Consider the following 59,821-nt stretch of genomic DNA (forward strand, 5'->3'; position numbering starts at 1 on the left):
GTACATGTTGGCTCTCTGTATTGGTCACCAGAGCAAAAAATGGCCAGGTGGTGATTGTGCTGGGAAAAGGTCAGAATTAGAATGTGACTCTTTTTAAACAAACGTCGTCACGCTCCCCAAGATAACATGCACACAGAAGTCATATTGGTTGCATAGTGATGACCAGGGCTCCCCTACAGTTGTGCAGGCTGTTTTTGTACAGAATGTGATGGCAGAGTTCATCTAGAGATGCAGTGGAGCACAATTTGAAGTTAATGGACATCCCAGTCCTATTCAGCGCACATCCCACACAGTATCCAATGCTGAAATTGAGCGGGCAGGAGGTCCCCTTGGGGGTAAGGGAACATTTGTTGTCTTATCCTGTGTTGAGCCCCAGACTGTCCAGTGGGGCTATTTGATCCACACTAGCAAAATTGCAGGTGCAAGTCTGAGAAGCACTATGTAGGGCTTTCAGGCCCAGGTGATTAGGGTATGGTGATTAGGCTTTATAGCATGTTTGTGACAGCTACTACCAGCACAGAAGTTATTGCACCAGCACGGCATTAGCATAGGATTGGGTCGTTAGTCTTGTGTTCTTGTTTCCTGTGTCCATGGGCTTCCCAAAGACAGCAGACTGGTCACTCTTGGGAACAGGGGATACTGGACTAGAGGGATTCTTGCGGTGGTCCAGCAGAGTTGGTCTTCTGTCTTTAAAAAAACACTTGTGAGCCATTTCAGAGGAACAGTTTTGTATGAGCTGAGTGGGAGACTCTCTTCTTGAATTTCTAACCTTTTTGTTTCTTATTAGAGCTCTTTAGCATGTTTACCAAGCTCAGCATTTTAGGTTCTAGGATGACTAACTTGGAATGTTTAGTTACATATTAATCTTCAGATGAAACTGAAATTCAACAGAAGAGTCAATATAAAAATACTGTGTGGGAATCTTGAGTACAGAGGTTGAACTAGTTATGAGATGGCTAATAGAATATTTTTTTTTAAGGGAAGAAGCACTTAGACACAGTCGTCTACCTATCACCTTATGCATTTAAATGGGTGTAAGATGCACAGATCTAGTCTGTCTAGTGATCAGCTTGGTTTTTCAAGGGTTAAGAGATTCTTTCTACTTATCTGTTGTCCCTGAGTATTATAACTTAAACACCTGTTCAAGAAAGATGCTGGTCCACAATGTGGCCAATGGTTTTGCTTCCTGCAACACCGAGGCTTTAATGTTTCTCTGCATTTTGATTTGAAAACTCATTTAGTCTGGCAGTTCTAGTAGAAGCTATTGGGGGGGGGGAATATTTTCGAGCCAAACAAGGCAAAAATTACAGTTAACGTTTATATAATCCATTTGGCAGAGGTGGCAAATGACATGAAGAAAGCATCTCTTGGGCATCAAAGTCACAGGTGTGGCAAAGTGAAGCAAATTTATGTATTAAAACAGATGCATTTTAAAAGTTGTCCCATGTGTTCTTTTTATGGTTTATTTAATGAATTGCTCCAAGTTTGACAAGGGCTCTCATGTGGTAGATGGAAATTTGTTCTCTCCCTGCCTCCCCCGTGGTCCAGCAGTGTGGCTGAAAGGGGTTTGTGGTTCCACACCACATGCTTCCATATAGCCTGTCATAATGTCATAGTGTGTGAGACAGTTCTCCTTTTCAGTGCTTTTTTTGCCTTCCTCCGCAGGTGTCCTGGCTTCAAGAAATACAAAGCTCAAATTGAAAGGAAAAAGAATCCTCATTCCAGGTTGAAGGGGGATTCTCTTTCTAGACTGGAAGCCAACACCCCAAAAGACCCCGATGTATCGAATGGTGTGTCGTCCCTGGTGGCTGGGAGTTCAGTAGCTGCGGTGGTGTCCTTGGAGACTGCGGAACCTGGCTTGGTTAATCCAGCCTTTGATGGAAGTGAAGAAGGTAAGCTTCCCCCACCCTTTGCTCTCTCTAGAATTCTGTGGCTAGAGAAAGCAAGCCTGTTTGCAGAAATTTAACAAGTTTTCTTCTGTCTAGCAGCATGTTTTCAAGAATTTAAAAATGGCCACCTTCCCAGCCCTTATGGCTGCAAAGAAGTACAAGTAATGCCTTCTGAAATCTGAGAAGCCAGATAGGTAACTAGGTAGGTAAGGTTCACAGGATCAGGCGTCATCTTACGTGGTTTCACTTTGGGAACTCTTTGTTGTAATTCAGTTTAAGTGATTCAGCTTAGTGATTAATTCTCAGTGTCCGTCTCAAAGGACTGCAACACCAGACTTCTCCAGCCACTGACTCCCTCTCAATAGATGGGTCTCCTCAATGTGCCTCCTTTTTAGTTATCCACTTAAAGGAGGGAAATCAAAGCTGCCCTTCCCTCCTTTAAATGGCTTTGGAGGGAAACTATATTTTGATTTCTGAGTTCTACTGTGCAGTTCCTATTGCACAAAAAAAAAACCCCTTTTTTAAACCTTTGCTCATGACAGCAAGGAACCATAATTGGGGGTAGCTGTTTTATACATTACACCTTGGAATACTTTTAAAGGAACAAAATGTTTTTTTTTTTAAAGTATGCATTCAGAAACTTCAAATCTAATCCTTATTTCTGCTGTATCCTATGTCAGTCAAGCATTGCAAGCAATGAAGAAAAAAAGTTGTCAAGGAGGTGCAAGATTTCAGTTTAAATGTTTCATGTACTGAGCTGTTGAGAGCAGCACAAGAGTTAACAGACTCTAGCATTTTAAAACATTAGGTTTGATCTGCAATCAGGTATGTCTCTTTTTCTTTCTGTTTCTCACAATCAGATTTACCACAAAGAGCTAGTCTTTTGGCTGAGACAAATACAATTGAAATTCATCGAGAAGACCCGGAGGAAGAACTTGGGATGCGGATAGTTGGGGGTAAAGACACCCCTCTTGGCAACATTGTTGTCCAGGAAGTCTTGCGGGACTCCGTTGTTGCTGCTGATGGAAAGATAGCACCTGGAGACCATATCTTGGAGGTACATTTGCTCTCATGTAAGGGGTTGGGATAGAATTACAACATAGGCCTTGGTCATTAAGGCACACGTGCATAACTTTGGAAAGTAGTTTGGGTAATCAGGAGGATAGAAATGCAAGGGGAGATATTTTTCAGGGCACTCAGGGAGGTTTCTAACAGGTGTGCACCAGTGTTTTCCAAGCTGTGGGTCAGGACCCACCAGTGGGTTGTTGTTGGCAACCTTCAGTCTCGAAAGACTATGGTATCGCGCTCTGAAAGGTGGTTCTGGAACAGCGTCTAGTGTGGCTGAAAAGGCCGATTCGGGAGTGACAATCCCTTCCACGCCGGGAGCAAGTGCAGTCTGTCCCTGGTCTGTCTCCCTGGCTATGGGCCTTCCTTCTTTGCCTCTTAGCCTGTGGGTTATAACAGTGGGTTATACCCAATGGGTATACCAGTGGGTATATAACCAGTGGGTTATAAGCCAATTTTTGCTGTGAGTTGTGAAAAGTTTTTTTTGAAATATTTTTTTTTTAAAAAAACAACAAACTTTGCGAACACCCTTGCCCGGTTTGCAAAAGAAAAATCATTAGCTGGAAAGCTAACCATGGTATGAATGCTAACCGGTATGAGGTAATCTTCATACCCCCAAATTAAAATTTCTCTCGAGTGCTGTAGATTACATGAAAATCCAGTTTCAGCCTTTTGTCTGGGCTGGAATCCCAAACTGCACATCTTGCTCTTAGTTTCAGCTTTCTGGGTACCGTGGAGCGACTGTAAAAGTTTGGGGGAACAGCCCTTAGGGAGTTTCTAGGGCTTGCATCTCTCTGATGGTGCTGCTCTTTGGTTTCTAGCTGTCACTCCACCAACTGTCCTGGCCTACATTCCTTCCTAATTCCCCAGAGCACACGAGATTTTATTTTGCCCGCCCTTTAGCTGTGGCAACAGCAAATAATCCCTATGGAATGCTGCCTGTTTGCATTGGTTATATCAGACATTTTCTCTTTGCATAATAAAAGGGGGTGGGAGGGAGGGAAACTTTTATAGAAGTCCTCTTGAGCTAGCAGTATTTTGATCTTTGATTTGTTTTTTTTTTAATCTTCTGCAAGGTGAATGGTGTCAATGTTAGCAGTGTGACTCATAGCCAAGCGATTGCCTTATTGCACCAACCCTGTGCTGTACTCCACCTTCTCCTGCTGCAAGAGAAAGGATTCTCCACCAGGACTGGGCAGCTGGATTCCAGCCCCACAATAAACCAGGAAGTAATCCACGTTACCCTTGTCAAGAGAGACCAGTCGGAACCCCTTGGCATCAAACTCATCAGAAAGACAGATGAGCCTGGGATTTTTATTCTGGACCTGCTAGATGGAGGCTTGGCAGCCAAAAATGGCAAGCTGCGTCACAATGATAAAGTCCTCACTATAAATGGTCAGGATCTACGACAGGGAACACCTGAGGCAGCTGCACAGATAATCCAGGTAATTGATGGATCAGGGCGGCCTACAGTCTCATAGCTCAACCCAGGAATTCTCAAATGTTGCAGTAAGAACAGCAAACACCTGCTATATGGACATAAGAAACTACCCTTAAATGAGTTGTTCCATCTAGCAGAGTATTGTCAGCTCTAGGTTGACATTACTGTTTGGCTTTAGACCTGTTTTTTTTTGCTGTTTTTTAAAAAACAGAACTGCCTTGGTTATGCAAGAGGGATGACTGGGAGAAGGACATGGGGAGTGTAATGTTAGTACAGTGTTATTACTGTTACTGTGTCCGTGTCCCCACAACTTGTATTGGTTAGATGCTCCCATAGGTTGGCAGACCTGGCTGAAGATTGCCAGGTCTGTTGCAGCCAGTTGGTTAACATGCCCGTATTGAGAACGAAGTGATAAAAAAAATCTCAGGACAAAATTGTTACCTTATTCCTTCCATTAGTAGCTTGCATGCCAACGAATCTGATATATGTGGGTGCAAGTTCATTTCTGTAAAGGTTTGTCGCTATGAGTCATTTGTGTCTGCAGGCTTGTAGGCCTGTACCTTTTGATATGTGGGTTTCCCTTTTGCTTGTGTAACTGAACAGTACAAGGCATTTCTCTTGTACATGCTGTCAAAACTGGTCAGAAACCAGTGGAGACAGCAGTTGAACCACTGCCGGTTTTTAGAAGTCACTAATATACCAGAGTGAGCCAGGAGAAGGGACTGCGCAGTTTTGATAGGACTGCGCAGTTTTGATAGGAACAGAAACTCTGTGTAGTTAATACAAATATTTCGGTGTTGAGTTTTATTGCAAGTAACTCAGAAGTGTGAGAAATATTTTGTCAGTATTTTTCTAGGTTTGAAGACTGACAGTGTAACTGAAGAACACAGTATTAGTAGTACAACTAGTAGTAGTTTGTATCGGCACGCTTTTCTAATGTAGAGGAGTATACCATGAAGGTCCATTCATAACAATATTGAAGTGCTGTTGAATGAAATGCGGTGTTTTTGTTCGATCTTGAACTCTTGTCTGCTACTCACTGAGGTCTGTTGGGAGAATTCTGTAGATCTTGAAATAATAATAATAATAATAATACAGGTATTTCTATACGGCCTTTCTTGGTCATCAGATTTCTCCTCAGACTTTATTCAAGGCAGTTTACAAAGGCAGGCTGTTCTAAATTCCCGTAGGGATTTTTACAATTGAAGAAAGGTTCTATCTTTCAAGAACCACAACATTTCAGATGGATCTTTCTGATCTGGTATCACATTCTGGCCTCCAGTTTCCTCCCACGCAAGCTGACAAGCAGCTCCTTCATCTCTCACATGGAATGAATTAGGTTCACAGTGAACTGAAACTGGTGACCTCTTGAGTTACTAGTGGGCAAAGCTCCACTTAAATCTAATCTTCAGAAGGCAAATATTTCATTTTTCCCCCCCAGTGCTGTTCTGATATGAGTTGTTTTGGTGTGATTGTAGTACCGAGTCAGGGAGAGTGGAACTTAATAATCTGGCTACTGTGTTTGAGATTTGAAAGTTATCTCTATTTGAAAAGCAGTTTGCCACACAGCAGGAAGAGTTGCTGTTTTGAGAAACACAAATTCAAAGCTGTCTTGGGCAACATTGCAAATTGTGTATTTCTTTAGATTCTGGCTAAGTGGAAGCATGACTGGCCTACCAATGAGATCAACTAAAGCGGTCACTGGGAACAGGTGGGGGGGGATGCCCACCTCTCTCTGCCCACTTGACTACACTGTTGTCATAGTCAACAGTGCCTCCTGTTGTGGGCAGGAGGTCTGGTCTAAAGGGTAGAGCCTCCATTTGCCTGAAGACAACATCCACAAGGTCGCCAGTTCGAGACCACCGGCACCATGCGACCTTGAAGCAGCTGACAAGCTGAGCGGAGTTATTCCATCTGCTCTGAGCGTGGAGGCCAGAATGTGAAGCCAGATCAGAACGAAACATCTGAATTTGTTGTGGTTCTTGAAAGATAGAACCTTCTTTCAATTGTAAAAATCCCTACAGGGATTTAAATAGCCTGCCTATGTAAACCGCCTTGAATAAAGTCTTGAATAAAGACCAAGAAAGACGGTATATAAATACCTGTATTATTATTATTATTATTATTATTATTATTATTATTATTATTCATCCTCCCTCTTCCTGGATTGGAAAAAGAAGGGGGATGAACAGAAGAAGTGTGGAGGAGAGGAGAGTGGAGGGCTAGAGTGTCTCTGATGCTCTCAGAGAGTGGGAGGAACAGACACTGACGCATCACTACATGAGGGGGCAACTTTTGGCACACCACATCAGGTGCTGGGAGACCTTGGTCTGGCTCTGAGCGGAAGGTTAAGCTACGTTGATTTGAAGGAGCACTTCCAATGACTGAGATAAAAGGGAGCTGAGCATTGCTTTCCTGTAACAAGGGACAATGCTGTCTATGAATAGCTGCATCAACAAATACATTTTTAGCGTGAGTCATAAGGCTTGCTGCATCTCACAGTACCCTAAGAAGCCAGCTTTGCACTGTCAGATCTGTGGATCATTATAGGGTTAAAAGAATGTTCCTTATACTGAATTGTACCGGATCAATTCAGTGATCCATCCATCTGGTATTGCTTACTGGCTGGCAGTGGCTCTTCAGGGTTGTAAGCAGAGGTCTTTGCCAATCCTGCTACTCAAGGTCCTTTTTATATGGCGGCATCTGGAATTGAAACAGGACCTTCCGCATACAAAACAGCAGCTCTACTGCTGCATTTTGGACCCTCTTATGTAACCAACTAGGCCGCTGCTCTGATGTGATTTCTGGTTCAGAGTGGCATCACACCATTCCATGACATGACTCTGACTTGGGTCGAGGTGGCCTTGCAGATGCATTTTGTCACCGTGCAGCTTGCTTTGTGAAAGAAACCCACTTTTACATGATATCTGGTGGTGCTCATTTTTAATGACTCAGACGTGTTGCATGACTTGGTTTGGGCCTTGAACATGCGTGTTTGATGAAAATTCTCACTTCAGTCCTCTTCGACTTTCTCTCGACAGTCCAGTGAAGCAAGAGTCAACTTTGTCGTTCTCCGTCAGTCTGGTGTGCAACTCTCATATGCTGTTGAAGATGGAAGCACATCAAACAATAGTAGCAGCAGCAGCAGCAACGCTGGAAGTCCTGTGCACCATCGAAGGAAACCTGAACAGCATCACTATCAGCGAAAATCGAGCTATCAGAAGGTACGTCTTGTCGTAAGTTCTGGTTTGATTTCTTCAGTGCTGCTTCAGTGCAGGGTACTTTGCAGATAGCACTCCCAGATATGACTGAGAGTGAACCCCGGTGCATTGCAGAGGACTCCAGGAGCATGTTTTAAGATGTATGCTCAGTTCATGTAAGGGATTGGCCAAATCTGTTGTAACTGAGAGTGTGGTCTTGAACTCGTGCAAGGAAAGCGCCCTACAGGTAGACCACAGCTGCGATACAAGGACATCTGCAAGAGGGATCTGAAGGCCTTAGGAGTGGACCTCAACAGGTGGGAAACCCTGGCCTCTGAGCGGCCCGCTTGGAGGCAGGCTGTGCAGCATGGCCTTTCCCAGTTTGAAGATGCAGTTGGCCAACAGTCTGAGGCAAAGAGGCAAAGAAGGAAGGCCCATAGTCAGGGAGACAGACCAGGGACAGACTGCACTTGCTCCCAGTGTGGAAGGGATTGTCACTCCCGAATCGGCCTTTTCAGCCACACTAGACGCTGTTCCAGAACCACCATTCAGAGCGCGATACCAGAGTCTTTCGAGACTGAAGGTTGCCAACTACTGGTCTTGAACACGCTCTACAGATGCACAGTATGGAGGAAGGCCAGTGGTGGAAAGCCTGTCTTCCAGGCAGTGGCGTAGCTAGAAGCGGTGCAAAACACTAAGTTTTGAAGGGAGCCTCACCACGGCGTGCAAGCAGCCCTTCCCCTCCAGAGCCATTCTGGACCACAAGTGCAAAATGGAAGCGGAATGGCTCTGAAGGGGGAGGGGCTGTTTGCACGCCGTGGTGAGGCTCCCTGCAAAACTTAGTGCTTTGCACCCCATCTAACTCCGGCACTGCTTCCAGGGAAGGATGCAAAGCATGGCGCAGACTGTGGAGTTTGTCTCTCTTGTATATGCCAAATCTGATGGGTACGCATGGTCATATACATATACAATATACATATTGTATATGCATATACAATATATGCATATACAATAATGCCATGGAGTTTTGGCATAGACGCGTGTATTAAATGTGGCAGTTCCTTGCACGTTTCAGCGTGTGTGTTTGAACAAGGTTTTTACTCGGTAATTACGAGGCTTAGAGGGCAGAATGACACACATACTAATCTTGAAGCCTGAAACCTTTCTAACAATTTAACCAGCTGTTTTCCTCCACTTTTTTCCTCCTTTACAAAGGGGAGCTTGAACAGATTGTCTTGCTGATACCAGCTTCTGACAAGATTTTTCTATATTTAAGCTGTCATGTGTGGAAAAAAGAATTCTTCCGGAACAGATTAAGAACTTCTGTGGGTTTCTCTAATTTCTCAAATAAGTGCTTCTTAGCTTACTGCTGCCATGAAGTTGCCTGAGCAGCAAAGTAATTTCCTCTGGATATATTGTATTTCATCCCTTCTCAAGACCTCTTTAGCATTAGTTCTTTTGGCAAATCAGTGATTAATTTGATTAGAGATGGAATATTCATGAGTGTTTCATTTCTGACCAGCTTCCATTTTGGCCATAAGAAACATCCCTGTGTGTTAACCAAAGTTCTGCATTAATTGTGAAGTGAAGGGGTAGATCGAAGACTCACTTGCAATCGTAAGTCTCCTCTCTACCCTCTGTAACTCTGCTTGTGGGGTAAAGTGGCAGGCAAGAAGGATTCTCCCTGATTCCGTTTTGGCAGGAAAGGCACTGTTATCAATTAAAGCAGAAGAGAATTAATTTGTTGTAGTTATTCATAAAGATCTGCAAATTTCACTGTAATTTCAAAGTGGTGTAATCCAAAGGGATTAGCAGCTGATGGGATGTGAATGTTTGTGGACACATCCTGTGTGGGTCTGCAGAAGTGTTTCTGAGACTCATTGTTAAGTTTCATATAGTAAGTAAGGTTTCTCCCATGTTCAGTTGGGGAGTGTCTGAGTGAGGCAGGGTTGAAGCGCTTCAGCGGGGTAGATAGATGGCCTTAGTGCTGGCGGAGTGTTATGTTTTCAGGGTTAGATTTTATTATTACAAGAAAGAGAGCCAACAGTTTTAAAAGAGGCTTCACGCACTACACTTTTAGCAGGTGTGCACTACAGGACTGTTTTACTTATTAAAATATAAACATGTTCTCACCCTCCCCCACTTCCCCTCTAGAGACATCTTTAGAATTGGAGGAGTCCCAGTAGGTTCTGTAGGTAAAGCTCCCACCCCATAACAGGAAATGCGTACCTCTAAAGCACCCCCAATAATTGCCTGTGCAGATTTTCTGGAAAACCTCCAAAACCAGATTTGTTCCCATTGTTCTATTGTTCTCATTCCCACCAAGATCTTCTAAGCAATTTAGACATGTTGCTGGTTGTTCTTCTGTCACCAAATAGCACGGACGCAAGTTCTCTTTGTACCATTAAATACTTTTAATCTTTTTTTTTTCTTTCCAAATTGGACATGTCTGGTTCCTTTCAGCTTATTTCATGCAAATTATCTTCTAATGTTTCAGTTTTCTTTTTAGTTCTCTGCTGTGTGTTGTCAGCTTTTGTGAAGTGTCATCGTCAGGAATGGATGTGATGTTTTAACTAAACTATTGGTATTGAACTTTCTTTGGAGATTTAGGACCCTGAGGGAGGGCAGACATAGAGGCCTCCTCAAGGAAAGGGAGCATTTGTTCTCTTATCTCGGATCCGTGTTGCAGCTGCATCAGCACTGAAATGTTGGATAGGATCCGGCCCTTTAAACAGCTGAAAAAGTAGATTCCTTATCCTGAAATATCCTGGACTTGTTGCCACTAACTCCAAAAAGTTCTCTTTCTACCAGCCTTTAACCAGTGTACTTTCTACAGTGGAAGCTGGTTAACATGTACAATCTTCTCTCTTATCCCCCCCTTTTAGGCACTTCCTCAAGGATACGTCAGCCAGGAGAAGGTAGTTAACATAAAAAAGGAGCCAAAAGAATCCCTAGGAATAACTATTGGTGGTGGAAGAGACAGTAAAAATAAACTCCCTATTTATGTAACTAGTGTTCAGCCTGTTGGGTGCCTCTTCCGAGATGGTAGGATTAAGAAAGGTAAGAGACTGTTAGAATCTCCTTTTTTGATTTGATGCATGAGCTCTAGCACTGAGAGAGCAAAATGCTGTGTTAATTATGTATGTACGAGATTGTTTAATAGTGATCCAGAATAAAGGGATTACTCTGGTTGGTTATCTTGTTGTCTTTCTGTAACAGGGGATGTGCTTCTGAGTATAAACAGTATCGATTTGACTCATCTGAGCTACAGTGAAGCGGTCTCTGCTCTGAAATCTAATGCAGCTTTGCATATAGTGGTACTGAAAGCTCTGGAAATTGTAATCCCTGAAAAAACACCTGAGTCTGCCGAGGTACCCGATAGCAAGGAAAGAGGGTTCAGCTGGGCTCCTCTGTGGGTCACGTGGCTTGGATTGCCCAGGTAAGTCTGTCTGCTCATGTGTCACTGTGGAAACTTCCTTGACCAAGCATGACCTCGCTTACGTTTCAGGTTGCTGGAGCCATGCAGCCGTCGACTTTGCTTTACATGCAAACGCATGACGGTTCCTCTTGCTTTGAACGATACAGTCGTTTCTGTAAAATGAAGTTCAGGAGGCGCTCCCAAAGCTTTCAGTATGCCTGATCGTTGTGTCTTTGAAATGTGATGCTTGAAATAAATCCTGATAGGGTCGCCAGAGTCGATGTTTCCAGGCACCTATTGCACCAAAGGACACCTAGGTGTGGCTTGGTGTATCTGAATTGGTGAATCATAGTTTACTCTGGTTTAGGCCAAAATCCCGTAATCAAAGATCTCCACATGTGTATTTGATCAGTCATTGGGAGCAAAACTGCCTGCTGTGGTGTTTGCTTTCTAACAAAGCACCTGTGTGCTGAATGCAGCTATTGTTACTCGATACACCATTCCATCTGAAAAGCAGATACGTGATCCTCGGACAGCAGTGCGGAAATGGTTGCGGCATTGTAAGAGGTGCTCAGACTAACACAGACTTGATACTTGGTTTATTAAGACAGTATTCCTTCGTCTTCACCCCACTCCCCCTTAAGATGCAAGATATTTCAGCTTCCACGTAACCGGAAAAGAGTGTGCTTTTTAACTTGCACGCATGGCAACTGTTCTGCGGACCTCTCTCTGACTGTGCTTCTTGTTTCAGCCACCTCCACTGTTGTCAAGATATCACCTTGCATAAAACCAATGCCGAGAGCTGGGGATTCAGTATCGTCGGTGGGTTTGAAGAAAATAAAGGGAACCAGCCGTTCTTTATTAAGACCATTGTGCCTGGAACACCTGCCTTCTGGGACAGAAGGCTGAAGTATGTATGCCCTTGGCTTCGGCCACTTCGCCTTCCCCTACGCAGTCTTGAACCTGGTGGCTCTCTCTTTGGAGAAACAACCCAACCACAGGAGGCAGGCCAGCCCAGAGCATGACTCATTGGGCATCCTCATTTAAGGTTAGGTAATCCTGTACAGAAACATGTAAGATTTTCCCACTTTCATCAGAAGCTGATTGGAAGGATACAAAGCTTGTAGAGAGGCAATAAGACAGATACCCCTCAACGCAGTCCTTCTGTGGCTTGAGGAGGCTTCTGTGAGTGCCCCCGACCACAGAATGTAGCGCATATAGCATTGGGACGGCTGCATCAGTGCTGGAAAAAACTGGGCTGTGAACCTTTTATCTGTCTGAGTGCTTTGGACTCACAAGAGCATTTATTCTGGTGCACCAGATCTGGCTTGGAGACAAAACAGTCTTTATTAAGGAATGTCATGCAAACATCAGTTGTTGCAGTGATATTGATGTCTTGTTCAAGAGTCCAGTTATCCTAACGGGGATGTTCTTTTTTCCTGACTAGGTGCGGGGATGAAATTGTGGCTGTAAATGGTGTGTCTGCTGTAGGAATGAGCAATGCTCAGTTGATTCCGATGCTGAAGGAACTACGGAACAAGGTGACTCTTACCGTGGTGTCTTGGCCTGGCAGCCATGTGTAAGATGACAAATCCATTTTAATTCAGGACCTACTTGATGCCAGGATCCAAGACTTGGGGTGATGGACCAGCCAAGGAAACAGTGAGCTGGTTTGAAATACATTTCTCCTCAAGGCATTCACCAGAGCCTTATTCATATACCACTGTAAGCTTGTTGATGGAATTTGATTCTTCGCTGATCTCTTGGACTGCAGGAAGTCACGCTTCAGTGTGCAGTTAGAATTCTGTTGTCGTGATCGTCTTTCTTGTGTCCTTCTGAGTGTTACACGTGAACTCTGAGCCACAGCCCACTGCACTCTTTAAGTCATACTTCAGTCCTGTAATTGGAACCTGTCAAGGTGTGCCAGGTGACTTTTGGCCCCTAATAATATCAGTGGCATTGGCTAATGTTTAACTTTGTGTGACGTTGGTGGTTCCATTTTAAAGATGTTGACAGCACACGCAGCAAGTGGTCCTTGAGCCTTACAGTAGCTGCAAGGGAGGGCATCTGGGAACGAATCGGAAACGTGTCCTACTCCATTCCTCAGCTTTACCCTCTTAAACGTTTGCAGCACAAGAGAGGTCTCTGAGCACTAGGTGTGTTAGTTTTGTGGGGACCCCTCTGTGCTTGTGTGATGCCTTCTGCAGCAGCCTTTGTGCGTTAAGTTGGGTTGTTTGTTGCTGTAAAGAATGATGGAACTAGAGCAGCAGTTCTCAAACTTTACACCTCCCTAAGTTGTTGCGGGGTGGGGGAGGCAACAGCACTTCCACCATTGCAAAGAAAAGGGATTTTTGGACATACCTGTGGGTTGCTATGACCCCCTCCCCGGAGTAGGCAGGGGGTCTGCAGGCCTCCCCGAGCCTCAGAACAGCTCCCTGAAGCGATCACAACCCACCAAGTTTTCATTGTGTTGCATAATTGATAAGAACTCTCTAGCCCTTTCACTTTGGGCTGTTAAGTGGGAAGACACCTCCCTTTCCTGCTGCAAGGCAAGTTTAAACACAACTGCAGGTTGTCTTCCTACCTGTCAGAGAACTATGGGTTGGCATCTTGTGCCATCAAGCGGCAGAATTCTGTCACTTCAGGGGTGTCTAACAGATGGCCTTTGTTCAACTTGTCCAACAACATGGGCTGTGAATGGAGGTTATAGTGGAAGTCCAGAGAGACTTTCAGTGAGCAACTATAGAGCAAAACTGCATGATGATAGCCCAGCTGTATGTAGAATTGAGTCTGCTGCAAAGGGGGGGGGGTGAGCTGAATCCTCCTCTCCCACCCTTCTGCTCTGAAACTGCTTTTATTGGTGGTTCTTTTTTTTCCTGGTGGAAATTACTTTGTGGTCACAGAGCCCCTCCTGGAGAAAAATGGCTGTAAAGAGTGACTATTTCTTTGAGTGTGAACAAATTTATGTTCTTACCAAAGCTGTGTCAGTAGTAATCTCTGCTCCTTTTGTATAAATACAAAGTTTTGTAAGAAAAGGGATTGCAGATTCTTGTTCCACAAAATATTTTTAGGGAGCTGGTGATTTGGACAATTCACACTTTACAACCCCCTTTGCAGAGGCTACTAAAAAAGGCATACTGTGCTGTGCGACCTGTAGCATTTACAGAGTTTTTCACCTCTGCTTTTGTGCGTTATCTCAAGAGCTGGCTGTATGGGGGGGGAAGGTGTAACACCCATATGGGCGCTTTGAATGTCTGTATATACTTAGAGTACAACTTATTGAACAATGAAAGTTGAGGTCAGACTGACCGCTTTTTGTGAAATAGCAGCTTACTGAGCACATGAAGCAGGCCATTAAGTTGACATGTGAAAAAAGACACAAAATAACTAATTTGTACGCTGTGTGTGCAGTGATATAGTCTTCCTGCCCTTGCTTCACATTCTTTTGAGGTGATGAGTCATTGGCTGCATTGGTCAGAAGACAATCCACTAGAGCAAGTACAATTTCCACACTAAAATGGAGTTTGAACATTAAGGGCTGATTCAGACATTGAACTAGAGTTTCAGAGCTCATCAAATTGAACTGGTCACTAGAGCAGTAATCTGGTGTTTACCAGGTAATCTGGAGCCCAGTCTTGATCTCTTCTGCCTTCTGTGATGTTTACTCCTTGCAACAACTGCAAAGAAGGATCAAATGCCTTCTCAAGTGACAGGGACGTGGCATTATTTCACTGTGCTATTTTATTTCAAGGTGCCTTCACCAATCACTGGAGTGTCTAGTACCTATCGCTTTGCGCCAAAGAATTTGTAGGACCTTGTTAGCAGATTTTTTTTTCATTTGTTTTACTGCATTTATAAATTATTGTGAAGTCTGTGAAACTGTTTGGTGTGTGTTTTGACCAGATAAGACTCTCAGGATTTGATATTCCCTGCTGTAGTAACTACCCTGGCTTTAAAGAGATCTGAGAAGTTTCTGCTACACCCTGCTTTTGATTTATCATGAGGTCATGTACGGAAACTTTATCAATAGTGGGTGGAGTGCCTTACTGCATAATGGAACTAACAATAAGGGTAGTAACATGAATACCTGCTCGGTCTTGGAGCCGGGGGACCTTCCTATATCTTTTCCAGCTTTCCTTTCAGCATTTGGTTTGTTGCAGGAATATATAAACACAAGAGAGGTTTATCTTTATAAACACAACAGATTTATGAAATGAAATTGGAGGTGGTTATCCCAGAGGTACTGATTTGTCTAAATAGGTTCTTGGTGTCCATAAATAATGTGAAATGTCCATAAATAAGCAGGGCATGGGCTGGGTGGCTAGCTATGACCTCAAGACTAAGAGTAGACGCCTAAGCACCTATCCTTGGAATCTTCCTAATGGACTCCCTAATGGGGGTCATCTGAAGTCATAGCTACATTCACACTTAAGATCTCTTTGCATCTCTAGCCCAGAGTTCAATTCAAAGTACCCATCATACTCTTACCATTGCATATTAGATGTTCCCCCGTAACAGAAGTTAGAACATACCAGTTACCAAACTTACTTTTAAGAACATAAGAATAGCCCCACTGGATCAGGCCATAGGCCCATCTAGTCCAGCTTCCTGTATCTCACAGCAGCCCACCAAATACCCCAGGGAGCACACCAGATAACAAGAGACCTCAACCTGGTGCCCTCCCTTGCATCTGGCATTCTGACATAATCCATTTCTAAAATCAGGAGGTTGCGCATACACATCATGGCTTGTACCCCGTAATGGATTTTTCCTCCAGAAACTTGTCCAATCCCCTTTTAAAGGCATCTAGGCTAGACACCAGCACCACATCCTGTGGCAAGGAGTTCCACAGACCAACCACACGCTGAGTAAAGAAATATTTTCTTTTGTCTGTCCTAACCTGCCCAACACTCAATTTTAGTAGATGTCCCCTGGTTCTGGTATTGTGTGAGAGTGTAAAGAGCATCTCCCTATCCACTCTGTCCATCCCCTGCATAATTTTGTATGTCTCAATCATGTCCCCCCTCAGGCGTCTCTTTTCTAGGCTGAAGAGGCCCAAACGCCGTAGCCTTTCCTCATAAGCAAAGTGCCCCAGCCCCGTAATCATCTTAGTCGCTCTCTTTTGCACCTTTTCCATTTCCACTATGTCTTTTTTGAGATGCGGCGACCAGAACTGGACACAATACTCCAGGTGTGTCCATAGATTTGTACAACGGCATTATAATATTAGCCGTTTTGTTCTCAACACCCTTCCTAACCTAGTAGTGGAGCTGTCCATTAACAAACATAAAAGGAAGGTATCATTTTAGGTTTATTTCCACCTCTTACCTGTCCTCCTTTGAAAGCCTGTAGTCAGTTGTAACATACAGGTCGTCTTCTCATATTCATAGCCAGCAACAACGCAACTCCCTCCTGTTTGAATTCAAGAATTTGGGGGCTACACCCCATTAATAAGGGCCCACTGTGCCTCCCAGTTTGTCTGCATCAATAAGAGTACTCCCCTACTGGACATTATAGGAGAAGAGCAGTCAGGGTGGGCTAGTTACCTGTTAGAAGGTATTGTCTGCCATCATTGCTCTTCTCAAGCTTCTGAGGAATACAGGCAAGCCCTGCATCTGTGAATTTGGTATCTGTAACTTCACTTATGTATAGATCTGCACCCATTAACATTGTATATTTGCTTACTGGGATGAACATGTTCTTTTAACATATTATGAGCATGCAAACTTACAGCGATGTGCAGGCAGCCTGAAAGCTTGAAAAGACTATTGAACACCAACAGGAAGTAGAGAGTTAACTGCTTCCTGTTAGTGTTCAATAGTCTTTTGCCTGCAGCTTGCATGTCGGTATAAACTTGCATGCTTACAGCAAGAACATTATTGCCCTGGTAAGCAAATAAACATCATTAGTGGGTGGGGGGCTGCAGAGATGAGGTTCCCCTGTATCCATAGGGGACGACGACGACTGGAACAGATCTCCTATGAGTCTCAAGACTGCCCATAGATGATCCACATTTCCAAAAAAAGTTGCTTTATTTCCCCGCACAGTTTTCAGCTACTGATCCACTCACTGCACTGTCATAGCATACAAACCAAAATACAATGGCATACTGGCTCAAGTTTCCATGGTTGTTAGTTTCATACAAAACACCCAGACTTGCATGACTACAATACAAAAAAAAAGTATAAAGTTCAAACAACTTTAAGAAGTGTTTTTAAATAGTTTCTGTAGGTGGGAGATAATTTAAGACAGTGGGATGCACACAAAGTAGTGTTTAGTATCAGAGGATCTAATGATGAGTTCTGGAGTTTACCTTCTTTTAAAGGATGAAAAGAAAAAAGGGAGATGTCTACGTTTAGTGTTAAGAGCTATGAAAAAAGTACTACGTGACCTTTGTGGACAAATCAAAATGTTAACAGTCTCAGATTGAAAGAGGAGGCTCTTGATAGCTACCCTTAAGTAGTTTAGTACCACCTACTTCAGTCAGGCTGAGAAAGTGTCCCTCTGCAACCGTTGAACTAGACAGCCTGCTGAACTCGGCCAAGAAAGAATGGTTAGATCTTGAGGACTCCAGTTGCCTGAGTAGGAACAAGTTTCTCCTAGAAACCTGTCAGTCCATGTTGAGCTGTTAGTTGGGTAGGTTTCTCTGGCTTTCTGCCAGACTTTTCCCCAGGAGAAATGAGATTTTCATAGCTACAAGAAATGGGCAGGGGAAGGTGGGAAAAAGTGGGAGTAGTTCTAGAGGCCAGGCTCTAAGCTGGCTCTTGGGAGGGTCTAACACACACACACACACACACACACACACACACACACACACACGCTTCTCCGTTGGGGGGACAATCAAGTTCATTGTTGCTTGTTACCGTCCTACTGTTTCTTAAAAAAAAAAAAGAACAATAAGTTGCCCAGTATTGTCTTATCATCTAAACGCACATAGTTTCGGCTGAAGCTGTCTCCCATCAGAAGCCATAGGATCTGACACAATGGAGTTTACCTACATGTAGAATAGCTCAGTGCTTTTGTGTACACAGTTACTGCTGGATTGCTCCTTTCATCTCCAAGAAGTCTGGCTGCAAGCACAGTCACCTGGGCAGTCAACATCTACCTTTGGCTGCCAGTCCTCTCAGCCTTTCCCTCAGAGGGTAGGTAGAACAGTCACAGATCGGCCGGCTGAAGAAAGCAGCATGATGTCTTCGGACCGCGGATCTGCTACTCCTTGGAATCCTGTCCGTTTCCCTCAGCGATGCCATCCTCACTCACTTCCTTCTCTTCCTTGCTGCGCTTGTTCTTTTTGTGCTTGTGGCGCCGGTGGCTTTCGCCTTCTTCACTCTCGTGCTGCTTTCTGAAATGGGTGGGAAGGAGAGAGAGAGTGAAGTTAGTTTAGGTGCCTGTTGCAGAAACATAATGAGACCCCTGGCATAACCTGGGGCTTGCAAGCAAGACTCTAAACACAAAGGCAGTGACTTCACACGGTACACAAAAGAGTACCGGTTGGGCATCCCTTATCCCAGTGTTTCTCAAACTGTGGGTCAGGACCCACTAGGTGGGTCATGAGTCAATTTCAGGTGGATCCCCATTCAATTTCAATATTTTATTTTTAATATGTTAGGCTTGATGCTACCATGGCATGTGACTGCATTTGGGGAAATGTTGCAGACCTGTACTTTTAACAAGCGACTATGTATATTCTTTTAACAATAATAGTAAATGGGACTTACTCCTGGGTAAGTGTGGGTAGAATCACAGCCTAGGATTGTAAAGATTTTTCCTGCTTGATGACATCACTTCCAGTCATGACATCACTTCCGGTGGGTCCTGACAGATTTTTATTCTAAAAAGTGGGTCCTGGTGCTAAATGTGTGAGAACCCCTGCCTTATCCAAAGTATTTTGTATTTCAGAATATTTTCACATACATAATGAGAGATCTTGGGGATGTCTAAACACAAAATTCATTGACATTTCATATGTCCCCTTATACACATAGCCTGAAGGTCATTTTCTACAATATTTTAAATAATTTTGTGCATGGAACACAGTTTGGGATTTTGTTTCTTTAGGCAAAAAAAGGAGAAAGTCACGTTGGTGCTCAAAAGGGTTCCATATTTTGGAATATTCCATATTTTGAAATTCCGGATAAGGGGTACTCAGCCTGTACTACACTGTACAGCACCAGTAGATACTCCACTGTACCCAGTAACCCAATAGAGCACCAGTAACCCAATGCTCTACTACATTGTAGAGCACCAGTCCTCACCCCAAAGTTATGGGGCACAATAAGTCAGCCTTAAACATTCTGCATCATGTTGGCAATACAGGATCAATATCATCATCCAGATGAGACTGGAGTAACAACCCACAGTTGGTTTTCTGCCTTGAGTAGGGAAGTATTACTGGCGGGACTCCAGCTAGTCCTGCAATTCAGGCTTGTAGCCTTAAGCTGTTTGTGGATCTGTTGTTGTACTTGGACCACATGGCAGTGATGACTTGCTTGCTAAAAAAAAACCTGATTGGGGGGGGGGGGGAGGAAACACCTTACCGGCGTGATGATTTATGTTTGCTGCCCTCCTCCTTGTCTCTGTGCCTCCGCTCTCGGTGACGGTCTTCCCGCTCCCTGCTACGGTCTCGACTCCTGCGATAGTCCCGCTCGAAGTCGTAACTGCGCTCCCGGCTATAGTAGCGATACCTCTCGTCGTCGCTGGAAGATGGAGACAAAGCAACGTGAGACAGAGAAGAGGCTTCAACCGGAGGAGGAGAATTCGTTACTCGAGTGCTTCAGCTCCCTGCGTTGCCAAGCAAAGTTTCAGAAACAGATAATGGTAATTCAGAAGCAGGTAATTACCCACAGGATTTACCCACACATGCCTGTCTCAAGAAATCTGATGAACTCAGCTGACTCATGACAAATTGCCCATTAGCAACCTAGGATACTCTAGAACAGTGATGTTCAGGATTTTTTTTATGGGAGACTGACCTCCATGGTCTTCACCTCTTGTGATGTTACTTCTGGGTGGCTCTGTTTCTAGGGTAACTGTCTATAGTAACAAAATGTTCCTCTTCCTCCACCAGCAGAGCTGGCGGAGGAAAAGGGACAGACTGTTTGTTACTACAAACAGTTGCTCTAGAATCAGAACTGCAGAAGCTGCAAGAGTTCGTCAGCCATTTTCAACTTCAGCTCCAAATTCCCACAGCACACCTGCAGACCTTTCACGACACACCGGGTGAACATTGCTGCTGTAGAACAAAGTTGTGTTGACAAAAAGAAAATGCACATCCCCAACAGTGAGGCATTTGCAGCTAAAAGTTGATGCAGCCACTCTGGGTCTATATGCAAGAGCAGCAGACATGCAGTGGCCACAGGTGTCCAAGCCTTCACATGGTGGCAAAGTTCAACCACTGAACACAAGCATCACCTTTTTTAATGCTGGGAAATGCTGGAAGAATTTTCTTTGTGACCACCTTATGCTCAGATGGACATCTGAACAAAATACCAGTTCCTCTTTTTCCTGTCTTTGACAAAAGGGATTATACAAGTTTCTGTGTGTTGTCTCAACTGCTTCCCTTCTCCCAGTATAGAACCCTTAAATCCAACCCACTTCTAGTATAACACCTGTCTAATAAGAGAAATATTTAAGTTATTTATATCCTGCATTTTCCTTTGAATAACCAGAATGCTCAAGGTGGCCTACAGTAGAGGGAAAAACAGTAAAATACAAAAATAGGAACAAAATATAAAAAGCCCTAGCATGTATGCACTGCTGAAACAGAGACGCCTGCGTTGGCTCGGTTATGTTGTGAGAATGGTTGATGGCCGGATCCCAAAGGATCTCCTCTATGGAGAACTTGTGCAGGGAAAGCGCCCTACAGGTAGACCACAGCTGTGATACAAGGACATCTGCAAGAGAAATCTGAAGGCCTTAGGAGTGGACCTCAACAGGTGGGAATTCGCTTGGAGGCAGGCTGTGCAGCATGGCCTTTCCCAGTTTGAAGAGACACTTGGCCAACAGTCTGAGGCTAAGAGGCAAAGAAGGAAGGCCCATAGCCAGGGAGACAGACCAGGGACAGACTGCACTTGCTCCCGGTGTGGAAGGGATTGTCACTCCCAAATCGGCCTTTTCAGCCACACTAGACGCTGTTCCAGAACCACCATTCAGAGCGCAATACCAGAGTCTTTCGAGGCTGAAGGTTGCCAACAACAACAAGTGTATTAAGGGCCAAATCCTATCCAACTTCCAGCCCCAGCATAATTGTGCCAGTGGGGCATGCCCTGCATTCTATGGTGGTGGGACAGTCATGGAGGCCACCTCAAGGTAAGGGAATGTTTGTTCCCTTGCATTGGGCTTGCATCAATGCTGAAAAGTTGGATAGGATTGGGCCCTCAAAAAATTAACAAAATATGGGATACAGTCACCAAACCCAAAAACAATTAAGAATACAAACCCAAAAACAATTAAGAAGATTTTTTTTTTTGCCTTCTCCAACAAAAAAAATTAAAAGCTGCATAAATTATTCCTGGAGAAAAAAAGTATTAAGAGAAAGCACATAATTGATGATTTAAAGAAAAAGGTGAGAAGCAAAAATACATCTGGAGTACTTGAAACTATGCATATGGCCATGGCTTAAAGAATACAACCCCACACTTGCTAGCATAAGTCACTGTCTTGATCCCTAGCAGCAGGATTCTCTATGGTAACCAAAAATGTCAACAATGTGCTGTGGAATGCTGTCGAAGCAAAGCACATGACTTCTGGCCCCTGTGGGATATTCAGTGCTGGTCACCATAGGAATTCTGGGAAGCCTTTTCAGCTCAATGTATTTATGCCCTTCCTTCCTGCAATTCCCTCCCAGCAGCAAACTGCTCACTGCCCTTTTAAAAAAAGTTCCTTTGTTAGAGAGGGGGGGAAAAACAACAGGCAATAGCTATCAACTCTTTGCTCAACTCCCAACAGCGTGGAAGTCACAAGGCAATGCATCTTCTCTTCCAGGAAGGCAGAGAAGTTTGCAATAGTCACAAACAACTTGTGGAAAACAGAATGCTCCTTTCTGCACGGTGCTGTGATAAACTGTTGCAACATGCTGCATAAAATAAATTGATTTCCTGAGCACCTGAAAGGTTTGCCTCTTTCTCTTTTGTGTCCTACCAAACAGAACCAGCACTTTCTACCCGCAGATGGACACCACAGTGCCTGCTGTCCAAAGACAGTAGGTAGGGGCCAATGCTGCAAGGCAAAGCAAGGCCTCACAATCATGCAAGGTTTACATGCAAAGTTGCATCTCCAAGCTGTGAGACCGTTTTGCACATGACTGCAAGAGGCAAGCCGATTGGATCATTTGATACGATCTGAACAGCACCTGTCTGAAAATATACAGCAAACACTTGGGATTTTGGGAGCAGCTGACCCAGCTCTTGCTGCCATGTGTAAAGTGGTCCTGATCCAATGCAACTGTTTTGTGTTCCCTTACAAAGCAAAGGACATGAAAACATGTCAGAACTGCGCACTGACGTTTGTAAGATAGAAGTAAGAGGGGTTATCTATACTGGTCTTAAGAAAGCATCCTAGCTGAGCAGGGAGAATCATGTTCTGGGCAAAGCCTTTGATTTTAATTCAACCAACTTGATTCTTTTCTCCATTCCTCCCTCCCTCCCCTGGCCCAGCCCTTCCGATCCACAAGAATCTCCAAGGCTATTCCACACCAGGGCTGCTTCCCTCTCCAAAGACACACAGCAGAAGCCCTTCTCCCCTTCCAGTCACCCAGATTCTGCACCAAGAAAGGCTAAAGCCTGTTTAAATCGCACTGATTTTATTCCACTTCTGCTCTTCTTGCTACCCAAATCTCACCTCCCGATCACTACGAAATCCTGATTAACTCCTTCACCTCCTTTATTCTTTCATGGCGCTCTCCACACCTATTTTCATTGCCGTTAACATTTAAAGTTGGCTTCTCAAAATGAAAGCCAAGCTACGTTGCATTTTGCATCCCAGTTCTATGCTTGATCAATAATGATCACAGACCACACAGCAGCTGCGTGGCCAATGTTGTTCTGACACAGGCAACACCAGCCCTTACTTGTTGTATTCACTGGTGGTGGGAGTTCGATCACGGTCTCTTTCTCTTTCCCTTCTTGAGCCCGAGTATTCCCAATGGCTGCCATCGGAGGCGCTGGCACTTTTGTCCACCGTAGTCACCCAGGGCGTGTGAGATGTAGAAATGGGAGGATAGCTAATGAAACCTGACTCTGTGGAGAAAGGAGAGAGCTGTATTACAAAGGAAATTCCACACTGCCCAGTTGCCAGTATGGCAGGGCTTGCTTTGCACAATGGTGGAATGGACACATGTCCTATGCAAGTGCTCCAACATATTCAATAGCCTGATTTCTGCCATTATTTCTCCCCCCCCCCATTGCACATGATATACAATTATTTGAACCAAGAAAGAAGTTCTTGGCTAGAAATTGGGCAGGAGGTCTGGGCAGGAGGTCTTGGGCAGGAGGTCTGGTCTAGAGGGTAGAGCCTCCATTTGCCTGAAGATTAACATCCACAAGGTCGCCAGTTCGAGGCCACCGGCACCGTGCGACCTTGAAGCAGCCGGCAAGCTGCAGCTGAGCTGTTCCATCTGCTCGGAGCGTGGGAGGATGGAGGCCAGAATGTTAAACCAGATCGGAGTGTAACATCTTGAATGTGGTGGTTCTTGAAAGAGAGAACCTTCTTTCAATTTGTAAAAATCCCTGCGTGGATTTAATAAGCCTGCCTGTGTAAACCGCCTTGAATAAAGTCTTGAATAAAGACCAAGAAAGGCGGTATATAAATACTGAATATTATTATTATTATTATTATTATTATTATTATTATTATTATTATTATTAATTCTCAACCACAATGGACAAAACACAGGAGAAGGAGTGCACAAAAAGCATTGTCCGAGTTATCTTTTCCAAAAGTTAACTAGTAGCTAACAAGCTTTTGCTTGAAAACAGAGTGCAACAATCTGAAAACAGACCAGATCTATGAGGAGCTGACCACCTTTACTTGGGAACAGGAACCATTTTCAATTGAAAGCCTGGCCCACTAGTTTTTCCAGAGGTGAGTGGAGAACAGTGTCAATACATGGTAGTTTGCAGAGCACTGCTTGAGCCATGCGCTTTCTAGTCTGTGAGACCCAACAGGCATTTCTGGACACAGGTTTAAGGGAGAGGAGGAATGCTTCTGTAGGTTTCCGACAAGGGCTGGGAGGCACCCCCTGGCTAATAAAACCAGGCAGGAAGGGGAAGCAAATGGTCCTATTTGATGGTGGTCCAGGGGGACACCATTGCTGGAGGCTTCCCCTTCAGGCCACAGAGGCAAGACAGTGCATGGAAAGACTGATGTGCAAGGAGATGCCATGTGTGCAGGTGAACATGGAGAGATGTTGGGGAAGGAGAGGGCACGGACAAGTGGGGGCATGGAGAGGATTTGCAAAGAGGTGATAAAAAGTTCATTACAGAAAAATAAGTGAATTTCAAGAACTGGATAGAGGAGTAAGCACATGGCCTCAGCTGTGATGGAAGAGGAAATCCTATCTGGACTTCCTGTTGCTGATATGAAGGGAGAACAATTGCAACCACAAACATTTTGGGCCCAGAAACAAGCACCACAGCATGTACCACCTCCAGATCACCTTCAGATTCCCTACAAGCGACTGGCAGAGATGGCTTCTAGCAGCTGGGTATTCCCAAAGATACAGAAAATTTTGACTGACATGGGAACAGTCCAGGACCGCTGAACCCAAGGGGGAACTGGCAGCTCCATCAGGCCCAAGCCAGGAGGCAATCGGTTCCACATAGCAGCAGTGCCTCGCAAGAGCTCACCAAGAGCTCCCAAGAGCTCACCTGTAGAGTTGTAGCCGAACGGGGGTGGTTGCCGGTTGTTGTAGCTGGAAGGCTGGCTTTGAGGAGAGAGAGACAAGACACAGAGAGGAGACCCATTAGTGAGCCCTTGTTCCAGTTCTGGAACAAAACTACTTCTTTGCTTTTCCTTGTTACATTTTTATTCCACACTTTCTCCAAGGCTGGCTGTCCACTGCTCTCTTCTCTACCCCATTTTATTCTCACAGCTGCCACCGTGTAAGGTAGAGGGGTGTAGTGATTCGCCTGATGTCACTCAGAGCCCAATCCTATACAAGTCTACTCAGAAGTATATCCCATTGTAGTCAATGGAGCTTACTCCCAGTAAGTGTGGATAGGATTGCAGTGTCAGGCAGCTTCTGGGTTGAGTAGCAATCTGACCTCAGATCAATTTGGTCTTGGCTTGACATGCTATCCATCATACTGCTTCTGTAAAAAGGAGCACCGCTACCCCAACTCCCAAAACACCTTCGATACTCGTGGTTACTATAAGCCAGCCATTTTTAACCAGTGTGCCGTGGCATATTGGCGTGCTGCAAAAGGTCCAGAGGTGTGCCACGAAAGTTTAGAGCACAGCAGTTGAAAATCGCTGAAAAAGTCTTCTGGGTTCTGTGGCTCCGTTTCTAGGGCAGAGTCGGTGGAAGGCCATTCGCTACCACAGACACTTGCCCTAGAAACAGAGCCACAGAACCTGGATGCGTCTCCCAGAAGTGACGTCAGAAGAAGAGGCGAAGATCGTAGAGGTCAGTGTGCCATGAGCAAAAAAAACAAACAAAAAACATTGACTATCACTGCTACCTCTTCCTTGAGGTGGTGCTCCTTTTTAGAGAAGCATGTCCTTCCTAGGCTAGTAGCCCTCCTTTTTGGCTTCTGCTTTTGCTTCTCCACACTGGAATGATGTCCCAGCAGCACCATAATGCACAACAAGCTTAGCACTCAACTCACGGTTGAATCTGTTCACTTTTCACTTACCCATCAAGTGTAGGAATGAGAAGGGCTGGTGGTGGAGCGAGAGGTGGAGGGAACAAGCCTGCAATCAAAATCATAAATACTGTCAAATTATAGAGGAACCAGAACTATTTTGTACACTTACATTCCGCCTCTTCTCCTGGGAGCTCGGGGTAGAACTGCCCCTGTTGCGAGGAACACAGGGAGGCTGCTAAAGGCATGCCCTCATCTTCAGATCTCCCAACCCCCAGGAAAGTACAGTTGAGCTTACATCCAAATCCTGACATTTTCCCATGCTCTTCAGCAGCAATAATATGGGGTGGGGAAAACACAGCATAATGGTATTAGAGCAAGGACAGGTTTTGCTATACAGTCCACCCTTTTTATCCACAGGGGATCCACCCCAAAACCTCCCCACAGATACACGAATTTGTGGACACGCGAACCTGTGGCCACTTCTAGTCTGACAAGCAAACCAAAGTGGCTTTCCTCTGGTATCTACAATATCCACGGTGAGTCAAATCTGCAGATGCTGGGGGTACACTGTACATTACAGGAAACATACAGAAAAGATCTGATGATGCTCTTATCGTATGTAGCTTCACCCTCAGAGCAGCACACCTAAGGCTGCCAGGTAGTTTAGCATCCAGGTGATCACACAGGGCTAGAGATGCCAAATCCCAGAGATGGAACTACCACCACACTTCCACAGATCATTTTTCTGGACTCTATAGGCTCTGCTTTTTAGGAACTGAGCTACCTATTAAGCACCAGAGAAGCTCTACATCTTACTGACTTCCAGGTATTTAACTGTGGGGAACTCCAGTTTAACACAAAAATCTTACACTTGTTGCTTCTCTCTTCCTAAAATTTTGAGGCTCCCCAGCCCAGCACCAAACATGTGTTCCACATGCAGCCACATAGAGAACCACACACACACACACACACAGCTGCGTATATTGAACCTGCAGCTGCATGGACTTAACCCAACACTGGTCTTAGAAGAGGAACAGAACGGGACATGCAGGACCCCTTCCAAAAGCCAAGCAGAGGGGAAAATGCTAGGAAGAATCCCCCAATGTTCCTACTTCCCAAATCACCATGTGGAATGATGGGGGGGGAGTGAGGGGTTCAGTCGCTAACCTCCAAATCTGACAATCTGTAAAGATAATCAACCCAGGGCATTCAACTCAACCAGATGTTGGCTGATGGGATCCCATCCCTCTCAGGAACTTCACCGTCCCCAAAAAGATTAAAATCCATGGACAAGCCCAGGATCTCTGCAGGCCATGCTTACATTAGTCCATGCTTCTTCACCCTCCCGCAGCATTCAATTAAGGCGAGATAAAAATGTACTATCGTTATTAAAGGCTAATTAAGGTACGTACCTGGAATGGGGCCTGGTGGTGGAAGACCTACAGAAAGCAACAGAAGACTAGTGAGAACAGCGACAGCCAGGAAATGAATAGCAAAAAGGGTTGGCAAGCTTCAGTCTCGAAAGACTATGGCATAAGCCCACAGCACCCGGTATTCCCAGGCGGTCTCCCATCCAAGTACTAACCAGGCCTGACCCTGCTTAGCTTCCGAGATCAGACGAGATCGGGCATGTGCAGGGTAACAGCTGCTAACGTGGCTTAGAATCAATAGCACCAAGATCAACCTAACTTGAGCAGCCACTGCTGCTCACCTGTTATGTAAACTGGAATTGGTCAGCTGTACCTGACCCTTCCTTCATGCAGGTCCCATTGGTGGGCCACAGGAAGCTGGACTAGACGGGCCTATGGCCTGATCCAGTGGGGCTGTTCTTATATTCTTAAACTACAATTCCCAGGAGGCCTTGCAGGTCTCTTGTGATCTGGTGTGCTCCCTGGGGCATTTGGTGGGCCGCTGTGAGATACAGGAAGCAGGGCTAGATGGGCCTATGGCCTGACCCAGCGGGGCTGTTCTTATGCCCCGCGTGGAGGAAGGAGTAAGATCGCAGCATTCTGGTCCTTGGAGTAGGGCAGGGGTCAGCAACCTTAAACACTCAAAGAGCCATTTGGACCCGTTTTCCGGAGGGGAAAAAACCTCAGGAGCCACAAAACCCTTTTGACATCTAAAATGAAGATAATACTGCATATATAGTTTTGTTTTTTTTTTTGCCTTTATGCTCTTATAGGTCCTGTTTTTATAATGTAGCCCCCTCTTGTAGCTTTTAGTTAGTTTTGTCATACATTCTTGTCCTGTGTTTTCAGACGCCTGGTCCTCTATGGTGTTTTGCCCGATTCCAAGGCCATTCTCTGCCTGGAGAATTATGCCCACTTTAAGCAAATTAGCTCCCCTTCTTTCCCCCAACAAATGACCCTGGTTCTGCCCTGCACTCCTGCTGGACCCCACCACCAGCATAGCTCGCCTGTTCAACCTGCAGAGGTCCTCTCTCCTGCCAGCAGCCTCCCACCACTACAGCAGACCCTGGGTCCTCAGCAGGTCTTGGGCACAGCAGCCACACACCAAACTCCAGTGTCTCCAGCAGTCCATTATTCACAAAGTCAGTCAGAGCATCCAGGGCAGAGTCCAAAGTCAATAAGCCAAGTCACAGTCCAAGATCAGATTCCAAAGTAAGTCAGTCAAATCAGTCAAGAGTATCCAAGTCAAAGTCAATAAGCCCAGTCAGTCAGTCTCCTCTCCAACCTGCACTCCTTCTACAACCCACACCCCCTTCCTCAGGTGCTCCTTATATCCCTGAGGGCCCTATTGCCTTCAAGTGGCTGCAGCTGTGCAGCACACTCTGCTGGATGCCCAGGCCTTACCCTTAAAGGGGCCACTGCTGACACCACATCTAGCTCCTCACCAGATCTTCCAGGATTCCAATACATTATCGGTTATGACATCTGCTTATCTTACATGGATACTAAAGAACTCCCCCCCACCTTCCAGAGGCACCCTGCTGGATGGAAAAAAGGACACAGACTCCAGAGGTGGGGAAGAGAAGAAGGGGGGGCAGCCACAGGCCAGCTTCTGCCCTGCCTGCCTGTCCTCCCTCACTCAGGCTGCAACCCTCTCCACACTATCCTGGGAGTAAGCCCCATTGACTACAATGGGACTTCTGAGCAGACAAGTTGGTTGGAGCTCTCAGGTTGCAGTCCTCTCCACACTTTCCTGGGAGGAAGCCTCACTGACTACTTGTGAGTAGACCTGCATAGGAGGGGGCTGAGGCTACAGCCCTCCACACCTTGCTGGGTGTAGCCCAGGAACTACATTGGGGCTTACTCTCAAACAGACCTGCATGGGCTCCCACTGGCTCCAAGGCTGGCATCCCAGGCACCCTTTCCTGGGAGTAAGCTTCATCTGCTGTAATGGGGCTTACTACTGAGTAGACACACAGGATGTCTCCTCTGCTGTGGAGGAAAAGCCTCTCCTTGCACTGAGTGGGGACCTGCTCAGGGAAAGGCGGGCTTGCAAGGGCTGAGAAGGAGGGAGGCTCAGGATTGGCTGGTGGTCAGCCAGTGAAGGGCCCTGAGCCATTCCAACAGAAAAAGCCAGGAGCCTGCTGGATGCTGATTGGCTGAGCCTGCTGGAGAGTTGGGGAAGGGAAAAACAGGAGCTTAAGCCTGCAGAGCGGGCAAAATTGAAAAGGGAAACCAATGTGGGGCAGGTGGGGGTGAAGGGAGAGGAGGGCAGTGAGCTCAGGGGGCGGAGGGAAGCAGCCTGCCCTCCCAGCACAGGTGCCTCCTGTTAACCCCTTTGCCACTTTCACCTGGAGGAGCCGCAGCAGACAGCTGAAAGAGCCATATGTGGCTCTAGAGCCACAGGTTCCAACCCCTGGAGTAGGGCAATCTGGCCCCTGCTTTCCCAGTGAAAGGGAGCAAGGTTTGAAGGGAAAGAAAGGGCTAGAGGTTGCAGAGATCTTATTCCTTCCCCCACCCCACACAGGTTCTTTAAATGAAATAAAAAATAATGGAGCATGCTGAGAGCACTCCCATCATGCCCTATATTGTCTCTGTGTGTGGAGAACTGGATCTGTGGATACCAGGTCCACAGGCACAATGGGACGCCCGTATTTATATTGAGCAGGACCTGAACCTGGGACCTTAAAAACAGCTCTCCATTGCCTCTTACCCTTCTCAGTGTTAACAGAGGAATGAGACCTCAAAAGTGATCTGTGGCCATCTAAACTCCCTTAAGCTGCAAGGAGAGAGTTCCAAGGCTACATAGGAGTGAATCCCACCATCATATTTAAAAGTAGTGCTGCTGATCTGGCCTCTGACCCTGCTGACCCTGGCCTCTGAGTGGCCCGCTTGGAGGCAGGCTGTGCAGCACGGCCTTTCCCAGTTTGAAGAGACGCTTGGCCAACAGTCTGAGGCAAAGAGGCAAAGAAGGAAGGCCCATAGCCAGGGAGACAGACCAGGGACAGACTGCACTTGCTCCCGGAGTGGAAGGGATTGTCACTCCCGAATCGGCCTTTTCAGCCACACTAGACGCTGTGCCAGAACCACCTTTCAGAGTGCGATACCAGAGTCTTCCGAGACTGAAGGTTGCCAACAACGAACGCTGCTGATCTAGAGCGCCCTGGTTAGGTTAGCCAACACTAGTACCAGGCACCTACCGGGAGGATGGAGAGGTGGCGGGACGGAAGTCACTGGAGGTGGAGGAGGGTGGAGGAAGTGCGGCGGAGGTGGGCCGCCCATTGGCGGCGGCGGAGGACCGGTTGGTGGAGTAAATGGCTGCTGCTGAGGTGGCTGCTGAGACGGCTGCGGGGCCTGCGACTTGCTTCCGTGGTCCCCGAGAACCTTTAAAGCACGGCAGAAAAGACGGAGAAGGCTCTAGTTAGCAGTTCCTCACTCCTCCCTTCAACTAGCGAAATCGGAATAAGTTAAGTACAATTAGTTAGATTGTCCAGAACTACAACTTTCTCTCTATGAGCAGAGGTGGTCGGTTTTTCTAGCACACACAGCCAGATTGTATGTGGCCACGGGGATCTCTCCGGGAAGAAGCCAGGCATCAGTGTGGTTTTTGATAACACTTCAGCACAGAGCTTGAAACGGCATACCAAGGGAGAGAGAGAGACCTTTTTAGTATCCTAAATGCTAATGTGTGCCGAGAAAATTCCAAGCTACAGATGACCCCACTTTTACTTTCATCAGCATCCCAGAACCACTCCCCTCAAAACAAGGTCCCATCTGAAATTTCTAGATGGGTGAAATTTCAAGTCACTAAATCATTTCTAGTGACTTGATTTATCTAACATGTGCAACATCCAACACTGCCTTCCACTAGGTGGATCTGGGTTCTATCTGACTCATTTTGGCTGCTCTGTTAGGCAGCGCTTCTCCAAGAACCCAAAAGCAGGGGTCTTTTCCAGCCTTGTTCGGAGATAATGGGATTGAACCAGGAACCTCTGCCTTCAAGGTAAAACACTCCACCTCTGAATTATGGTGTAGCCGTTAAGCCAATGGTAGCCAAAGGTGTGACAGTGACATTCAAGTGGGTCAGTCAATGACATCAAGAGAGACAGGAAGGAAGAGAGGGCAAGGAATTGTTGTGGGTAGATACAGTTAAAGGTCTGCTGTATATGAGATGCACAGAGCCTGGGCAAATTACCTACAGCACACAACTCTGAACTAGTTCTCCACATTTCCAGCCATTCCTTCTCCCTGCCCAGTGGTATAGCTAAGGGGAAACCAGGCACCATGCCTTGAGGGGTATCCAATGACTGCTCCACTCCCAGAGGTGGCAAAGAGGAGGAGGAGGATGAAGTCAGCTGCAGGGGTGAGAAGTTGCAAAGCAGGGTGCAGGAGAAGGTACTGCAGAAGCCTCCTTGTGACTATAGTACCTTCTCCTGCACCTCCCCCTCATGGGCACTGAGAGCAGTTGCAAGCCACTCTGAGCAGCCAGTCTTTTTTTTTCCTGTGAAGAAAGTCGGCCACTCGGACCCTGCTGTGACCGAGAAGTAATTGGTGGTGACGTCATCACATCGCTTCAATTACTTCTGGGTCAGGCGGTGCTTGGGGTGATGTCGAGAGTCAGGGCCCCAGTGCCAGAGGGGCCAGCTGCGCTTGTCCCGGCCTTGTCTCCCAGTGGAGATATAATCCCTTTCATTGTACTGTTCCAAAATAAAGTTAGAAAACATTAAATGTAGCTCAAAGCTAGAATCTGCCCCCTGCAGGTTGACGCCCCAAACACAAGGGGCTGGCGGAAGCCACTTGCTTGCTGGAGTCACACAGAGAAGAACAGGGTCCAATTTTCAACACACAGGCCTGGGAGAAGAACGCCTCACCTGAATGGGATTCTCTTCCGAGGCGTGCTTATCGCGCCGCCTTCCTTCGACCCGCCGAATGGTGCCCGCCTGTCCACCAATCACATCGATGGTCCCGCCCAGCTTCCTGGTACAAAGGGAAGGGAAAGGACCGTCTGCTGGGGTTCTCAGCACCCACATGAAAAAGTAACATCCTCACCATACCCTGCTGGCAGGACCACAGACTACTACGCACGCACACAGCTACTGCCACCCCTGTGTGCCTGATTTTCCTCATTTTTATGTTGCCCTTCCTCCAAAGAGCTCAGGATGGTGTACACGGTTCCTCCCCTCTTTTTGTCTCACAACAACCCTGTGAGGCAGGTGAGGCTGAGGCTACTGGCCCAAGGTCACCCAGGAAGATTTCTGACTGAGCGGGGATTTGAACCTGCATCTTCCAGGTCTTCAGTCTAACTGCTGAACCTGGACAGCATCCTGGCAAGCTCCCTCCAACTTGCACCTTTTACCTCCCGTCTCTTATCTTCCCAAGTCAGATAAGGAGGTCTGGCTCAGATAGTCAGATAGCCTATCAAAGTCAGATTGGCAGGAGGTCTGGCTCAGTCGGCAGAGCTGCCGCCTTGTACGCCTGAAGATCTGAGGCTGCCAGTTCGAAACAACCGGAAGTACCCGAGAACTGACGACACGCTGATATACTGATGAGCTAACCCTCAGTGGCAGAGAGGAGTTGCCGGCAAGTGGAGCGTGGGAGGCGAAGGGCCAGAGAGAGGCCAGACCGGGAAGGAATTCAGAATTCAGCTGGAAGGAGGAGTTCTATGAAAGACTAGAACTATTCCCTACGGGGGTTTAGAATAGCCTGCCTATGTAAACCGCCTTGGATTAAAGTCCGAGGAGAAATCTGAGGACCAAAGAAAGGCGGTATATAAATACCTGTATAAATAAATAAAGTCCTGGTAACCTTGGTTAGGGGGAGGGGCAAAGGTTCTTAATCCTCTTCCTTGCTTTTTGAAGTCTTACAGTAACCATGGCCACGAAGAGCCAGCCGTGCACAACCTTTGTGCATCCTGGGGGTGATAAAGGGAGCATGTACACTGTCTCTCAGACTTTTGCTGCATGACTGGCTTCAGAAAGCAGGGCAGGGGGGACGGGACGGGACACTGAAGCAGAGAGTTGTTCTCACTGAGGGGAGTCAAAGGGAGATGAACCAAACCTTCCAGCCAAACGCTCCCTGCAATCTTTATTTTCTCCTTCGCATTCTCCAGGCTTGCACTGGGCAGTGTTCTGGATTAATGTGCAGAATGCACACTAAGAGGTATTTAGCAGAAGAGGCTGCAGAGAGCGGTGCAGCACAACTGCCCCAGTGGAATATTTAGAAGCGGAAGGAGCGCGAGCAGAAATAATGAGAGCGGCAGAAAGACACAAACGCATGGAAATCAATTGGGTCACTGTCAATGTTCTTCTGGGTAATACAAACACCAGAGAGAATGGAGTTGAAAGAATCAAGTCAATGAGAGACAGATTGCAAGACAATCTCCTCGCCTACATTTTAAAGACAGTAAGTAAGAAACTTCTTGCAAGCGGAAGCCAACCCTCTTTGATAACTTCCTATCCACGAGGGATCTGTTCCAGATTGCATAGAATCATAGAGTTACAAGGTGCCCACAAGGTCATCTAGTCCACCCCTACCTAGAGCAGCAAATCCTCCTACCGCATCTCCAGCAGGTGGGTCTGCTTGGAGATCTCCAGGGAAGGGGAATCCTCCACCTCCCTTGGCAATCTGTTCCACTGCCAAACTGCCTTGAATGTCCAGAATTTCTTCCTGATGTCCAGCTGGAACCTCCTCTCTTGCCCTGCACATGCCCGATCTCGTCTGATCTCAGAAGCTAAGCAGTGTCAGGCCTGGTTAGTACTTGGATGGGAGACCGCCGGGGAATACCGGGCGCTGTAGGCTTATACCATCGTCTTTCAAGACTGAAGGTTGCCAACCATCTCCCTATACTGAACACTATCTCCCGATCTTGTCTGATCTCGGAAGCTAAGCAGGGTCAGGCCTGGTTAGTACTTGGATGGGAGACCGCCTGGGAATACCGGGTGCTGTAGGCTTATACCATAGACTTTCGAGACTGAAGGTTGCCAACCATCTTGCAGTTTGAACCCACTGGATCTCATTCTACTCTTAGAGCCAGCTGAGAACAGATGTGTGCCTCCCTCTATAGGACAGCCCTTCTGGAATTTGAAGAGCACCATATATAAAATTTACAGCCTTCTCTTCTCCAGGTTAAACGTACCAAGTTCCCTCAGTTTTTCCACATAGGGCTTGTTCTCCAGCAAGCCCAAGATTTGCACAAGAACAATTTGGGACCGACTGGGCGGAACACGCAAACGGACAACACAGAGGAGTACCTGTTAGGGGGAGGGCCTGCTTTTATTCGCCCTCCAACCAAGGCTACAAAATCCGTTTTGAAATCCATTTTGATAATATTGTTTTCTGGTTCTTTCTCTGCATTTCCTGTTCTTCCTTGTTGGACCTAAGCAAATAAAAAGAGGATCAATGCAAGGGAGTAGCCACAGGACACAGAGATTTTGTCTGCTCCCAGAGGCATCTGGTGGGCCACTGTGAGGTACAGGAAGCTGGACTAGATGGGCCCTTGACCTGATTCAGTGGTGCTCTTCTGACGTTCATCATTTAAGGGGGTCAGCATTTGGTATGATGCATCAGGAGGCCTTGGGCTGGCCCTGCATCTGCCCAAGTTGTGGCTCTGCTCCAACACTATCGGTCTCCACACAACATGCCCTCCCACTCCGTTGCAAGTCAGCACTACCGAGTCTTTCAGAGCCGTGTATATGTGTGTGTGTGTCCAACTCCACCTCTTACCGTGATCTTATTCTCCGTACTGACGGGGGTGGATGGCTCCAAGCCAAGCTGAAGACGCCGCTGCTTTTCACAATAGGCTTTCCATGTTTCCTCATTAAATCCATAATTGAAATAATCTGAAAGGTCGGCGCCTGGAAGCAAAGCAAAAAATGTGAAGGTGAAAGGCCCTTGAGACCCATGGTTGATTGGCAACCTTCAGTCTCGAAAGACTATGGTATAAGCCTACAGCACCTGGTATTCCCAGGTGGTCTCCCATCCAAGTACTAACCAGGCCTGACCCTGCTTAGCTTCCAAGATCAGACAAGATCAGGAGATAGTGTCCTCAGGTCAAGCAGACACATTTGGTTAGGGGAGGTGCAAGAGAGACAGTAGAGTCCTGAGGTGGAGACCAACCTGCACCACATTTCAGTCTGGTACATGGAGAATCACATTTTCAAACCCTCTCCTACATTTGAAAGAAAGTAAGAAACTTCTTGCAAGCGGAAGCCAACCCTCTTTGATAACTTCCTATCCACGAGGGATCTGTTCCAGAACCCCTGGCAGTTTCCAAATTCTGTGGATAACCGAATCCTCAGGGAAGCCCAGTGCAGTGCTGCAACAACTTACCCAGCCCTCCGGAGGTTTTTCATGGCCTCCCTGGACCTCAGAAGGCCTCCCTGACCCAGCCAGAAGCCACCTCCAGTCCATGGACACCAAGGAGGGCCCAACTTATAAATATATTCATAAACAGTAATAGGGAACTAAGGTTTGACAAAGCCCTGCCAAAAATGTGGAACCTGGCCTGTTGCATTGTGGGTGATTTTTTCTGTTGCAGCTGGAAGCACAACCAGGCACACTGATAAGGTGCTAAAATGGTCAAGGCCCACCATCAATTTTTTGACACCTGACAAGGCACATCGCACTATGGGGAGAGGGTTCACATCCTCCAACGGCCCTACTGACAAATGACCCTCCTCCCACAGCACACCGACGGACCATTTGCGGCACACTGGTTGGAAATGGCTGCACTGTTACCACATCACACTTCCTCTTTTTCCTAAAGACCCCCCAATGCTTTAGCCTTTCCTTCTAGACAGGGATGCACAAACAGGGTGGGTAGGGGGGGGTAGGTGCCAGGCTGCAGGGGGGTGTCTGAGAGGCTGCCCCAAGATAGCGGCAGGGGTGACTCTGACCACAGCCGTGATCTGGCTGCAGCCACCTGCAAGCACGTTTATGGGTACACTTTCATTTCCCAAAGTTACAAAGTTATATATAAAATGTACACATATAAATATACAAACTTACAAAATTAGTATATACATTGTATCTCTACAAAACTCAATTTAAAGAACAGGTTCACTGTCTTGAGCTTCTTCTCCGGCTCTTATTACTCATTTCATGTCATGAGTTACTGAAAATAATTTTGCCAAGGAGGGAGAGCCAAAAATTTATGGGCCTCGGGTGCCAAATGACTTTGGTACGCCACTGCTTTCAGGGAAGAAGCTCCAGCTCCCTCCAGGTTTTCAAGTAAGTTTCTGCAGAGTGAAACCCATGGGAAGGAACCCCAAAGAAATCCACGATGGCAGAGGTCAGGTGCAGGCCTTTGCCACCAGCAGCCTCTTTCAGCTGGAATTTCTGCAGGGATCTGTCCACGGCATTGTTCAAAAGGCAATTCCACCTTTCCGCCCAAAAGGAAGCCGCTCCTAAATCTCACCACAAAGCGTGGCCCAATACGGCCCAATACGGGTGCCATACACCTCCCTCCCCCGCACTGGGACCAGCAACTGAATGCAGACAAAAAAGAAATCTATGGATAATATTTACCACAAGAAACTCTGAGGCCCCACCTGGTTTCCTCCACGGTTTGTCTTCGAAGGATTCAAAATCCACTTCGATGACAGGCAATCCGTTTATATTTCCAGCAGCCTCTAAATCAATACCTTTGGGCTGCAGCTTGGCTTGGGAGAAAGAGAAGGCAGGTGGTTAGCGCAAAGGAGCCATGCTTCTGATCCGCTCACCTGCAACTGCTCGGGTTGAAGACCTTCCCGTGCACTTAGCCTCCCTCCTGCAAAACTCCCCATTTCCAGAGTCAGTCACATGCTCTCCTTGCTTGCGTTGGGTTTTAGCGACTGAGAGCATTGCTGTGCTATTAGCCTGCACAGCACACCACTTCTGAAAGGGGGTCCTGTTTCAAGACCATCAATTGCCTTGGGCTTGCCTGAAGTTGCTCTTTGAATCCCACCTGTTGGGGGATTGTCAGAATCATACAGACCACTCTGAAGGCCTGGAGGAGCAGACAGGCAGGTGACGAATTTAAATTAGCAGAATTGGCCTGATCATTCCTTGCCACCTTGGGCATTATTTTGCCTTTCTATTGTTCAAATGGAAAGGTGTTATATAAACATTTTAACAGAGTCTCAGCCAGCCAGTGTGGGTAAGACGGAGCCACTGGACCAATGGTCTGACTGTCCTGGAAGGCAGCTTTCAATATTACATGCGCCCACCCCTATGTCACCCAGAGACATTGCTTGCCTCCTGTCCTGATCTTACGACAGACGTCAAAACAGAGGCTGACAAAAAGCACACCACAAAATTCCCATACCTGATGCAGACACTCCATAGCCTCTACCTGTTTTCAAATTCAGATTCATAGGGGTCCCCCTGGAGAGAAGACAAAGAACCAAAACATGCTCAGATCAAAGCATTAGAAGACACTTCTGCCCACTCATATCATGTTTCAATTGCAACAAGGATCAGATCAGGCTGATGGGTGAGGGAGGAGACCGAGAAGGGCCAAGAGATGAAGGGGGGAACGGGACGTATGGTGCGATAATCTCAAGATGTAACACAAGACCAGACCCTAACCAGACCCTTCAGTAGGGTCCTACAACCACCTAAAGTTGGTGGATAAACTATAGTTCAATGGCGGAGTGCGTCCTGTGCATGCACAGGGTCTCAGGTTTTATCTCGAATCCTGATAATCCAGCTAACTGGATAAAGAGGCCTGTTTCAAGTGGTGGTTCTCTTCTATTAGCAGGAGGAGAGTGACTGTCCCTATTTGTCCCAGTGTACCATTTCCAGGGACTCTTTCTTGGTGTCACACGTGTCCTGTTTTGAGCCTATGGGATAAATGGAGTTAGGTACAAGGGGTACCCTACGCGGAAGGGATACATTCAAAAGAACCCAACAGAGACCCTCAGAAAGCCAGCAGAGTGCAGTAGGATGTGCCAAAATATCTCTGAATGCGGCAAAGACCTTCCAGATCTGAAGGACCTTCAGAACAGCACCTGCAATCAGTGCAGACCCCTCTAAAATGACCAGTGGAAGCTTCTGCCAACCATTTTGTCAGCACTGGTCACAGGCACCACTCTAAGGTCCATGCAGCCTCTGGAAGGTCTCTGCATAGTGGATAACAAGAGCAGAGGTGCAGATAATGAGAGAAGGTGGCAATTCTGCCCTTTGTGGATAAGCGAATTCACCTATAAAGAGAACTGACTGCATTTCATTAGGTATACGCAAGTATTCCAAAATGCGGGAGAAATCCGATATCCAAAACACTTCTGGTCCCAAACACTTTGGATAAGGGATGCCCAACCTGCCATAAAACATTTCCTGGATGCCACCTGGACTTCCTAATAGAGAGGATAGCAAGATAAGATATTAAATCAATCAGATTCTGCAACGAGAACATGTTGCACATACGTACATGTAAGACGGCGCTCCCGTTTTGATGTTGCCAATCGTGACTCGGATGTCATCGTCATCACTGTCACTATCGCTGTCTTCCTCGTCATCTTCACCACTCGGAAGAGCCTGGAACAGACCCAAAAAGCATGAGGAAAGCTGCAGGAACATGTGGTTAGGGGAGGCAGAGCTCCAATGAAAACAGCCTCACATGCAGGAAGAGACAAGAGCTTGTGGCAGCAACAGCTCTGCTTCCCCGTGACTGCTCAGGTGCTGGGATAGCCCCCCCTCCCCCGAACGCCTTGCAGTGTGATGTCATCACATCACACCACACTTCTGGGTCTGCCTCCCCAGCCTTAGACCTCACTGCACATCACCGGAAGGCTGAGGTCTTTCCATGCGCCCTCCCCACACCCCAGAACACCTCCAGATGTGACCAGGAAGTTACTGGTACAAACCGGAAGAGACTTCCAGTCACATCCAGGAGGTCCTCTGAGAAAGCCAAGGCCGTGCGCGACTTCCGGAGGGCTTGGCACGGCTCCCCAGGTAAGACGCTGCAGTGCCACGCTGCCCTCCCCCTGTGGATTTGATTATCTGCAGAATTTGGTGTCTGTGGGATTCCATGAACTGATCCCCTGCAGATGCCAAGGACTGGAGACATTAACAGTGTAGACATCCACAGTGGCTCACAGCAGCAGTCAGGCTAGTGGTACAGAACTGCCAAGTACAAACATTATTTGGATGTGCGGCGAGGGCAAACAGTGGGAGAGACCTATGGCCACCTTCCTGCCTTGCCTGGGGGCTTCTTGGAGGCATCCAACCAGGTCACTGTGGCCACAGTCACAAAGGCACCTGAGCTTCATAACCGGACAGCCACCTGTTTTAGATTTCTTGTTGCTTCCAAAGAGGTTTGGCAAAGAGCCAGAAGGCCCAGCTAAGCTTCTACACAACTCACTTGATGCAACAGCTCCCGGTCTTCACTGCTGAGAACCCTGCTCTCCAGGGGACCGCTTTGCAAAGGGTGAGATTCTGCGTGCCTGAGGGACACAAGACAAGCATGACCCAGGCAGATGAGCTTCCCCCCCCCAAATATCTCCACTGCAACAATCCTTCTGTTTGTTCCAAGGTCACAGGATGCTAATGGGGTAGGTGCTCAGCTAGTGCTACAGAGAGCAGGCAAAGCCAAGGAAACACAGGGTTTTGGGAAAGACTGTAGCCCAGTGGTTCCCAAACTCCCCAGGAGAGTTTGGGAACTGGTGTTTGCGAGGGGGACAATGCAATCTCCACAGTCGTGCTGCTGCTGGGGGGAAAGGGGTTTTTTAAACTTACCTGGGGGTCACTATGGCTCTATGGGGGGTCCAAGGAGCCCAAGACCCCCTCTGCAGGTCTCCCTGCACCTCTGAACTTCTGTGGAACGCAAAAAAAAACACACACACACACACACTCCTGGTTTCACTCTGAAAACCGAAAGTGGTTCCCCTGCATTTTATAGCTATTTGGAGAGGAGGTTGCAGGCTCCCCAGACCCACCAGAGAGCCATAGCGATTCCGGGTAAGTTTTAAAAAACCCCTTCCCCCCAGCAGCACTGCAATCATGTTCCTGCCATCATCATCACGGCACCCCTTAAGGGGGGTAGTGACAGAGTTTCCCTGGCGACGGAATCGCAATGCCCAGTTTGGGAACCTCTGCAGCAGCCCCTTTACAGATCTTCAACTGGATATAACCAACATGTGTGTGTCGGTGGTGGTGGTGGGGAACCAAGCAAAAGTCAGGTCCAATCTATGCCCATTCATCATATCGTGTTCCTTAGAGGTAGGAGAAAATTGTGAGAATGGGGGGGAAAAATTACACCATTTTCTGCATTCCTCATTTTAAAAAATCCCAAGATCTGTGAAAAAAACATAAAAACCATTCTATTTGGTTTTTACTTATTATTTAGTGGGGGGTGCCTGGGTAATGACTGCGACTGCATCTGCTGACGCCATACCACCTACACACCTTTAAAGTGTACCCACCTTTTAAAGCGATTATAATTTTAAAGAAAATTTTGAATAGAAACGCATCACCACTGGGCCCTTACAAGCGGCTACATCCCCCAAATGTGTTTGGTGCTGAATGAATAAATGTTCAGATTTACCCAGGAATCAGTCCGTCTTCTTGCTTGCCATTGTCATCTGAAAAAAAAAAAAGCCAGAAAAAAGAAGATTGCACTCAACAAGAATCAAGACCTCGTCACGTCAAGGAGAAAGAGCCACAGCATTCGGGCACGTGCCTACCTACAAGGCATGCTACTACCTTGGGCCCATCCTCCTTTTGGCAAGATTCAATGTACAGCACTCCCAAGGTGGGATCACTCATGAGGTGCCCACAAACAGCCATAAAGATGAACTCCAACTGAGATGGACCAATGCTCCAGCTTCCTGTTCCTCCTCCAAAGGACACAACTTCCTCCACCCCTTCTGCACCTGCTCTTTCCCTCTGGTCATTCTATTCTAGGCCCTCAACTGGGCCTAGATGCTCTCCTCCTCTTACTTCACCTGCAGGCTCCTCTAAAAACCTCTGCAGCCTTCAACCTCTGCCACTTTCCTCTTCAGATGTTTTCGCACATGCAAATAGGTGAGAGGAGGAAGAGAGGATTGGTCCACAAAGTCTAACCTGAGCTTTGCTGGAGGGGACAACAGGTTCACCTTGCCAAGCATCCTTTCCAAAAATGACAGCCCAAGTGCTTACAGGAAGTGCTAATTAAGCCTTGAAGGTAGGGCTATTGCTCGCTCACCAGTACCAACGACTAAGTGGTATGCTTCTGCTGGCTGTGGAGGCTCTACTGAATTATTATGGCTAACTGCAGTTGAGATAACTGTCTCTCCTCCTCCAATGAAAGTATCTAATCCTCTTTGAAAGCTGTCAAGGACACTGGCCACAACCACAACTGTTAAACTGTGGACTGATTTAAGCAGTTTCTTTTGCCCCTCTTGAGCCTATCACCGATTTCATCAGGGGACCCGAGTTCTTGACTTATGAAAGAAGTCTTCTACAAACTTCTTAAGATCACAGAATAAGATGTACACGACATTAAATCAGAGAAATAACACTCATTGGTCCAACCAACCAGACAACTGCACAACCCTGTCTGCACCTCTAGACGAACCCCTTTCCTGACACCCCCTTCCTCAAAACACCATAACTTAAGCCCTTTGGCCAGTACAATGTTCATGTTCCACTCCAGGAACCCAAAAGCATTTAAATGACTGATGCATAGAAATATCAACATATTCAAGTCCACAAAAACACTGGCCCACACACACATCTTCTCCCTGCCTGGCAGCCGACACAGATCTGGTTAGTCACTCCTGGCTGAAACCCAAATCAAAACATACAGTACCAACTTTTGTACACCCTCCATGTGTGGCTGTCTGGAGATTGTCTTTGGCGATGACACGCAGCCAGGCAAGCAATTGCGTTCAGGCCTGCAGCAACATTGTCATCCCTGCCAATCATGACGGGCTTCACATACAAAGATCTATGCTCAGGGATGTCCTCCCGGTATGGGACCTTCTTGGTGATGTGCCCTACACAATACCCTGGCCTTGGAGGTACAGTCAGACCCCTCTCTGCACTTTTTACATGGTACAGTGGGTCCTCAATATCCATAGAGTATCTGCTCCTGGACACATGGACACACACCGTGGTTACTGATATCCGTGGATAATAAAATCTGCACGGAGGGCCTCAAGGACCTCACAAATGCAACTGTGTCAAGGAGGTCCTTGAGGCCCTCCAGATGTGGGGTCAGCACCTGGTTGGTTGGCAAGCTTCAGTCTCGAAAGACTATGATATAAGCCTACAGCACCGGGTATTCCCAGGTGGTCTCCCATCCAAGTACTAACCAGGCCTGACCCTGCTTAGCTTCCGAGATCATGGTATAAGCCTACAGCACCCGGTATTCCCAGGCGGTCTCCCATCCAAGTACTAACCAGGCGTAACCCTGCTTAGCTTTCAAGATCAGATGAGATCAGGCATGTGCAGGGTAACGGTTGCTAATGTGACTTAGAATCAACAGCATCAAGATCGACTAAGTCAAATGTGTGGGTCAAATGTTGCACTAAGTCAAATGTGTGGGTGCCAAACCTAAGTATAATGAAGGCCAACTATACTAGGATACTTGCATCCTGAATATGTCCTGGTCAAATGTGTTTCAGTCATTGGCATCCCTGGACATTCGTGTCTATTTTTCGCATTTGACCTGGACACAGGGCCTGTGCCCTGAGTGCTACGCCAAGGGGACGCATGACTGCCCCTCAGGCTCTGCCCTAGTTACAGAGGAGACGCTGATGGCTTCACAACTCCCCATTCCTTTTCCTTCAAAGGGGAGTCTCCACAGGAGAAGGTACGGGGGGGGGGGGGGACAAAGCCACCAGCACCTCCATCTCCAGGAGAACTCGTAAGTGACTGCCTTGCACTTCTTCCCTTTGAAGAAGCCTCCATGGAATGAGAGGTGTGAAGCTGTCACAGCAAGTGTTGCTTTCTCCAGGGACAACCCAGAAGTGACAGCATGCGATATCACTGCCCCAGGCACCGGGGCAGAGCATTACGCCTCTATGCGCACATGCCCTTTTACAAAACAGCTCAGAAGCAACAGCTGCACATCCCTCTTCAATGCTCCAACAGCAAGCAACTGCTATATAAATTAACTAAGAATGCTAGGATGACGGGGCAAAGTTTTGCTCATCGAAATCAAGTCCTGCATGCCTGCATACTCAGGCAGCAGATGAGGCTGTCTCTTTGTTCGGGCCCCACAATAACCCCGCAAAGCAGGCGAGGCTGATAGTCTCATGAATTCTTTGCAAACGCACACACTCACTGGGCCACTCTCTGGATGTGATACGGAGGGGGGGGCAAGAATGCATATAAACCTTGAAGGACAGCATTGCTGGAACCTGTGGGCCAAATGCACCCTATACAGCAGGGGTGTCCAAAGTTTTAGGCAGGAGGGCCACATCAGCTCTCTGACACTGTGTCGGGGGCCGGGGGAAAAAAGAATTAATTTTCATTGAAAATTTGAATAAATTTACATAAGTTTTCATAAATGAATATATTAAAGATGAACTTATATAAATGAATGAAGGTCTTGCAATAGCTCAAGGCCTATAAAAGGCCTTGCACAAAGCAAGGCTGGCCTTTCCTTTGCTGCCGCTGCTGCATCACAGACGTGGAACAGCAAGCAGTGGAGGAAGCTCTCATCCCACAGCTCACACGAGAGGTCAAACAGTCGCCCTCACGCTGAGAGAAGTTGCATTGGGCCAGTGCGGGCTTCAACAAATCTCCGGAGGGCCAGAGACTCATTGGAGACTGGGGGCTCCCTGAGGGCCGCATTGAGAGGCCGCGAGGGCCGCAAGTGGCCCCCAGGCCGGGGTTTGGGCACCCCTGCTATATAAGATGCTTGGCAGACCAAACATTCAAGCCTAGGTTCTCAGCCTGAATTGGCTCAAGTTGGCTGTGGCCAGAAGCCATCTTCCAAAGCAAGGCAAGTGGGAACTGGGCAGGATGGCCTCCTTGGCAGCAGGGGAATTCTCTCTCCCCAGAGAGGCCTGCTGGGGGCCTGCCTTCATCTCCTGCTGTCCCTGGATGAGGATCTCTTCCTTTGCGGAACTGTCCTCAGTGCTCCCATTGTACCTGCTGCTCTGTGTCGAATTTGATTGTACTGTATCAACATGTTGGTTGCCCTGGAAATATTTCACCTGAAGTGCGGTCCAGACATCTGATGAGCAAACAAACAGAGCAACACCTGAGCGACTGCAGCACAGATGCCAACCTCAGCAATCCCCTTGAGCATCACTCAGCCAGCCTCAGAGTTTCCGAAGGTAAAAAAGGTGCATGGAGGTCAAGGCATCTCTGAGAACAGAGCTTGCTGGCTGTCGGCTCTGGGGAAACGGATGAAGAGCAGCACCAGGGCCAAGACCCGGCCCCTGAGGCAGTCGCCTCAGGCGCCATCTTCGTCTGCCCACACAGCTCCACCGCTCCTCTCCTTCCAGTCCCTGGATTGAAAAAGGAAGCGGGGGGGGGGGCGCGGAAAGGAGAGTGGCGGGCTAGAACGTCTCTCCTCTGCACTTCCTGTGTCACTGGGTTCCTTTTCTCAATCCAGGCTGGAGCAGGTGGAGGCCCCAGCAGGCGAGGGGAGGCCAGCAGTTGGCGTCTGGGCAAGGAAATGTCAGGCCGGCCCTGCCTGGGATGGCCTCCTCCATTCTAGGCAACACACGCTCTCTGGATGCCACACAGGAGGGCCAGGAAGGCACATCCACCTCAAAGGGCACCATCCCAAGGTCCTGGCTGCTCTTGCCCACAGGAGCCGGGCAGAGACCTGGCTGGCCACCAGGGCCACGCCTCTCTCTGCCACTAGGAGCGGCTGAGCCTCCAGGCAGACCCTGCCCTGCCCTGCCCGCGTCTGCGCCCGCCTGGGGGCTGCGCCTTGGGGATGCCCTGCCCGCCCTGCCGCCCCCGCACTGCCCACCGGCGGAGGCTGCCCCCGCGCCGCCGCATCTCCTCCCCACGGCCGGCTAAGGGGGCGCGGCGGGAGGGGCGCGCGGCCGGGAAGTGGGACCCGCGCGCCGGGCCCGCAGGAGCGCATCCCCCGCGCCCGCATCGGGGCTGGCAAGCAGCGCCAGCAGCCCCGGCCTTCCTCTTCCTCCCCCAGCCTTCCTCCCCCTCCCCCTCCCCGCACGACCCCCAGCCTTCCCCCCCCGCAGCCGGCCTCCTACCCACCCCCGTAGAGCCAGTGCTCCTCGTCCTCGTCGGCCTCCAGCTGCCCGGCCGGAGGCTCCAGCTCGCTGGCCATGGCCGGGATGCGGGCAGCGCTCACAGCCGCCGCGCCCCCCGCCCCAGCGCCGCCGCCGCCGCCGCCATCGCCCTTTCCCCCCGGAGGAGGCCGCGCCGGGCGGGAGAGGAAGCAACGTGGGAGCCGCCGAGCCAGAGCAGCCGCTGCCGGGGGGGCTCCTGCGCGGAGGCGCGGCCAGGTCCTAGCGCCAGGGATGCTGCGCGGCGGCTGCGGCTGGGAGGGACGGCCGGCCAGCCGCGTCTACTCAGGAGTAAGCCCCACTGCAGTCAGCGGGGCTTACTCCCAGGTAAGTGTGCAGAGGGCGGCAGCCTTGGCTCCCCCTGGGGAGAGGGGCCCAGCCAGGCATGTCTACTCGGAAGGAAGCCCCGTGATGGCCAGTGGGGCTTACTCCCAGGTCGGTGTGGCCGGGGCTGCAGCCTCCGGGCCCGATCCTGCCCAGCTTTCCAGTGCTGATGCTGTTGTGCCAATGGGGCGAGTGCTGCATCCTGCAAGCAAGGAGGGCACCCCCAAGCTGCAGGGAACATGCATCCAGTGCGTGGGCTGCACTGGGTGGCACGTGGGAGGGGTGCGTGTCCGACACCACTACTGGCCAAAAGGGTTAAAATCTTGGTATTTTTGAATCACGCCACCATGGGATATCATTGCATGTTACATGTTATCATTTCATGTTCATCCCCTTATAACTTTTTAGCGCACTCTGTTGGGACCCACCTATCTTCACAAGCCTAAAAACAATGTTTCACTTTACCAGCTGCTCAAGCCTCTTTTATCCTTTTTACTATGGGGGGGGGGGGACACCCTTCTAGAGTGTTCGCTGAGCTCCAAATTTATCAGATTGGGACCATTCTGGGGGGCATTGTATCTCCCCTCACCTGGCCTTTGACAAAGCCCAGGCATGTTGGCCTACTTGCAAACACATGTGCACATGTGACTCAGTTTAGCCCTAAAGGCTGCTGCAGTCTACTGGGGAGGGTCCTTTAAGACTGCTGCAGGATATATGAATGCCAAAAGGTGTGGCTGTAATGGTAATAGTGATTGGGCAGCAGTACGCCCCCAAGCAGTTTGTTTAACCCTTGATGCACATAGCCTAATCTGCCTTGTCAGTTTCCGCAACCCACCAAAAACTGGTGGTGGGACCCACTGTTTGGGAATCACTGTTGGAGTTTGTTTCATTGCATTCTGCATGAAATTATTCATCAAATTATAGATAATTTCATGCAGAATGCAATGAAACAAACTCCACTGAAATATCTTTACTCTAGCAAAAGTTATCGTCAAAAAGCAAACAGGGGCAGGTGATTATTCACCCCCACCATGTGATCACCTTGACTTGCTGTTTTGAGAAGGGTGGGGGGCTTGATGATGGCTTGATATATCAGAGGTATTTTTTTAAGGGTCACCCATACAGTGAGCACTAGTTCACTCAGAAATAAGTCCAATCGGATACATAACTCTGTGTGTGGTGTGCAAATACATGGGATCGCAGTCTGATTTGGTGGGTGTTTACTGGAAAGTAAGTGGCAACATCCAGTTTAGGCCAAATCATCCCAACATGAGGATGAAGTGGTCTAGAATGGGTTATCTGGAAGGAAAAAGGGTACAATTTGGAGATGAGCATATGGGACAACTGGTCACAGGTAATAAAGGTGAGAAAGAGGGGAATGGCTGAAATGTAGGGCTCTCTCAGGGGCACAGGTGAGTTGTCCCATGACTATCTGGAATGACCCACCTCTGTATTCTTCAGCCAGCAGAATCTGATTGGGGGGTGGGGGAGGAAGTACTCAAGTTACCTCATGGCTGCTGAAGGCTGACCTGGCATTAATGGGCTTTAAAGGCCTTCACAGATACAGCGTGCTGAAGGAGATGAAGTCACTGCAAGACTGAGGAAATGAGCTACTGAGATCTTCAGTGGGGCATACATGAGAATGCAATGCAATGGTGCATACACTAACTATATATGGGAGCTCACTACTTTTTTAACAAGTGGAAGGTAGCAGAAACACATGCTGCCACACAAATCCAAACTTGGTAGGCTACCAGGGGGCCAGTGTTCATTTAGGGCTGCGGTTAGCCTCTAGTTGACCATCCCTGTCCTACACGCTCATGGCTACAACATGAATTTCACCCATGTAAATAGGACCGCAAGTCTGGACACAGGCTGCACCTCTGACAGAAAGAGGAAGGTCAAGGCATTAAAGGCACAGCCCCAAAGCTTAAGTAGATTTTTATTTTTAAAACTTCAAGGCATGAGGTCCTATTAAAAAAGTGGCTATTTACTTTGTAAACAGAATAGAAGTGTTACGGACTTAAATCAAAAATGCATACAGTTCAACAAAGAAGTTTCATGACTTAAATAATGTTATGACTGTGAACCAAAAAAATGCACAAGTTGCAGGTCAGGTAACATTATTTACACTGAGGATATATCAACACACTGATGGTTTCTTTTTTGTTTTTTTAAATCCTTATTGCTCAATGCTAGTGTTTTCAGATTCATGTGTAAATCAAGTGTCAGGACGCTTAAGATGCAATATTCACAGTTGAGCAGAGAGAGTTTTGTACTTTCATCAGATGCGTTTATCAGAGTGAGCTAAGCTTCCTAAAAAGTCTTCTGTAACTTGGCACTGGGGGGGGGGGGAGAGAGATAGGAGGCATATTCACAGTGTACTAAAATGGCTACTGTCCCATAAATTACCAGGATTGCACCAAGAAGAGAGACTGCATGTGTGAGAGAACTGCTTCTAATCTCACAATCAACTCTGCCTCCCAATTCTGCAAGACAAAACAATGGAAAATATCCAGACTGCACTACTACAAAGAACAGGTACAGGGTGGGATGTGTATGAATGCTCCCCCACATGTACCTTTATGCAATGAAAAATACGTATCAGAGAATGAATTAATGCAACCCATTTTTTGATGTGCTAGCTAGGCTATTGCAGGCTCTTTTTAATGGAAAGGACCAGGCATATGACAAGTCACCTGAGGTCTGAACTGGCACAGTCTATAGTTCTACCATCTCATCTTGTGCAAAATGAACAGGCCTAAGCCTTGTAGGGATCAACAGCTTAAGATCAAGCAGGGCATTTGGTTTGGGTTCTCCACCCTGCCAATGAAATACTGTAGCTTTCAGTTTTGAGCTCTGTATATGATTTACAAAACAATTCAAGGCACTTCCTCTTCTGTGGGTCTATAGACTACAGGTCTATATGCCAACTGAGATAAGGAGGGGGGAAAAAGGGGATCTGTCTTGGGGGTCTGCAAAAGCATTAGATTTGAGAGGTGTAGTTGTAACTGACCAAGAGGAATATCTTCCAGCATCACAGGGAGAGTGAGGTTAACACAGGTGAACCAGGACATCCAAGAGGGCTGCACCCCACCAGAAGGCGCTGTGATATCACAAGGGGCTCTTGGGTGCAACGCCTCTACTTAGGACAGCAGAATGCCTTGGGCTGCATGTGCCTATTATGGAATTGGCTTTAGAAAAGAACAGAAAAAGCAATTGTCTGTTGGGACCCTCAAGCTTTGGATACAACACTGTAGTAGTAGTAGTAGTAGTAGTAGTAGTAGTAGTAGTAGTAGTGGACTGCATTGTTGTTGTGCATATGCCCCATATCTCTTGGGGTTGACAGGAATGTGAAAGAACAGAAACCATCAAAATGTCTCCTGACTGGTGAATCAGCCTGGGAAGGGGGTGTGTGTCTTAGATTCCAAACACGTGGTTTCTTGAACCTTTACTACACTAGCAATAACCAATCTACAAAACAGCCTGGAAAACATTTGCAAGATGGCAGCTCCAAATGACATTTTATCACAACAAAACATTACATGTTACAATGAGTAGCACCCTTTAACCATGTTTTCTTCATTCGACAGGACTTAAGAATTTGACTTGGCTGCACTTGACTAGTAGCTGGGTATAGCCCCTTCTGGGGGCCAACTCTGGAATTCAACTTGAGTTTTAAGCCGTCTGAAAATGGCAAGATTTTACTCTATGTGGTTTGTAGTGAAACCCCAATGGGAGATTCTTCAATAAGTTTGGCTTTTGAAGGGGCAAGCCTTCAACTTGAGAGAGAGTGCCTGCATGAGGAAAGCCAACTCTCATTACACAGGCCTATAAAACTGAGGGTCAGAAAAGTTTTTCCCAAACTTTATGGTGGTTTGATATGAATTTGGGGTGACGATTCCAAAAATGGCATCCATTTTGCCCTATCACGTCTAGTTTTGGAGACACGGCATAGCCTCTTTAGTGAATGGTTCAAGCAGCTTCCTCGTGAGGAAGCCATGGTGTAGGCTTCCTCATGGGGAAGCTGCTTGAACCATTCACTAAAGAGGTTATGCCGTGTCGCCAAAACTAGACGCGATAGGGCAAAACGGATGCCATTTTTGGAATTGGCACCCCAAATATACCCAGGAACTAGAGTAACATTTAAGGAAGCAAAATGTGTGTTGGCCTGTGTTATCAGAGGTAACACTATTTGAAACACAACTAAGGAAAACCCTAATGTCACCACTGAACTACAAAAGAAAAGAAAGAAACTTAACTCTTGACTTAAAAGAAAGCTTATCTAAAAGACGAACAAAATTCATTGCAAGGAGCAAAAATGCTCTGCCTTGTCACTGGTGACAAACTACCCAGAAAGACGCATACTTGCAGAAGTTGGAAAGAATGAGATTTGGAGCTATTCTGTGCTACTCAGAGGTAAGAGTGAGCTGAGCATCACAGGAAGCTTCTACTATGTCAGGCAAGAAAAAAATATTTAAGAATTACTCTTATTGGCAATACATAACACTATAACTCACCACTCAACAATGAAAAGATATGCTCCCCTTTCATGATGCACTATGTGCTTGACCTTCAAAGGGTTAATTCTGCCTCCTCTGCAGTTCAATACTGCGGAACAGTTCAACAGGTCTCAGCTCACAGAAGGTCTGAGCTGCAACCACCAAATGGCAACTCAGAAGTCCTGCTGAATTGATGGTCTAGTTTTAATATTTTGACGTTCCATTCTTAAAGGCAAATGGAGGGTAGCCAATCAGGAATTTGTTCTTGGGAGGGCAGGAAGCCTGGGTACTACATTAGTATTTCAAGGCTGGCAGACGTGTGAAAGCTCTACCCCAGTTTCCTGCTTGCTGATGTGCCATGATACTGAAATCTGTGATACTGAAATCACAGGCACTCTGACATAATGCCCAGAGCTCCTGCTGCTTAGACTCCTCTGTTCATCTAAACATGATGGACAACTCTGCGCTCACAAGGGGGATGGGAAATTGGAGATGCGCTCTCTCAAATGGGGGGGTGCTTGCCTATAGAGGAGCTCCATGCATAAACTGGAGTTGGATAAGCGAAGCCAAGAGAAAAAGCGCTATTTGCTCCCCTGTTCTACACAGACTGCCACAACTAAGCAATTGCTTTGATCTACAAACACTCTTCTTCCCCTTTATTTTGGCCACTGAACTGTTGAAGGAATTCAGTTGAACATAGCATGCAAAATAAAAAAAAACGCGCGTATTAACTAATCATTCTAGGGTCTAACTAATAGGCAGATACTATGGATGATTGTTTGGCTTCCCAATTTTCCTCCCCAGCCTCTGTAAAGCTGAGAAAAGCACCTCACTCTCCTATTACAACCACCAAAATCAGTCCAAGCAGGGCTGGGCAAAGCAAGCACCACTGAAAACGTGCAAAGGTCTTCAAGGTTGCAGCGTGGCCACACTTAGGACCACCAACTACCAAAAACGGAGGAATTTGGTAACATCCACTCTCTGCCGTACTTTTCTTATGTACTCTATCCATCTTGTTGCTGGAATCCGTTTCCAAAGGATGAATACAGGTCTGTTAAACCATATATGTATATAATATATATACTTTTAATAGTTATTATTCTTTTTAACCACTGTGGCAAAAGATTCTCTCTACTATATTTAGGCACTGCCACAATACTGACCATTAATCCTAAACAATCTAGATATACAATTTAAGCTTGCTTACTTTTCAAGAACATACTTAATGGAGAGTCTATGGCAGGGATCCAAAGAACTACTTGAGAAACACAGAGCAGAATGTCTGACCTTTTTCCATGGACAGGAGCTTCCGTCCCCCACCTGTCAAACTGCCAATGGATATGAAAGTGCCCAAAATTTCAAAAGCAGTTGGGAGTGGGGTGGAGGGCTTCTGCGCAAGAGATAGAAGGTTAAGAACTCCCATGAGTCTCTGGTTCTTTGGATTCCACATACACATTAAGCACTGAGCTTTCAGGTATTATGATAACACCTTCAGCCACGGAGAAATGAATGCAAAAATGCATCACATCTACCAACAAAGTGCCCCTGAGCCCAAAATTCGGCAGCACGTACAAACCCATCATGGCTTAATTGTGAAATGGCACTGGGATGGGTCCATACAATCAGAAAGATGCTTACAGACAGCATTCATAATAAATCTATGTCGAAGAATTGGCAAAACAAAATGGGAGTTATAATACATGTTGTAAACCTTGGCGTCATATTACACTTCATGTTTATGCAACGAGGAAATATTTACAAACCCACTGTGTGGAAAAAGCAAATGACCCACCCACGCAGTTGCCTGAATGGATAATGAGCCATTTTGCAAGTTCAGGACAGAACCAGAGCTGTTCATTGCAAGCCTCACGCAAGCAGATCATGACATTATTACTAGTTTCCATAAGCTAATCTTGATAGTTTCTGTGGATAATTTAGAGGAGTGTGAAACTGTAATTGGATGGTGCACAATCTGGTAATCGGTTGGGATGTATGTTTGGAACATAGACAGTGAGTCTGGAAATTAATAAGGCAGCATGCGCAGAGCATAGCTTCAAGAAGCACTGGTGTTCTATCCATAGTGGCACGGTTTTGTCAGTTACTGTTAAAAAAAATAAATTCAAGAGTGCACAGATAAGACTCATCATTTAACATAAAAAAATGTGCAAATTGTTTTCTTCTTAAAACAAAAGAAAGTAACGTAGTAAGGAAGATTACTAAAGAACACTAAAAAAACAAATTATCACAGCAAAGTAGACCATCTTCTCTGCGACATCCCCGACAAGGCACTACGGGTAGGAAATGACAGGTAACCTGAAAGGTAATACTGCATCCTCAGTCGGGTCGAAATATGGGATATTTTGGTAAGAATTCTATTAGTATTACCTACAGAAGGGGGAAAAACACATAAAAATATACATTAATCAACAGGGTCAGTTCCTTGACATATTACATTTAGGTGTGCTGTGGGATTCAGCCATTTGGGTTTTGTGGAATGATGAAATGTGGCCCAGTCTTCCTTCACCCTCAGAACTTGTAGGGTCTCTTTTTTTGAATTCTAAGAGGCAGCTGCTGCCTTCTACAGCAGCATTTCTCCTCATTGGTACCTGTACCACTGTGGTACCTGAACTGCTATCCAGTGGTATGTGAAGCTGTTCTTCCTTATAAAAGCTCCATTTCCGGAGCCAATCTTGGCTGGAGGATCGCCTTCTGTCTCAGGCAGGCTCCCACTCAATCCCAGTTGATCCTAGTTATCCTAGGTGATTGTCAACAGCTCTGCCTACAACTGACTGGTGAGCTACCAGCTGTGGGGCCATGGGTTGATGCCACCAATATTGGTAGTACTTAAGATAGACCATGAGAAGTGATACATTGGGGGACAGAGGTTGAGAAACACTGCTCTAAATGTGCCTCCTTATCCATAGGTGCTGCTCCCACTGTTAGGAAATGTGCAACTTCTCATTGCATGCTGTTGATACAAGCAAAGAAGCAGTCAGATGCAGCAGAGGTTTTGGCTGTTAAATCAAACCAGCTAAAAACCATCAAGCCGTCCCTGGATGAGTTAAGGCCCCATTTTTTGTTTCTTTTAAATTCTACAACAGCAGGCAGGTTATCTGGCATTGAAGAAGTCTGTAATATAAGCCATAGGACTGCACTTCTTTGCAGGCAACTAAAATACTTAGAGGGGGAGTCTTGATTCATAGGAGGAGGATTCCAAGGATGCCTCAGTATGGCTAATTTCAAATGACCAAAAATTCAGCAAAAAGTATTGACTACGTAAATGATGGGATATGGGTGCCACTGTGTCTGAAATTCATATCTGCAACCATGAGGACTAGTAACTTGTTTGATTAAGAGTGACCGCGGAGAAATGTGCTGTTCTAAAAGAGTCCCACAGCCACCCAACACTATCTCAGGGCCCAAGATAACCGTCTATAAGTCAACTAAAATGGAATAGTTAAGAACTGAAAATACCATGGGGGATGAAGAGATGTTCAACTGAAGAGTGCTTGAGGACATTTATATTTCATTATATGTGGCTGGCTACTGGGCCCTGTTCCACATACTAGCTCATTCTAGATTTAAGTACTAGGGAGGTGGCAAGTTGCAGCAGACATCCAAAGGCAGGGCCTGAAGGATCTTTTAAGGTTGAAATGTGAAAGGTAGCTTAGTTTAGGAGTAGTAATTTTGAATATTGGCTTTACATATTAATAAACTCATGGCATCTGCCAGGTAATAAACCAACACAAGACAAAACAGGTAACATCAGAAGAAAATCAATTTGCAGGAAATGGAGGCAAGGAACCAAAAAGGAACTGCAGTCTGAAAGCCCAGCATTAGTGACAGAGACAACTCCTGTGCAACCAACTTTTGCGCAAGTTCAGCTGATGCCGGTTCTCCTTTCAGATGAGAGATTTGTCTACCGAATTGTATGTAAGGGGATGTGCAGCCTGATTCTATCCACATTTGCATCCTACTGATTTCAATGGGACTCACTCCAAAGTAAGGACACAGAGGACTGCAGGACCTGAATCTCTCCTCACCAATAAAAGCCAAGAAATGCGACATTGGTCAAATGTAGAAAGAGAAACAAATGCTTTTATAGCCAAATATACTCCGATAATGGAAAATACAGACGGTACTTACATACTCCATCATATTGCTAGTTTCGCATTTCCTTTTACTCAGCTTCCAGTGCAAACCAAGCTGAAAGATAAGTGAGAATGTCAAAGGTTATCTTATCACCAGCATGACCTTTAGTCTAACCTAATATGACTCTCTGTATGCCTGCTTGGTTTAGTAGTGTTATTGGGGCACAACTCTGGAGACAAACAGACCTACATGATGGCAAAGCCCACCACAGACCCAAGACCACTGGATTGTTAGAACAATACATTTGCTGTCCAATGGGCCTCAGGCAATTGCAGGTAAAGGCTCCCAAACTGTGCATCGTGACACCCTGGGGAACACCAGGATGCCCACCACCCATGATGCGACCCTACAAACAGTGACAGGCTCAGCACAGCAGGCGGAACTCCAGCATGCTAATTTTGCATGCTTAGCAAAGCCCTCCTGCCCACAAAGAGCCTCTTACCAACTGTTTGTAGGGTTGCTACAGGCTTCTGAACCCAGAAGTGATTAAAAGCAATGTCATCACGTGATGCAAAACACATCGTTGCCATTTACTACCAAGTTCCGAGCGCTGGGGAAGGGCACCTCCAGCTGGGTAAATTTGAAAAGCGCAACATTATAGGTGTGCTCACATTACACGTGTCCTGACCCCTCTCCCTCACTTCTTTGTTCATTTTTGTAATTACACGTGTGGGGGGACGGGACACTGACAGCTCAGAAAAAAACATTTCTAAACATGATTACAAGTCCCCAGGAAGGGAGGGGAGAACAGTGCATCCCCATAATGGCGTGAGGCCAATCAGATGGTAAATCAACTGTCTATACCAGCCTCATATTTACTGCACCTCCCACGTGTCTTTGTCTTAGGGTGTCTTTCTGTGACCACATTAGTACCCTGTAATACAATACATGCACAAGAAGCACCTGTCCCCTTGAATTTGAATTAATCAATATCATGTTCCAGGCTTTAACCTGCAACAATGGTTATTCAGATAATTTATTCCCTACTGCAGGAGCACGTGAGGTTTTCAGCACTAACAGCCACATTGGAAACTCCTCAGAACCTGGAGGTCTGCAGCCAATCTGCCCAGTTACCTACAAACAACTGCGTAAACTGGGCAAATTCTCTGCTCCCAACAGCTAGGTTGACCAGAATCTCTGGAACTGCTAGCTGTAAAGATTAAAGCCAGGAGTTCACTCCCTTGAAATCAAGTAGTTTGGCAAAGAGTGGGGTGCACATTTTTCCTTTCTAGCTATTGTGCTTTTCATACATACACACCCACACAGTTCTGTGGTGTTATTCTCTTCTCTACAAGCATGAGAGTAGAACACAAGGGCTGGGGGGAGGTACAGTATAAGCTGCAATCCTGAAGATATTGCCAAACAAAAAATGTTTTTGTTCTGATGCTTCAGAAGTTAGATCTATTCTTGGATATGTTTGGTGGGCTGATTCCAAAAACGGCATTGGTTCTGCCCTATCAGCTCTTGGAGTTATGACATATCCACCTTAGATGCTGATGTGCAGATGACTGGTTGAATCAGCATCTAGATACAGTGGTTATGTTGCATCTCCAAAAGTGGAGCTCATTGGGCAAAACCAATGCCATTTTTTGAATCAGCACACCAAATATACCCAAGATAAGGTCTACCTTTTAAGGCACTAAATGTATGTTGAACTGTGTAATCCTAATAGGATCTTATAGTTTACACAGAAGACTCCCAGATTCAGTGATGCACATCTTCTAAATTAAACTTTATTTTTTATTAACAGTATTCAAAGCTGGGGGGAGAGATAAACCAAACCCTCTTCCTGTGCTTACCTTATGATATAATCTGTTGTTTTCCCATTCTAACAATTTCTGGATTGATCTTCTAGTCTGAGAAAAAAGCCAGGCTCATATAAATATTCCATGTCATAAATAATTAGCTGAAAGGCACCCTGGAAATATTTGTAGTGAAAGGTTGGAAACACACATATATGGGCTGATCAGACCTAGACAAATTAGCTGGATGCTTTAATATCTTTAACAGAAATGATATTTCTAGCTTTTGTGTGGCTCAATGTCCACTAAGTAGATGTGTAGATGTGGTGGGTCCTGCATGATCTTGCTACAATTCAACCTTCAGAAGGGGGGCTGCCCTCCACCACACTGCCACCAAGTATAGTAAGACAGGTAGTCCACGCCCTCCAGATATGTTAGGAATACGTTCATCCATCAAATGTACCCACAGCAATTTAATAAAATGTGCCTTCACTGAAAACCAGACTCTCACGCATTCCTGAGGCAAACAAGAGAAAGGCTGATAGCTCTGGCTGGGCTCTTGGCCTTATTAAAATCAGACACTACAAATGTGGGCAAATTGTGTACCCAGAGGAAACAAGCAATATTACTTTGTTAACAAGCTTTCACCTTCTCAAACTCAGTTCAGTGTTTCCCTAACTTCTGATAACTACAGAACTTTTATTTTTCTTGAATTACAGTTGGAGGCAAGCACCATTCTTGGATCCCAATCGGTACAGGACAAGAATTATCTACCTTCCTCATATTTTTGAGCTAGTACTGCCTTGAGCTTACTTCCAGATGGGGAAGAGGCACAGAGCAGAGGCTCCTGCAGAGACGCAGCAGAGCTCTCTCAGAGAGGGAGTAGATCTTCCCAAATCTCTGCACCTGAAATGTCAGTCTAATTCAATTGCACCCAAAGAAGAGATGCAGCAGAAATGACCCACCACCAGCAGAGACCAAATGGATGGAGGCAAAGCCAGGAACAGTGAATCACACTCGGATGCAGTGAGATCCCCAGGACTCTGGTTCACAGGAACATTTAATTTGCTGCTCATGGTACACGAGCTGTGCAGCTTGGGATACTCACTCTTTTGTTAAGACAGACCACAGGCCACAGGCTGCATCCCAGTGTGCAGCAGCAGCAAAGGCAGCCACACAGAAGCCATTTTACACTGATTGGGAGGTTCTTCTTTAAACATGCATTCACACGACCGATGCTGGTCTTGAATTCTTCTGGGGCAACCTGGAAAAATGAGAGAGAAAAACCTTGAACTCAAATTGGGAACTACATCAGTATTTTACACACAGAAAGCCTATCTCATGTAGAGCAAAGGACCAAAAACAATTCTGGTTTCTAAAAAAAAAAAAAAAAAAAAAAAAGACTGACCACATTACCAATACCTTTCAGAAATGAAATTGCAGGCGAGACTTAAATATTTGTGCTAGCTTTTATTTATTTATTTTTAGGTTTTAGCTATTTGAAGCAACTTTGCTTTTTTTCCCCCTTTAACCTGAATAAATGGGTAAATATATTCAGAATATTTGTACAGTTTTCCAACAAGAAGTAGCTAACAAAGTTAGTTTCCCATAACTAACTAAATGGTTCCCCGTTTCAAAAAGGCTCATAATCTTAAAAAAAAAAAAAGACATAGAAGAGACACCGGTAACAGCCACTGGAAAAGACGTCATGCTGGGGTAGAAAGTTGGCCACCCCTTGCTAAATATAAGAGGATGCCACTTTAAAAAGTGTCTCTTTGCCCAGTCAGCAGGGGAATATATTGAAACTTGAATCTGAAAGCTGTACTTAAGGTTACATTTCCTTTTGTTATGCACTAGGTAAAGACAGATGTTTGATTTTCAAACTATTTCAAAATACAGATGAAAGAAAAAAAGACAGAGGCTGCAATCCTACTCCCTCACCTGGAAGCAAGTTTCACTGAACTCAGAGCATGGATTTAGGTTGTAAAGCATGGATTTAGATTACTTCCCATAGAAACTGAGGAATTTACAGAGCTTAGCTTTGGGTGGATTGTACCCCAAACCTAACACAGTGGAACATACTATTTCAGAGTGCAGACGGGATACTATATCAAAAGTTACATATATAAAGAATTTATTAAAAAAAAACAAGAGTAGCATGCTAACATAGAAAAATACTGCAATCTCTTCCATTGATGCTTTATGAAATAGTTAGAATTTCTTTTACTACTTGTTCACTTGTCTCTGCTCAATTTCAATAACAAAAAAGCGTTTCCAGTTTCAATAAATCTCTCACTAATCTCCGCTATCTCATTAATGTTTCTAACAAGTTAGATTCCCAATAAGCACAAGTGGGATAGTATTTTTGAATGCTCCCAGTATAAAATAGATCCCTTCAAGGAAAAAAAGCTAGTCTGGATTTAAGTGTTCTTAACCCATTTCTGCCCAGTGCACAGGTGTACACATTTGATCCCTGTTGCATATATGCAACGTTGGGCAGAAATGGCTTAATTGTGCACATAGTGTCCATGTGCTGAGGGACTAAGAGTGCCCACATACATTTATTTGCTCCCTCCTCCATTGTGTGGATGCTAATCACAAGAAACCCTGCACCAGGATTTGGCATATCTAGGAAACAGCCTGAGCCCACTCTGCTGCCTGCTGTACTCGTTTTCTACTTGCAGGGAATTTTTTCTTTACTGCAGAAGGAAATTCTTCCAAATGATACTCCTTCCCAGCTGCAGTCTGGAGCAACACAGTCCCATCTATCATGGGAGGATTCTACCCCATATTTTTGCATGGGTGGATCTGGTCATTGTCAAGCTCTAATGCCAGTTTTAGGAACTTTAGCAGCTAACTGTTACAAGATGCACACCTTATGTACAGAGAAGCATGACTGTCAGCGTTCCAACTGTTATGAACTGGACAAACACCCAGCGCACATACTAACCTAGCAAGGAGCAGTTCGGCTGCACTGGAATGAAGAAGGTGATGTCTTTTCATTTATAAGTCTTTCAAGAACCACCCCCTCCCCACACACACAGAGTGAGTGCAAGGTAACAAAACATGGTGGTCCTCAAAGAGCAAGCAAGCCAGAATTGTGGTCCTCAATACAATAGAGCTTAAGAACCTTGGAATTTGTCTGGATGGGTGGGGGTGGGTGAAGGAGACCCAGACCACATTCTAAAGAGAGCTCCTTTTAGGCCCAAGACACCATAAAAGGGACTGAGGGAGGAGGGAAGGGTCATAATATTTTACAACAGGATACAAGACAGGAAGAGAACAAGCAGAGGCCAGCAGGCCTGCTCTGCCTTCTCTGGTCATCCTGATCTGCTGCCCTATCAATCACACCTTGGGCTGAATCACAATACCAGGGGTACGTTTTATGACTGACACTTCCCTGCATTGCACACCAATTTCCCCATAGAAGTCCTTATTGTTTTAAGATCAGGGCAGGAAGCAGAACTTGCCCCCTTAGGGACCACTGATTGCTCCAGGTGACAGGAAAATGGCAGAGTGAAAGAGTGATCGAAGGCCATATATCACAAGCTAAAATTTTCTTTATCAATTAGGAAAAAAAGCAAATTGGGAACAAGACTTCCCTTGTCTGAACATGCAATGCCAGGTAGTGTGTTATATTTTGGAAAAAAAATTATGAACATATTTACTTAAAAAAATTAAGTGAATAGGAGAAGATAA

The 59,821-nt window shown here is 46.4% G+C and overlaps 2 protein-coding genes and 3 pseudogenes across 2 annotated transcripts; 2 read left to right on the plus strand and 3 right to left on the minus strand.

The window, feature by feature from the left end:
- The first annotated feature begins 2,761 nt into the window (after positions 1-2,761).
- Positions 2,762-14,912, plus strand: LOC136635921 (ligand of Numb protein X 2-like). The gene is made up of 7 exons (XM_066610996.1): positions 2,762-2,946; positions 4,031-4,399; positions 7,437-7,619; positions 10,481-10,655; positions 10,815-11,034; positions 11,765-11,923; positions 12,461-14,912. Exons 1-7 carry the CDS (start codon positions 2,830-2,832, stop codon positions 12,594-12,596), a joined length of 1,359 nt encoding a protein of 452 aa, XP_066467093.1. The 5' UTR covers positions 2,762-2,829; the 3' UTR covers positions 12,597-14,912.
- A 2,037-nt stretch (positions 14,913-16,949) lies between these two features.
- Positions 16,950-45,534, minus strand: LOC136635922 (pre-mRNA 3'-end-processing factor FIP1-like). Its single transcript, XM_066610997.1, has 16 exons — positions 45,371-45,534; positions 40,749-40,785; positions 39,567-39,648; positions 38,634-38,740; positions 37,530-37,588; positions 36,775-36,885; positions 34,949-35,079; positions 34,477-34,601; positions 32,098-32,203; positions 30,427-30,610; positions 27,230-27,256; positions 25,866-25,923; positions 24,879-24,934; positions 23,081-23,249; positions 19,551-19,709; positions 16,950-18,355 (listed from the first exon to the last, which is right to left on the minus strand). Exons 1-16 carry the CDS (start codon positions 45,441-45,443, stop codon positions 18,223-18,225), a joined length of 1,617 nt encoding a protein of 538 aa, XP_066467094.1. The 5' UTR covers positions 45,444-45,534; the 3' UTR covers positions 16,950-18,222.
- On the minus strand, positions 27,354-27,470 carry LOC136635923 (5S ribosomal RNA; annotated as a pseudogene).
- LOC136635924 (5S ribosomal RNA) lies at positions 34,054-34,176 on the plus strand (annotated as a pseudogene).
- On the minus strand, positions 42,537-42,656 carry LOC136635925 (5S ribosomal RNA; annotated as a pseudogene).
- Positions 45,535-59,821: the final 14,287 nt, after the last annotated feature.

This window comes from Tiliqua scincoides, unplaced genomic scaffold (genome assembly GCF_035046505.1).
Source record: "Tiliqua scincoides isolate rTilSci1 unplaced genomic scaffold, rTilSci1.hap2 HAP2_SCAFFOLD_139, whole genome shotgun sequence".
NCBI lineage: Eukaryota > Metazoa > Chordata > Lepidosauria > Squamata > Scincidae > Tiliqua > Tiliqua scincoides.

Bases quoted from the DNA above. Each gene is read 5' to 3' on its own strand.
- LOC136635921 (XM_066610996.1), top strand. From the start codon at position 2,830: ATGCGGATAGTTGGGGGTAAAGACACCCCTCTTGGCAACATTGTTGTC. The intron at 11,035-11,764 runs GTAAGTCTGTCT...TTCTTGTTTCAG, and splicing joins ACGTGGCTTGGATTGCCCAG to CCACCTCCACTGTTGTCAAG. The intron at 11,924-12,460 runs GTATGTATGCCC...TTTCCTGACTAG, and splicing joins TTCTGGGACAGAAGGCTGAA to GTGCGGGGATGAAATTGTGG.
- LOC136635922 (XM_066610997.1), bottom strand. From the start codon at position 45,443: ATGGCCAGCGAGCTGGAGCCTCCGGCCGGGCAGCTGGAGGCCGACGAG. The intron at 37,589-38,633 runs GTACGTATGTGC...TCTTCTCTCCAG, and splicing joins ACGGGAGCGCCGTCTTACAT to GGGGACCCCTATGAATCTGA. The intron at 32,204-34,476 runs GTACTCCTCTGT...CCTTTGTACCAG, and splicing joins GCAGGCCCTCCCCCTAACAG to GAAGCTGGGCGGGACCATCG.